Source organism: Saccoglossus kowalevskii, chromosome 4, assembly GCF_978046115.1.
Source record: "Saccoglossus kowalevskii chromosome 4, keSacKowa6.1, whole genome shotgun sequence".
NCBI classification, from domain to species: domain Eukaryota; kingdom Metazoa; phylum Hemichordata; class Enteropneusta; family Harrimaniidae; genus Saccoglossus; species Saccoglossus kowalevskii.
Window position 1 is genome coordinate 5,293,139 of NC_140644.1, and position 72,089 is coordinate 5,365,227.

A 72,089-nucleotide genomic window follows, 5' to 3' on the forward strand; every position below is an offset into this window, starting at 1 on the left:
TTCGTACAACGTGAATTGAAAAAATAAATTCCGTAATTCTGTAATCATATTCTAGACGTACAACGTAATCAATCAAATATTTTTTTCGTACACTGTAAAAATGTGTTACAGTAATTTTTCTCGGTACGTACAAGAATTTTCTAGGTTTTCTTTCTTAATCTTCCGTAAAATGTAAAATAACCTTTATTTTCTCTGTAAACTGTAAACATTCAATTTTCACTGTAAACAGTAAAAACGTCTTTTTTTCCTTGTAAATTGTAAAAAGCCCCTTTTATTTCCCGTAAAACTGTACCAGCTACCCCCTTACCACCCCTCTATTAAATTTGGCTTTCCACTATTCATCTTTGAGAAGTATACATGTTTCCTGGCCAGCAAACAAATGAACTTCACTAGCAACGATTCCTCTGGATCAGAAATAACCACACAAAAGAAAAGTCATGTTATCGAAACAACATAGCGGCACCTCGGTCATGCATAAATTAGCGCTTGTCGGTAAATTTGTCAATTTCATAGTGTACATTACATGTAACGATGCGGAGGCGTATGAGACGTGCGGCTCCAATTTAAAGGGCGGTGGTCTTCGCTCGTCCTGTTCGATACGTGACTCACAGCAATGCACACAACGCGTGTAAAATACATTGTTTGTTTTCATGAAATTCGAGCACGCGTTGCGCGACGACCACCATTTTTTAAACTGTTGTCACCCATGCAAGTATAAACCAAATATAATGCGACAATGACGTCATTGTAAATGTGCGTCCCTAACTCATAATTCTACATACTGCTTGAATGCCGGGGGGGGGGGGGGGCTACTTCCACATTAAGTGGGTAAGGGTGCTCACCTCTTGTAAACCATACTCACTTCTAAACCATTTCTGTTTCTATTTATATACCCACTTCTAAACACAATTGTTTTCAGCGAAAAAAAACAACACCCAGCTCACAACTTTTGCAACCAATGAACGCATCCGGGCGACACATTTTATTCAGACTTTTCCAGTATCTGGCTTTGAATATAAAGACCTGTGAGAAAGTAAATAAATGCTACACACTTCTAAACAAACAAAAAAACAACGTGAATGACACTCCAGTCGGGCGGCACATACCCGTATTGCACTTCTATGGAAGTAGCCCCACGGGCTTGAATGTAGTCACCCAACGCAGTTGTACGAAATAGTGACACTTTACTATGTATTTATTGTTCAATTTATTTGTTAAAAGTACAGTATGGACGAAAACATGAAATTGTTTTATTGTTTTTTTTTAAAAAGCCCTCATCATGAACTAAAAAATATTATTTTTCCAAAACTCAGTTATGTGTTAGTTCAACAAACACTGACATTTCTAATACGCACGTGAAATGATTGCTTTTGCACGTTCAATAACCATCACTGTGCATGAGATTTAGTGTTTTATCAATTTTCCATTGAACGAATACTGTTTGGCGGGCTGCAAAAGCTATTATTTTTGGTTTGCGAATTAACATAACACAAGTGTACTACCAACATAGAGTATAAAAACAACACTTTGAACAACTACATGTTCTCGTTCCCTTTACATCTTTTTTTAACTAATAAAATAGATGATTCAGAGACGACTTTGCACGTTTCGCATTTTTCTACGTTTCGTACACTATATATTTATACGCAGCAAAATGTGAAACGTGCCAGATATGCTAAATATGCATGCAAGTCTGTCAAAGCTGACGTCGGGAGTCAGCATTGACAAAAGTGTAAAATTAAAAAAAATATGGTTTCAAATGACTTGTGTTAATCATGTATGATCAACGTTCTGCTAAAGAGTAAAATGTTTCCCGCATTCGTATTTCTGAAAACTACATAAAAGGTAATAGACTTTCTGTTCACCGCGAGATCCCGCTTTATGCGTGAAATCGAAACCAATGTCATCGTAGCGCCGTACAATCTCCTTCCCAGAGGCCTTTGCGCTTTACGCAATGATAAGTAACGCGCATCGAACTGTGCGGAGTTCGAGCGTCGTAGTGACGTCAAGCCATTGCGTGGGATTCGACAAACACGGCACATTTGATGATGGTCAATTTTGGTGAAGTAAGGATATTTCAATGCCATATTCTCTTCTGAAAAATCGGCGTTTCCACATTGAGCTATAAAAAAGAAATTCAAGTTGAAAATCAAATCATTCGATTTTAGCTGGAGACGTTCGGTCCGTGCCTTTCACGGTACGATTACACGAGATTTCACAGTGAACGAGAAACCACCTATTATTCAAAAAATAGTTTTTCTAAGAAATGTCACGAACCGATAAATGGCATATTGCTATCATTCCATGTTATGTCGTGTCCGTTTTTTTCGTACTGCAGATTACATATATACTGTATATATACAGGCACAGACATACAACCCTGCGTAGTATGTAGGTCTACCATCATGAAATGTACCACAGCACTGTGCGAGTGCAAATAATAACGGATCAGACGGATATCTGCTTGTTATTCATGTTCGGAACTCAATTTGCCAGTTGACAGACAGACACCCTGCAAAAGTTTAGTGTGTAATTTAGGGCGTTGAGGTTACACGCTTGGAGTGACATCGGGCCGGATCGAAGTCAGTCTCCGGCCCCGAGGTTATATTGGGCCAGCTGGGGCTGAACGATTCGTTTCTTTCTTGTTTCTGTATGCTAATTCGTATTCTGTAAAGACAATATTTCATCCTCTTCGGTTTTCTATTTTTACCCTTTTCTCTAATTTATTTTAGTCTCAGATAACAGCAAACTGTCAACAAATCATTCCGTCAGCAATGTTGTGACGTCACTGCCTTGTCAAGTTCACGTTGACAGTGACAGTGACAGCGCCCTCGGCAATCTTCAGTAATTCAGTGTGAAACTCAAACTTAGCAACCAAAACTCTGATGTAGATTATTCATACTAAGATAGGTGGTCAGCGCACATTCAATTTGTACCAAAGTAAACAATGCATGTTTTACATGTACTGCATGCCGTGGGACTCGACGTGTCACGACGACCACTGTAATTTTTTAAAAATATTTTAATGTAGAAATATAGATTTATTAGTTCTATGCTGCGATTTACTGTGTTCTTTGTCAACATCGATTTTTTTAATATACTTGACACGTGAAGCAATTCCCCATCTCTCATTTTAACTTTACGTTTATGTTATATGACATGTTAATTTTGTGGGTGTCAAATATGACGTGGCTAAAATGTTTAAATTCCCATCCACCCACGCACCGGTGTGAAAACTCCGATCGGTTTATGGAGTTGGCGTAAATTCTAATAACGGATCCGTACTTGTCTTACGTTTGGAGCCAAGCCAGATCGAGGGTGCACCCCGTTGGCAGTTTTTGAGAAGGGAGATAATCGAACATCATAAGTTATTATTATTTACTACAATCCGAATGATGGAATGCATGGTATGTGGCGATAGGAACATAAGCTTCTGTCCAACGTAGTTAATTTAACAAAAAGGCAAGCTATAAAAAGTTCTTTCCGTCGCCGGTGTAGTAAAACGGGCCAGAATTCCCGCCGTTATGCGCACACATACCTAAACGTGTTTGTTACGCAAACGTTTTGGCTGACGCTTTTACAAGCTGGACATTCTTGGATGTCCTGTTTATTTTTTTAAACTCAATAGCCCCTTAAATAACGAGTACTTATTTACAAGAGCGATACAAACAAAACTACAAAGAGTTGTAACTACTATGAAATTAATTAACTGAAATACAATAATTATCAAAATATCTAAAACTGAGGTAAAATACAAAGGTACTTCTCAGAACTAGAATTGAATGAGAAAACAGAGAACTAACTCCTAATTCTCCATGCAATAGAATTACATAGATGTTCCATGTATTTTAGTTCAATCACAGTCCCTCTAGAGGGACTGTGGTTCAATGTAGCTATGTTGATGATGTAGTATTATGAATACTATGCGTTTGGTTGTTTGCTTTTAAGCGTGGTGATAAATGTTTAAGAACATGGCCAGATATTGGTGTGTACATTAAGGTAGCTGTTCGGTCGTCTTAGCCATTTTGAGTTTCCTAAACGAGCATCTCTTTTAACTCGACCCGTCCTGTTCTGTAGTACCTGTAGTAAATAAAGACAACCCGTACTAGTACCCGCACTATCTATTAAAGCGGCGGAGTCGTCACTTGCGCATGCGTCAGATGGCTATAGCGTGTCATTGTTCGCAAACAAGCGTCTACCCATGAGCCTTTGCGTTTTTAGCGTATGTTGTTATCGTCGCTTGGGAATCAATTCCCGCGCGTGCGCAGGTGAGGACCCTCCCGCTTCAAACTATTCCAATATTCAAAGTGAGGTATTATAAAACAATTGAAAATGATGAAGAGAGACTTTGAGCAAAAAACATCGAATTCTACTTAAATCAACAATTTACTTGCTATTTTCTTACAAATAAAATAAATGGGGAGGTGGTTCTATGATAGCAAACCATCTACGGCCACTTCTTGATATTTAAAATTTTCAACTTCCTTTTCCCGGAGGGTACATTTTTTTTAATGTGAAATATAATTATTAAGATTTTGAAATTGTATATTCCTACTACAAGAAATCAAGCATGTAACTATTTGTTGCATAACCCCATGGACGACAAAGGTCACAGACAAAATAACAGTTATGGTCGATATAGCGTCGCATAGTCGGCCAATTGGTGGAAGATCCCTTTACACAGTGTTCAGTCTAGTGTAATGGCAAATTCTATATAGCGGTGGCTCATTTCTTATGTTTGGTCGAATGGGCAACTAATTGATTTGATGTGAGATTTACTGTATTAGTGGCCTATTCACTGGGAATGACTCAATGACTCAACAAAAACAAATTTCAAGTTCAAAAAATATACACCGGTACTTCACGGCGTATTCTCGGCATCGACGTTCGAACTGTAAGTGAACCACTTTTGGGTGAATTGATTAGTAAGTGATTCATGGTGAGATTTGCAGCCTTTGGATCGTATTGGATTGAATGACCTTGAATTTTTCTTTAAATACAAGTTTAAAATAAAAAGAGATCGGCGCATCGTCGGCATCCGCGGTTCAAACGTTAATTGCGCTTTGAGATCCACATGTTGTTTGTCCGAATGAATGATTAAGTGATTCGCTGCATGATTTACAGTGTTCGGGTCCTACTTTACTTGAAGAAAATTGCATGATAACAACATTTCAAGTTTGAGATATAAACAATTTGGTAAGTGGGCGGCTTTAGGCCACATTGCAGTTCTTGTTTGGTCGAATGCGTGGTAACTAAATCAGTGATTCGTTGTACGATTTGAAGTGTCCATAATCTGATAACTTAGGCGAAATGACCATGGAAATATATTTAAAGTTTAAAATATGGCCATTTCGGTTCCGGCTTCGATTCCTCGAATTTGAAGTTAAATGCGCTCTGAGAAGCATACTCTTTGTTTGATCGAATGAACAATTATGATTTACAGAGTAAATGAAATTTACAGAGTTCGAAACGTACTTGAAAGAAGTTTACAAATTAGACAGTTCGGCTCAGCCTCGGCACCTGACGTTTCAGGTCTGAAGTACCTGCTTTGTAGTGGTCGTCGACCTTGCTTCAGGTGGTTTATAGTTAACAGAGCGAAGAGTTGCACCTGTTAGGACTGGCGTCCACACACCACCGAGTTTTGTCAATTAATATTACCATTTTTAGGCAACTGTAGCGTACTTTCGTTGACTCGGTCACACAATGTTACGTTAATATGTGTGAGCTGAGTATGTGTTGGTGGTAGGGGCAGGTGGTATACCCAGAATTGCCTCGTAGATTTTGGGCGACCGTATAAACGAGATTATGCCAACACAGTTATTATAAATTTACAAAACAATATTTTGATTTCAATATAATGAGAACGAATTCATGTAAGTGAACAAATATTTTATTTGTTCGATGATTTGTTGAAGTTGTACCCATTTGTCTGTTCCAGGCTCCCTGCATCGAAATGAATTCTTCCAAGACTTGAAGCTTTACTCGCTTCGCGCGTTTTACACGGGTATTTGCACCGTCCGTAGCAACAGATATTGCATTCGACGCGACGTTCGGCTTGTATTAAAAGTCGACCAGTATCGCTCGCGGTATTATATTTCGTTGAACTAGACGCCGCGCCGCATGGGCCTCTAGGGATTTCGAAAATATTACAGCCAGGCCATGCATAATTAAAAAAAAACACGCAGCATACTGAACTTACATTGTGGAAGATGCGATTTTTTTACTACCTCGTCGTTTTGGGGTTGACGACATTAGCATCGACGAGCGAGTCCCGAGCAGTGTCGACGGAGTTACGAAACTCACGGGAAGTACCCCTTGCAGATGACGATGGGGAACTTGAAGACGACTGTGTGTGCCGGAGTGTGTCACCTAAAGCCAATTTGAAAGCATACCGAGATGCCCTTAATTATCGCCAACTATACTGTTTAACTGGTTACCATTTACAGATATTGCCCGATGGCACAGTGAATGGAACGCGGAAAGACCACAATCTATACGGTAAGATACCACACTGAAAAAACTTACATTAATTTTTATTTTGTTATGCGCTCCGCGTGTTTGGTATTTCAGCTAAGTCAGAGATAGGTCATAACGGTCATCATTGCAATGTAACGTGACACCTCATCGCATATATGCAATCCAACACCCACAGCTTTCTGCATATGAATTGTCAAGTGGTTGTCTCATTCATTTAATATTACAGTGTGTTTTATTAAGTTTACGCGCATGTCAACCTTGCTTCGAACGCGAAAACAAGTGCATTTGTCTATCTTTTATAACGTTCTAAACCACGACTGTTGGAGCTTAGGGTCACCGCCCATCGAGCGGCCACCCAGCTGGGTACGTTTATTTTTACAAATGGTATGGGTACAACTTTCGGGAATTTTACCAATATCTGGCATGTTCTGTGAATCTATAACCTGTATTTGGGTCGAAGCTACTGGCAGTGTTGTGAGATTTTTTTTTGGTGACACACTGCGTCGGTGAACGAAGACTGGGTAATACTGTAGTCTATTTGCCGACAAAGGCAATCAGCTGGGCTTAATACCCTTCCACGGTGTGCAGCTATTGTACTAGCCATTGTGTTGCAAGCTACTGTAGTCCACCGAACTTTTGACAGGTGGCAAAAGGAAACTTTACACAGACTTATATTTATGTCAAATTGTCGAGCTGAAAAAAGAAAGATTTGGTCGGTAGTGTCTTAAGTTACTAATGATGGGGAAGGGCCTTTCAACGCGACAACTTAGGCAGAAAAGACGTCTGCTTCTCCAACTAGTTGAGACTTGTTCCCTTTCTGTGCGCATCTGGATTACGTTTTAGGAGAGGATTTGAAAATAAACTGGTGTACGAATGCACCAATACCACGCTCGTTCGCGTCTATGTTTTACCCCGTGTTTTACTTTATATACTAGACTATGTATGTCATTTTGTAAAATGAAACCACATTAAGACGCACATCCCAAGAAATTACACAACTACTTGGATCTATTCTAATGTAAAGATATTAACAACTGAGCTTTGCTTTTTCAAGATTGAAGTTGTACGCGTTTTAACATTTTCAGACAAATGAGTTATGAAAGCAAACATGTAAATCGAAATATAGCAGTTGCAACGCTTCATTTTGCATCAATGAAATAGCAAGATTTCGTAATGTAGCAGGCATTTTTTTCGTGATCGAAAATGCTCGTCTGGTCATTTTGGCGAAGAAATCATTTTTGGCCCTACGTCACTACACGTAAACGAAACTGTCCGTAAAACAAACGAACCTACTTTTATATATACGACCTTCACAGTATCACAGATGATGAGATTCCTGTAAATCAGTGAAAGGTACATAATGTGCTAACCTTCAATGTAACGGCTAACAAATATGGAGCGCTACAGGGGGCAAGAACTCAGAGTTATTTTTAAAATTGCGAAATGCTTTGTGATAGTACTTGTTTTTTTGTGATGAGCATCGAGGGAATTCTTTGCGGTTACTGGATAGACATATTGGCAGAAATGTTGATAGTGAAATATTAATTTATTGTATTATGGCATTTTTACACGTGTGTACAGCCCCGTCAATAGAAAAAACAACAGTATTCATTCAACAAAGATCATTGGGGCCTTCAGGCGTACGCGTTAAGTGAAGAGTAGCCACCACATTTTATGGTTACGCGCAAATTGGACGTGCGCTGACACTAACAATTTTAGTGGCAATTCATAAACAGGTTAAAATTAATAATCGTTTTAGGACACAGAGTGGAATTCGTAATTGGTAGATGTAGTCGCAAAAGCTTTTGAGTGGGTGATATCACGTGGTAATACTACCCTGGTACTATGGACGAGTAGAAATGACCCGCTTGTTACTTTGACTCGAATCATCGGACACGTAATTGCAATGTCACCGGTTGCCTCCTTCAATATATTGAGTTACACCACAAATATTATTGTTAGTTATTAATATGAACATTGTGAAATCGATAACCCATCCTCTAACCTTCGATTCCCATGCACATGAATCAGTCTGTGTATGTGTTCTGGCATATTGGAATGGACTCAACGGAACACTTCGTGGACTGAGATTTACCCCACGCTTGGACTGGCTGTCAGTGCTGGTAACACCAGTTTTTTAAATACAGCATCTGAAGCTGAAACTCACACTATTTTACATTTGATGAGTTAGGCAGACACCATATGCATGTGTCCAGATGTTCCCTGCGATGTGTTTACATACTACACCCACTTCATAAAACGTTACACACGTACAAACACGTTTTACGGCTTCATTGGTGTGGAATAGTCTCGTATTTCGCACTCTTGTATAATGTTTATGGTAGTGTAAACAAGGTGTTATCGGACACTGTCAGGAGGAATGCTTTCTCAATTGCAATGTAGCCACATGGTAAACGATATTATTCAATTACAATGTAAGCCTACTTGAATCGTCTATATTCCAAACTCCCCTTTACATCATCTATATTGACCCGCTACGCTCTCGTTGGTGATCTAAGACTATTTATTATGAATGTTTTCGATTTAAACATTTTTGTTTTTTTCGGACGAGGTCACAGTTTTCTGTACGTGGTGGACTGTGGCCCCGGACTAATTGGTAATCTCAAGCTGTAGTCGGTTGTTAAAACCAACTTTCCTGAATGTTTTCGATTTAAGCATTTTTGTTTTAAGACAATATCACAGTTCTCATACTGGGTGGACTGTGGTCCCGGACTAATTGGTGATTTCTGGCAGCTAATAAGATAAGTTCGCCATAATCGTCGCTATAACTGATATCACAATTATATAAACATGACGCGACCGTGACGTATGCAACGTGTGCGGCATGACGCCTGTGGCGCCTCAACGCTATGCAAATAACAATGTTTTCCGACCGCGGGGTATTTGACTACGAAAAACTTGACTGTAAATGCCATGTCATTCCCGTATGTAGCCTAGGTGTATTTGGCAGCGCCCACTGATATATTGACAGAAGAGCTTCACACCAATTACACAGCGCACATTGGGTCGAATAGCATACATATATTCTAGATGGGAAATTTTACAGTGCTAAACAAAACAAATGGCCGTCATCAACATCCTATATTCTGCCGTATCCCATGCGAAAACATCAATCCTCGGGGGCGGAGCTACGTCACAAGACGTTCCACGTTGCTACGACGCGCACCGCTGTACATGCATTTCTATGGGCTCTGTGCGCGCTGCTGTGGAACGACGGTCGAATCGGTGAAAGTTCGAGAAAACAACACAAACTCAACTTTGAAGTAATCCCGAACAACCAAATTTATATATGTTACACACGTAGGGCTAATCGTGTTACACTGTTCAGAAGAGTCTCAACAATCATCCCAAAGTACCGTTTTTTGCGAGTTTTTGGCCTTTGTTTTCACCGCCGCTGGTTACCAGGAGGTGAAAATGTTCTGATGTCCGCCCCCGAGGATAGGTGCATTTCTACTTTAAATCCACACGTGTCAAATTCTCTATAGAAATTATGTTGAAAGAAAAATCCATAAATATCCATTCTGAGATTGTTGTTCATTATCAGGACTTAGCCAGCGAGTTTTTTTCTTCATAGAGCTTTACGTGTTTTTAAAAGACATAAAACGACTCCAATATTCACACTAATGAGTGCTTCCTTGAATTCACAGTATTCATTTTTAAATGTTAAATGTTAAAACATTCGATAGAATGGGGATATATGTCTTGAGATGTGAGATGTATTCCTGTCTTTCGTCTAAGCACAGACCCTCAACACTGTGGAGGAACTGTGATCTAAGGTGAGACTCTTAGGAGCCATACTTGTATAATGACATGGCATATACTGTCAGTAACTCGAGACAATTGTCAATATTATGAATGTTAATCAGGCTTATTATGTAGTTGGATTGCATATAACTTGTGTCTCTGCCATCATTTATACAACACCCTGGTCTCCAAAACCCGTACATAATCCAAGCTTTCACACTCCTTTGGATTTGCTCTAAGGACCACTCGGCTAAAGGTTGTCTACTCAAGCTTGGAATAGGTTTTCAATTTTACGTTCTGTTGTCTGTAAATTCGCACCCAGTTTCGCGTACATGCTGGTGTAAAAGACAATACTTTTCTCACCCAGTAATTGTGTACAAGAGGAATCTTGAATTTATTTACATCGTAGGTTAGTTCCATGTGATACTTTATTAAGGTAGAAGTGTAGTATTTCATGGTCTTCTTTGTTTTGTTTTTTCAAAAATCGAAGCCGCCAAAAATTGTTTACCAAAAATAATATCCCACTACATTAACTAACGACTATTCATTGCAAGGGTTGTCCCTGCACGCATCTGACCATAGTAATTTGATGGTTAAAAAGTCTGACACATGTAAACAAGTAAAACTATAGAAATGTTTAATTATTGATATTTTGCTGAGCGATGTATTTCATCAATTAAATGACAAAGAACAAATAAAACTTATTTCCATGGAAACAATTACTTTGTGATTTTTTCATAACGTAACGTCCTGTTTTGACCTGAATTAACAAACAAAACAAATAATTCTCGTACCCGAAGTGTTTTCTTTGACTTTTCCAATAGCCATTCAGAAAATTGTTTTGTTAGCAGAGTTACAAATGCTCATTCAGTACTTGCATATGTCTAAGTCGAGTGCCCGGATGTTATCTCCACATTGACATGGCTGTACTCAATGTCATCCCCAGGTCAAATATCACGTGATGTGTTCATTGTATACTTTCTTTTATTGTCTTTTTTCTTTGGTTAAGTTCTGAGGAGTTGTTAGGCATAATAAGGCCTTAGTAAGAGATCATAATGACTGCTTATCCTTTGTGAAACGCATCATACAAGGTACGAATCTAGACTTCGCATTTGCTCCAATTAGCTTAGGAATCTAGTCACGCACGCAGTACGTATTTACTATAATTAGACATAGTCTTTACCTTGCCGTTTATTTCACGTTCTCTGCACGTAATAAGCTCGGTTATTAAGCATCCTTTTTTGGGGATGCCCGGTGGCCGAGGGGAAGACGTGTAGTGGCGTGAAGCTAGGCGATTAGGTGCCGTACGCGAGCGCCGGTTCGAGTCACGCACGCAGTACGTATTTACTATAATTAGACATAGTCTTTACCTTGCCGTTTATTCGGTGTTATTTGCTTACTTTACTTCCTATGTCGACAGCAACTATGAGTTTAGGAATTAGCATGTCGTACAAAGATTGAAGCATACAACAACTAAACACAACAATGACTACAATACACTATAATACAATACCAGCTGCTTTATAATTAATAAAACTTATTAAAATACCTTTTCTGTTTTGTTTTTTTCTAACCATTTCTTGTTCTTCGTTTTTATTTGATTTTATTATGTTTTCACTTTGTCTTCATTTGTATTTTTCGTCTTGCCATTCTATATGTATTTGAAACTTTATTGTATTTTAAAAATCCAGATCCTGAACAGGATATGATTTCAATAAAGGCATTACTTACTTACTTACTTACTTACATTTTTAAACTTTTCAAATCATTTCATACTTTCTAAATTCTTCGCCAAGTTCGATTGTGACTTGTCTCGTATTGATATTTGGGAGATTTCATTGTAATCGCAGTTTTAATATCACGACGCATCACGTTGTGTTGGATGTTATTTCGTGATGAATGAAAATTTATATCATGTTTATACTATCATCGGTCACACATTAAGATTTCATGCAAACACAGAAATAACTTTAAGCCTACTTGATATCCAACTTCATAAACTCCAAAGTATTTTACAAGATAGTCCAGGAGGTTTCCAGTTATTCACGAGTTTGTCAAACACCCCATTGTTATTAGCAATACAATGTCGTGTCGTTGCGGTATTGTGACTCATCCTTGGGCTCTGTGTATATACCACTGATGTCAGTACAATAAACAGGATTGGAAACTACGTACGCAGGGGGTAGAGAAATCGAGTGTAGTCTATACCTTGTTTTGGAACTTTTATTTTTAATGGAACATATTGTGTACTTTAAAGCAGGAGGGTCGTCACCTGCGCACGCGCGGGAATTGAGTCCTAGGCGACGATAACAACACACGCTAAAACCGCAAAGGATCATGCGTAGATGCTTGTTTGTAAACAATGACACGCTAATGGCCACCTGACGCATGCGTAGGTGACGACTCCCTCGCTTTAAAGTTGTATAAACTGGAAAGCAGTGACATAGTCGCATATCGGAGTATCGCTTTGGATCATTACATTTCTCAACATTTTAAAAATATAATTTATGTACAATAACAGATAAAAAAAAACATGTGCTTTGCAGACATAACCGTCATGCAATGCGCCTTCAAATATCGTGAAAACGAACACGATATTTCACACGCGTGGTATACGTCGCTGGCATGGGAGCTACGAACTCGACGCTGCGGCGAATGATATGTGGAGCTTTAATATACTATATATCTCTGCGTAACTGGGAAGTCTGAATTCATTTGTACAAGCCGTATGTGTGAAACATTGGACAATCGTTTCCGAAAATTAAACTAAAACCACGTGTCGGTGACATCCTAGCCTGAAAGCCGAACCATCTGTTAACTATTACCACGATACACATATCGCGATAGCTAATGCTATAATTGTAGGCTTCAAACCAGCCGGTGGCTGAACCAAGGAATAGTATTTCCAAACGACGAAATTTTTATGAGATGTTTACATTCAACGTTCGAAAACAACATTGATCAATCACCGCCCACTTTGAACTCATAACGTAAACTACACTAAGTATTCGAACAGTTTATGTCAGGCCCGTAGTTTTGGGGGGGGGGGGGTTCGGGGGGTTCGGTCGAACCCCCTAAATTTTGGAACTGAATAGATTTATGGTCGTAGAGTACAGTATTAATTAAAATAATTATCATCGTTTAAATCACTTGACTCGGTGAGGTAACTATCAAACTCAGCCGTAATTGAATAGTAATGAGCATTTTGGTGGCAACGAGCTTTGAATGTCAATCGTGAAGTATCAGTTCAACAGAAGCCAATACATGATTTTAAATGGGTAAGCTTATTCGATGGTGTAATGAAGATCGCGTTCAAGCAGCTGATGTTAAATATTAAAACAACATTGAAACAATAATGTAATGCTAGTCACTCTCTGAATGATGTGGTGGTCCTGAATAGGGCCGTTTGTCTTGTACTAGTGTTCGCTCAGTTAGTAAAGTGTGGGGATCGAACGGGATTGACACGATAACACGACACTGTACTTTCCCAGTTTGGTTCATTAGTTTTGTATTCTTCAAGTTAATGATGGCATATATACTGTTTTGTTCCAAGTGTATCAGCTAAATGTAGTCAACTTATTGTATTAGTATGTGTAGCTTGTGTTATTGAACAGATCATTAAAAAAAATGCCGAAGATTTATCATCACGAGTTGTATAGGTCGAAGAGCTTCTTGTAGCCAAAAATTCACCCCACAGTGTTGCTTCAGCACTGAAACTATGTGATGAATCATATTGTTCAAACATATTTTTTACACGTTTTTTTTGATATCTTGGAGGATTTACTATATTTTTAGTGGGTTCGTAAAAAGAAGATGTAGTCATTGAAGTCTATTGAGACCGGCGCTAAACTGCCACTATATGCATATTATTTTACCGCCCTCTAGAATCAGATTTACAGTGGACGAACAAAATTACATACTGTAAAAACCTTGGTGGTATGCCATTGGTTAGTGCATTTAATTTGTTTGATGCAATCATTGTGCCAGTTATTTGTTATGGTAACGATATGGGGGTACGAAAATTCGGAAATCGAGAGGGTACAGACAACATTTTGCAGATATCTGCTTAGCGTTAATAGTTGTACAAACAATGTAGCGATGTTAGACGAATGTGGAAGGCTGCCATTATGCTGTGGTTATTTCAAGCGTTGTATCTCTTATTGGTTAAAATTACTTGAAGTAAAAATAGCTGGAACCCCTAAACGTTCATGCTTAAACGATTAGACGAGACTGGCAGTTTTACTTGGGAAACCCACATAAAAATCTCCTGTTCAAATATGGTTTTGTCATTGTCTGGTTTGAAAAACAATTTGGAGATACTGAAAATGTCTTAGAGATAAAGAAAAAATGAAATGTTGTCAGCAAGAATGGCACGCCTCAACTTTACAATCATCCAGGCTGTGTACTTTCGGAAAAATCAAAGTAGTATTATAACCTGGGAGATTTATTGGCAAGCAATTATAGACTAAAAATATACTGACGAGTTTTCGCTGTTTTGGCCATAAACATAATGTTGAATTGGGCAGACACACAAAAAATACAGTTAGATCAATATTTTTTTAGTTTTTTCAGTTATGCGTTTGAATTTAGCATGGTAGAAAATAAAAATTCACTTTGTTTTTATATGTTCATTTTATAATGGTCTAAGGGCTGATCTTTTGTCAATAACCCTATGCAATTATGCAAATACTGACAGTCGGGATTACTTCGTCGCTACACAAACTGCCACACCATATATCAACTAGCTCTGTATCTTTTAAAAGTTTTCAAGCGACGAGATAAATATGAATCCAGCTTAACTTAGTACCATATGTTTACATGGATGTTGTATTGTTTTTAAAACCTGCTATGCACTTTTCTACCCATTATATTTTGTACGACGGACTGAGGCCCTGTACAGCAATGAAATTACATAATACAAAATTGACTATTACTAAAATGATTAATTGTAGACAGATTTCGACATGAAATCGTTTCACTTTTATGTGCGTTAACATCTGTGAAGTGCGTTAACATCTGTGAAGAGCGAAAAATCTCGTGACTATAGCATTCTACCTTAAAATGCTTAGACATTATTGCTAAGATACGTACAGTCTTGTCTTTTTTGTGTACAACATTTTGCCGTAGTGAATCTAGGATGTGGATGTTTTTGTCTGTGCGTGGAAGATGGCTCAGGACCCCTTCTCTAAAATGATAAAATAGTTCAAAGATGTTATGTGAAATAACTTACCAACGTAACACAAAGTAAACTAATTGAATTTAAAGCCGAGAATATAAAAACGTCTGTAACAGAGCTCAAAAACACTTTTTGCATATTATAAAATTTACACGTTTCACATCAAATATATTATTGTTGTTTTCGAACCCCCTATTCAAAAGTGCTGGCTACGGGCCTGTTATGTGTCCTGTATGCGAATATAGGAAATATCGCCTACTTTTTATTCAAGTAGTTTTTGAACTGGACGTTCATAATATCGAACGGCCAAAATCGATATTGACGACATTGTCAGCGTACGTGCATGTAAAATAAAAATCATTGTTATGCTCATATTACGAGATCTTATCAGTGAGAATCGGGATTCAAAATATGTAAAACCACGGTAATTGTTTCTGCGTTAAACACCGTGGCACACACCGGAAAGTTGTTCAATTGAACGAATTTCCCACTAAACCCATTCGGTTAAAATCAAATATAGGTATAGGCTACATTGTGTTTGTTTTCAATTTTCATGTTTCTTTATTCTTCCGTTTTTTTTTCCAACGGTAAATAAATACACAAAAATAGATGTAATTTTTTTTACATGGGAATATATTCATATACTCTAACGGTACTGAACGATTTCACTTTATTCCTAGCCTGCATCAGAACATGTCGTAGTAGGTCAAATATATATATTTTTTTTAAATTACTTGTTCCGGGCGGTAGTTGCCGTCGTTTTATGTTTCACTCCTGGTCTGACCGAGTTGATGACGCAATTGACGACGCAACAGATGACGCAAGTGATGACACACGTATAGTGCATTTTTGCCACAGAAACCATGTTCCATTGTTGGGACTACGTGACAGATCTGCGTGACCGTTTATCGCGTTTTAGCTATTGCTTCATTTGTGTTAACATTTTTTCCGCGACGCGCGATACGTCAAACCCGCAGTCGACACTGCGTCGAATTTACACAAGCATCATTGAATCACGCTTTTCGCTGGGACTGAGGTGTTTTTAATTACATTGATTATGAAACTTAGATTGTGTTTTCACGATTTGGCACAAAAAGTAGAATTAAACTGAACGTAGCGTTGGTTCCAAGTAGTAGTACTCTGTATAATTTAAAACAAAATCAAAAATGTTATCACGAGTTAATGTCAGTAGGGTACTGAAAACTAATAAAAATAGACGCCCGTAGAAATTTTAGAAAAAAAAGTGTCCGAAATGTCATGGAAAATGACAATTTATGATGAAATAATTCAAGAAAGAGTTATATATTAAAATTATAAACAATGTGCATTTTTCGACAAAAAATAATTTGATGCGATTCTTCTTAAAATGAACTGACTCAAAGTAAATCACTACTCACATTAAAAGTACATTGCTTTTTTTATTAACGCAATTTCCTTCTGCTACACCACTTCATAAACACAATTTACGTAACTGAAGTCCCAAAACCACGTGCGTATGACGTAACATCATATAACAAGACGTGGTCAAATGACGATTACAGTCACGTGGTATCGGATTGTTGAAATTTTACGGAGAAAATAACTATAGCTAAACATTTTGGAGTAATTCGACCCTCAAACACCATTTTTTTGAATCATTACCGAGGAGAAGTTCTTACAAGAACGATTTCCCAGATGGTTACGGAACATTAAGCTTTGGTGAGTCAGCGTGAGCTGCTGCGCCCTCTTAGACTGACAATGACGCAAATTGCAGCGGGAACGCAGCAATCCGCGCCAACTACTAATATGTTAGACCATGGAGGTAGCTTTTCTACCTCCATGGTTAGACTAACCAGCATTGTAACGAGTGCTATTTCCATCGTCCCGACTTTCATACCACATTTGAGACGAAAATATATACTGTCTGATGTAAGAGGTGCCAGAGTCGAGAATTTACCGGACAAAAGTAACTCAACAAAAGTTGCGTTCTTTTGTTAATATGTTCAAGTGACAGTGTACTCGATTTCGGGGCGCCGCCAGACACGGCTTAGAACCACCCATACCCATACAATTAAAGATGGTGAAGCTCTCACGTATTCTAATTTTATTCAATTGCAAATTATTATACATGGTTTACGCTTTAGCCTTCAAGTGTCAAGTTCACACAAATTTATTGTTGTATCCTCGTTATTCAAATTAAAGAATAACGCGTGAGAGCTATGTTTTAGGGGTAGTTCAATGTGAGTGTTTAATTCCCGTGCTTGTGCGGCATTCACCAACCTTGTTCTTATTTGTTTTAAATTTTTGTTTTGTTTTGTTTTGTTTTTTTTGTTTTTATTTTGTTTATACAACCATAAAAACAACTTCTGTAGTATGTTTTTCGTGTTGAATACAAATTATTATTATTATTATTATTATTATTATTATTATTATTATTATTATTATTATTATTATTATTATTATTATTATTATTATATATTGTTGTAAGTGCTTTTAGAATAGAAGCTTGCTACTAATTTTTGTAGTTGGTAAAAATCACTTGGCAATAGGCAATGTTTAAATTTGTATATAACATTTACTCACACCAGCACACAATCAAAGACATTGTTACGTTCACCAACACCCAAGAGCACCAGCACCCGATCCAAACACGTTGTTTAACTTTAATCAGAACTCAATCTCAATCAGCACTCATAGCTATTTATTGACACATGTATTGCGTCATGTGGTACCATGACAACAGTGGTCATGTCGCAACACGCCTAGCACCCTGAACTACCTGCCGATTTCAATATTTCCACTTCGTTCAACTATTGAAGCAACTCTTCACTTATATTGCGCGAACGATTCACAGTAAGCCATCGAAATCACCCCCGTTGACCTGCTAGTCATCTCTTTTGCTTATTAAAAGGTTAACACGTTTTTCTTGACACGTTTTTCATCGACACTCACACTACTAAAACATGTAATATTCACATAAATATATTTTGTCTGAATTAAACAAGTAGCAATGTGACATGACATGACGTAACAAGACGTAACATCGGTTACTAGAGGAAGTTCTAGTTCTTCTAGTAACCGTGACGTAACATAACATGACGGACGTCGGGTAAGCAAAAGTCAGCAAAATTTTGGCCACCAAATCAGATAAGGAATCTTTGCTGCAAACGACCCGGGTTAGCAAATGTTCTCTTGAAACAGAGTAAGGGTTGACTACTAGTATTTAAAATGGTGGCAGATTGTTTTTCACGTACACATTTTCCAGAATTGTTTACACCGTTTTTATTCAATACAGCGGTATATTCATTTCAATAACACGTTTTGAAGAACTTATTGACTTTCATTTTTAAATATTAAATAATGTCGACTCTTCTACCCACCCGTTTAGTTGGGTCATTATCCGTAAACTTGACCACCATTCTCGACAAGGGCATCTTGTCTGATTTGATGAGCAGACAGCTCGCCAAATTCTGCTCACCGTTTAGATACTCACTGATGTGATGCATTGGGACGTGGCGTGATATGATTTGATGTGACTTGGCGTAACTTGGCCTGGCATCTAATGTGATGTGATACGAACTAATGTGATGTAGCTTGGGTGGTGTGACGTGAAGTGATGTGACGGGATATGACGTGACGTCAGCTAATGCGATGTGATAGGAAATAATGTGATGTAGCTTGGGCGGTGTGACGTGACGTGAAGTGATGTGACGTGATATGACGTGGCGCGACGTGTCGTGAATATGCAACCGACTTATCAAGATTTTCTTTCAGTACATGACAACAATATATTTGAGAGGTTATTTTGAATAAGCCTCGTAATTACGTACAAAATGTGTAACCGATATTACTGATTTTTAAAAAGCTGGGCTTTCAGCAGCATTATTGTTTAGAGACCGATTGTTAGTTAGGGCACAGAGCTGGGGGCTTTGCTTACACTTCATAAACATTGTAAATGCCGATCATCAGCTTTCATTCAAATTCAAATACAGTATTTGACAGTGATTGGCTCAAGAGCTCAAACTTTGTGTTACGTCACAGGAGCTGCGACTGTCAACATATTAACAATGAGGCGTTTGTTGATTGGACAATGTTGAATTCATTAGAAATGATAATGATGTCACAGTTCCATTTTTAGATTGTTGATATTGAATTCTAACATTCATTTTGATTTATAATGAATGTATACTTCTAACATGTTTATAACATGTTTTATTTCAGCTATAATGTTAATAGAAACTATTAGAGTCGGCGTTATTACCATAAAAGGAGTGAAAACCAGTCTCTATCTAAGTATGAACAACAAGGGTAAACTCTATGGATCGGTGAGTTTGAATTATGTTTCTCCCACTTGAGGGCGGTTTTAATAATCTACAATTTTTCAATTTTTAGTCGTCTGTACAGTGGCGCTGTTCACTATTTCTACGCATTCGAATTTACGCGAGGTTCATCGCAACCCGTTTCCCGTAAATGATAAAATTTAAAAAGAAATAACGAAAACGACTGCATTCTATACTAGTGGTTAATAAAAGAACCTGAAACGCATACGAGTAATATTTTTTTTTCTATTTAGAGGGAATTGACAGAAGAGTCGTATTTCTACGAGCGGCTGATCGAAGATTGGTATCTAACTTATGCGTCACATAAACACCCGAACACACGCAGAGGAGAACGCAAGCGACAATGGTTTGTCGGCTTAACTGACAACGGATTGGCGAGAAAAGGGTCCCGTTCGAGATCAAGGCATGTCAATGCCCACTTCAGGACGAGACCAGTCGACCCAGTAAGAGTACCAAACATTTACGATTTTGCGATCTCCGAGCTGAAAAACCTGGAAAAGTATTCAAATACGAAGTGTAGAGAGACTTGAAAGTTTCAACAGTGGAGCTCCACAGGGAGCACGAATTTATAAACTATTCAAACACATTTCATGATCTACCCGATGTACACTGTTTGTTCCAATAAGTCGCGCCCGCTAGCGGCGATGACACATGTCATTAATAATGTTTCTGGCCAAGATGAATTCATTATTGTGTATTTCTTCACGGTGCTGTAATGGGTTTTCCCATTTATAAAAAACATGTTTTATAGTAAGGATAACGAATAAGATAAGGGACTGGATGAAAATTACGGATATAAACATTTTTTGTATCAAGAATAATGAGTAGGGTACTAGGGGGACTTAATAGAGAAAGCGAGAATAGGGGGTATGGTCGAATTTACTGCTACAAATATATTTTTATAGTAGTGATAAAGTCATATAAGGAGATGAATGGGCTGATACATACACATGTTATAGGAACACTATAGCGAGTGTGTTAGGGGGACTAGATCTACTGATTAATATATTTTTTATACTAGTAGTGATAACACGTAGCTTAGGGGGGCTGAGTAAATGTCCCAATGTACAATGTTCCTGGGTAACGAATTGGACATGGACATTGTTGCACGCTGATAGTTATTTCAAACAAATATAACGAGAAAACTTTAATTAAACCCTGTGTTTTAAACGAATATATACTCTGGAAGTGTAACTACGGGTTCTAATTAGCTGTATAATTCCTTTTCCTTATCAAATCACACCGACAACAAAATTACGCACACCTGGATGGTGGACATAATAGAAAATGCAAAATATTGCGATGGAATGCGAGTATTTTACGCCGTTTAGACGAGATTACAGACACCCGGAGCGCCACCATGCGTTTGTTGCGATAATGCATAATTTTTCGACTGTCACTATGGTACATGTTAATTTGTTAACTTAGACAGATATCATAAAACAACGCTGTATTTGTTTCTTCCGTCTCAGATTATATCTACCGATAGCTTGAAAGGGATCAAATACAATGTGATTTGCATAGATCATTTAATCAATTACAGTCTTAGCATATTTTAATTCTTATCAATTTATTCAAGGCTACTAATTAATCTTATATACTATCTTTGTTCCTAAGACGTCAAATTTATTTTTTTTGTCGCATTTGATGACTTTTTTACCGTCAAGACGGAACTAAATAGACATCTCACGTGCAGCTGATTATATAGTTTTGAAATATTGATAGAAATATTGTACGTTTCTGCTTTTTATAACATTTGAAAATAAAATAAAAATAAAGACCATAATTTGTTTCTAAGATAAACACACATAATTTTGTTGACTTATTTCATGCCCTTTACGTGATGTTGAGCTGTCGTCAAAACTGCGCATGTGCACTAGGAAGATGCAAATAACAACGAATGTTTACATATTGACAGCGAACAAATGTTAAAGATCTACTTGATGACCGTTTCATATTGACAGACACTCTAGTACATTGTTAAAATTATGTGTCGTCTATGGTCAAAGTTTTTGCGCAGATTTATCGTAAACTAAAATATTGCATTTGCAGTCACAATATTCATTCGAAGAAACGCGCTACTACAAATGTGCAATGCGTACACTAAAACAATTCCTGACATGCGTAATAAAAAATATCACTGTGTCATCGTACGAATAATTTCGCGTGCTCCAACACAACTTTTTTTTATTACATGATACATCGTACTCCAACCCGACCATCACCATACAGTATCTAACAACAATATTCAAAATGACATTCATAGTGCATCATTATGCTCTTACTATGAACGTTCGTTAATTACACATTTACGCTACTTGTTGGCACGTACATTCAATTCCAAATGTCATACCTCGTTGTATTTGAATAATAATACATAACTATATGATGAAAGGTGAAAGTTTTCAAAGAATAAACAACCACCAATTGTTATATAACAACTTTTAAAATGTATACAGAAGGCGTGATTTGTGACTTCCAGCCTGGATAATGTCAGTGATCGAACACCGAGTCCGATAATCGGACATTGAGAAAACGTAATTCGAATCTGATATACATGGGAATTGAATGTTATCACGCCCCTAAAATATCAGCTATTAAGTGATATTGTAAGAAATAACAGCCATATCTAATGACCCTGACTATACTACGTTCAAATAAAAAGGCTGTTTAGCTGGCTAAACAATATAAAGTTGACCATTGTTTACTGCCAGCTTAGACTAACAGTGAAAATAATTTGTTTTTTTGCGAAACTAATCAAAAAACTTTCCGTGATTAAAAAAAAAAAACTTGCTCGCTGCATGGTTTGTTTATTTCAGCATTGTGTTAAGTGACTGAAATCTCTGACATCCAAACTGATAGTGGGTATACGTGTAATAGGTCTTGGTGTATAACTACAATCAATCATTCAGTTAATTTGTAACACACACAGTCCATACATAAAATTTAAATATAACAATTACACAAATGTAAATTCATTATAGACGTATTCTGAAAATCATCAAAATGTTAAAGTTATTCGTGAAAAAGCTAAAACCTTGATCCAAATAAGTGCGCTTCTCTCCCCGTGATTCCCAAATATATTAACTAAGTATTCCAACAACTTAGTAAACTGCTAATGACACATTGCTCTTAAACTTTACAATCCGTACGAATGCTCCCATGGACACGATAATCTTGAACTGCTTCCTCCTCCTCTTCTTCTCTTGGACGTGGTCGGCGAATACATACTGCGACTGTTACAATTATTGAAATAATTGCACCAACAACACCAATGATGATATATGTTATTTGAACATTGCCTGTGAACAAATAACGAGTAGTGGGTTTCAGAATCCCGTGTTGTTTTTGAGCGAAATCTGAAAACAAATCTAGTCATTTGTATGTTTGCCCGGGCAGTTACAATATGAACATCAGACAAACCTACAAGTTAATGACGTTGTCTGACATGCACCACTCTACTCCATTACTGACCTGACATTATTTCCAGTGCAATTAAGTGACAGTTGAATATAAATAAACAAGGTTGTTATATGTATTGTTTTTTATTGTGCAGATATCACAGTGAATTTGTCCATCTCCAAAGCACAGACAACTGTCCTAGGAATTCATATATATTTGACAGGCTTTTTATATTTCCCTGTCAAATGCATTTATTGGTCCACTGAAAAATGTTCCCCGTAATTTAGACTCTTATTGATCAAGGCATTTTTAAAATCATGGGTGTTAACTCCCCTCAAGTTATGACCCGTTGTCCCCTATAAAATAATGGTCGCATCTAATATTAAAATAAAGATGGTGGAGTATAGTGTTGATTCATCTTGTTCTACTCTGGATTACTTGGAGCCAATAAAGATCCTAGAAAGTTAGTATTTCTATGCCTGTGTGTTTTTTTGTTTGTTCATGTTTGTTCTCTGTTCATGTGTATTTATATAAATAGATGCAGTTTCTTTGGCTTGAATAACATTCACTGGCTTCGTAGATACAGGTATACTGGTTCACCTGTTTCTAGTTGAAGTTTAGCTTATTACCCAAGACAGTTGGACATTCGTCACATGTAACAACGCTCATTTCTAAGTGCCATAGTTTGAAACAAATAGTCAAATCTGATATTGTCTGGAGCTTTTGTTTATATAGAAATGGGCATGGTGAATGGCAAACTAGATGGTCAGAAAGTAATAAAAATAATCACAGCCTTACTCCACCCACCCCACTATGAAGTAAAAGGCTGTTTATAGGGTCATTTATGATGGCATGTTTCTTATGAAAAACAATTTTAATTATAAACGTATATGCTCCTGTACCCAACCGTGGGGTTCCATCATACTAAACAACAGGTGTCATTGTTACTAAGAAAAATGTACCTTTTTTTATATTAAAATTACTTAATGTGTCAGATAGCCATAGCGTGTCATTTTTTTTTTACAAACAAGCGTCTATCCATGAGTCTTTGCAGGCGTTCTTATCGTCGCTTGGGACTCAATTCCCGCGCGTGCGCATTTTATTCTGGGTGAATACTATTTTTTGCCACGCGGGTGATGGGGTAGTGGTGGTGTTATCTACTGATACTAAAACCTACCTTGATTTTGACCAACTCTATTGCCACCTGCAGCAACAGTCGAGAGGATGCTCCCGCCTATTAACATAAGATCAATCAAATAATCAACCAATGAGTTAAAAACCAGCCAACATAAGAACAAACAAATAAGTAAATAAAAAAAAAGTAATTAATTAAAATATATATATTATTTACCAAGGAGATAATCATGAGGCAAGATTCCAGTAGCGATGGAAATAATGAATGGGTCAGCTGTGATTTCAAATAGCAGTAGACCATAGCTGCCATCCGATGCCACGGTGACGTCCATAACAGGCAATCCCCTCGTGTCTAACTGTATCAACTTCCATTCACCGTCACTGCCATACACTAACACATCGTAGTTGAAGTCTACAGCTAAAATGACATTCCCCCAGACCTCAACTTTCATTAGAGGGGTACTTTGAATGAACTCGTCTATCCATGGACCCACCAAATTGTCACGTGTCAGCAATTGATGATTCGTTCCAATGGCCGTGTATCCGCCATTTACTTGGCTTGCTATACTGATAACACAGCACGTATGTGGCAAGGGCTCCTGCCATCCTGCTATTCCGTTAGACGTTTTCCGATACAAATAATTATCTTCTCCAACCCCTAAAAGAGTTCCATCGTCCAACAGGAGTACATCCACGACGCAACAGGTACCTGCTACAGGACCCGTGAAATCATACAGACCACCCACTGGTTTGCCGACGTATAATGAATGGTCACTTCCCACGCCGATTACGTAATTGGCGTTGCGTTCTCCGGTCAGGAAACTGTCTAAAGACTCCACTTGTGTCGGGGCCGGCTCAGGAGGTGGTCGGCCACTCATCCCCGGAATGGCTACAGAGACAAATGGTACATGTCGTATATTTTGACATCTTACAATGCAAAATAGAAAAAAACTATTTGCTGCATTTATTAACGATAAATAAAACATTGGAACAAAAAGTGAAGCACGAAAGATTTCTATGAATACATGGAAGTTCGATAATTTTATTTAATACTCGTATAGTATTGAACAACAGTCTAGTGCTATGTATGTAATGTAATGTAATACTATGAGTGTAATGCAATGTCTGAATTTTGAAAAGATATAAATAAAGAGAGGTGAATTTCTATTGCATGTTTGGAAACGATAAAGCCATATTAACAATATTTGTTAGATTTAAACGCATTAACATATTTATAGACATGATTTGATTATACATATTCGATATTTACGGTCATTGCCACAGTTTTCTCCGGGGAGTCCAATATCGCATTTACCCCACTCAACGTACGGGTTCGTTGTGAAACAGAATGTCGTGGGCGCGCCTATCGGATTACGGCAGTAGTTATGATCCCCCATACCATAATCTGCATACACATCGGGCGGATAAGGAATGCGATGGGGCGAGGTTTCGGTCCATTTCTGACACTGGTCTCCATCGACTGTTACACCAACAGTGCCGCGATAGTCCATTCCTCTGATGTCATAGAAACACTCCCCTGTTTGACAAGAACACACGGAACCTTATTAAGATGGCAAAATCGACTTATCAATCCCGGCATACGGTACTTAGTGTGGATAATTTGTTACTACTTGGTTTGGGCCAAATTATACGGGTATGTAATAATTAACATTTTAAGTTGAAACAAAATATAGAGTAGTGGGTGATTGTTAGGGTTTGACATCGAGGTACTACAGTTTAACCAATAATTATAAATCCTACCCAAAGTTTCTTTTATATTTATAGGTTATTAAATAATGATTGCATATATATTATAAGGCCAAAAAACTAAATGTATCCAGTCGCCACTGCAAAGCGCCCTCTGTTGACAAATTGTTTGAACCTGCAATAATATGTGTGCTCTGTCAACCGCCTCACTTTTTTCACTTGTTCTGACAAAGAATGTGATGTTTTTTTTGCAAGCCCTGATGCGAAATCATATCAGTCCTACAGAAAGGATTCTAATTATTGATGACATAGTCAAACGTATACATACCATTTTTTGAAGGAAATAGAGGGAAATCATAAAAATGGAGACCGATCACTGAAGTAAACGTCACATTAAATACATCGTTGCCAGCTATCAATCCAGTTGATAAAAAGAACGGTTCATCGTCTTCTGTACGACACAGATCATTGTATTTAAATGATTCCTCATCCTGTGATCCTACCAGAACCCAAAATGTGCTGTCAGTAGGTTTGCCGCGTTGAACCAATTGATGATCGGTATTTATTGCACCAATCACCTTATTCTCAGCAAATACTTCCAATTTTAAAACGTTACCAGACCCAGGTAATGGCTCCTCCCACCATCCGCCATCAAAGTTGTGCTCAAGTTTGCTCTCCGTAACGCGATATTCTGTAGTTACACCGAACAGACGTCCGCTTGGCAGGGTGGTGATAGAAATGACACAACACGTGTCCGGAAACGGACCCAGCCACATTGAATCTTCACCATGAGACCCTTCAACGTATATGCTGTTGTCCAAACCTACAGCGAGTACCACGCCTTGAATATAGAGAGTAGCATCGATGACGCCATAACTACCTTCTATTGGACCAGCAAACTTAGTTTCCATATCGGTTAAATATATTTGATAGTCATCGCCAATCAGCATACCTTTGTATTCACCTAAGTCACGTATTTCTCTACCATGACGCCTTTTCTTGGAATCAACAAATCTTACATTGCTTGAGTGAAATTTATCTGAAATAAAAACAAAAAGGTTTGTGTATACAAATAATTATTGTTGCCTATGCATACATTCAGCGATTATTACCATCAGACCACTCATGTGACATAATAAATAAATAAATAAATAAATAAATAAATAAATGATTAAATAAATAATTAAATAAAAATTTAATAATAAATAAATGAATTAAATAAATAAATAAACAAACAAACAAACAAACAAACAAACAAACGAATAAATAAATAAATAAAGGTTTATTAAATAAATAAATAAATGAATTAAATAAATAAACAAACAAACAAACAAACAAACAAACAAACAAACGAATAAATAAATAAATAAATAAATAAATAAATAAATAAATAAATAAATAAATAAATAAATAAATAAATAAATATTTTTGCTTAACTTGCCTAACGATGAATTACCATTACATACTTAATTATAAAAGGATGAGCTAATCTATAAGGAATAGATTTATTTCCTGTTGTATATAGAATAGGTTGGGGACGAAAGTATATAGATTTGTATTGTTTGTATTACGATTATTTAATACCACAATTATATATGCAATGTTAAATGAGAAGGTTTAAAACTGTCGCGTGCATTGACGAGACGCAAAACCGATTGTTATGCCTTAATTACTAAATGCAGTTTCAGGCAACAATAATACAGAAATGTCTGATTTTTAAATGACTGAAATTCACATTGAAAAATAAAAACTTTAAAGATTAACTTGATGTGCGAATATGTTAACTGTAAACACTATATACAAAGTGTTTAAGGTCACATTCACATACATATACATTGCAGTACTCTGTGAAGATCTGAGGGCTTCCATAAGAATGACATGTCAACACAATGGAGTAGATGGAATACATTTCACGTTTTGTAATTTAGCGTAGCTATTTGTCAAACGTTTTAACAATTGAAGGAAAATATTACCTTTTGTCGGTTGTTCAAAAGTCCAAATTTGTAGTTTTTGGCGGAAATCATCTGTTGCCATGACATCAATAAATCTATTCTTTGATAATATTACTGTAAGGAAAATACAAATAAGCAATGCAGTTATTATTCTTTATTTTCGTTTTGTATTATGTACAATGTATTTGATTAATTAATTATTATAAAAAGTGTTGAATTATGTAAATATATAGACCTGGTATGGAAACCTTTCCCACACTATTATTGTACAAAATGCACATATTTAACGTTTGTACATTGTCACACGCAACGTAATATTACCATAATTGGTATAGTACAGGTGCGATGGTTCAAATACCAAAATGGCAACAGTAACAGAAAGACTTCACTGGCGGCGATGATAAAATACGAACACGGAACCAACAGATGAGGCTTCAACTGGTACTGGTATTATTATACTCTGCAAACATCAAGTACAATAACGCGGTAAAACTCCACTACTCCAATGACTAGATACTTAAACTCCAATACAATTCAACGAGATCTCCGATCTGATCTCAGTGCTGAACAACTCCCCTATATATACCCCACTGTCTATAAATAGACCATTACATCAGCATACATAATGAGTCTGGAACTTACTACAAATTTCTAGAATGTCCCATTACCTTCTATTGCCTCCTACAGTGTTCTATTACCTATTCAACCAGTTTCTAAACAAAATCTAGAATATTCCACCCAGACACAGTACGGTTCTAGAACATTCTCAGTGACACGGAAGTGGTAAATAAGTCGTATGCGACATGCCTCCCTTCTCAAGAATATTATAACATATAATATTACATGACTAGCAACGACGTCAATAATACGAATACGATAACAATTTCAAATAAAACAACAATACAATATATCAAACCAAACTGAATAAAGCTCTGAGTACATAAATTCGAAAATCACATACAGTAGAATATAATAAAATATGAAATATAGTCATAAACGAATAACATTCTACTATACTGTTCAAAAGTTCCTCAGTCCACCAATCTACTCAGGTAGTCCGCTACCACATTGTCCTGCCCAGGAATATCCTCAACACGATAAACATATCCTTGCAGAGTCATCGCCCATCTCATCACTCGGTCATTTGCAAACTTGGCTTTATCCAGGTAAGACAATGGTTTATGATCCGTCTGCAAAATGAACTCCACACCGGCTAAATATAGGCGAAATTTATTCACGCCCCATACAATGGCTAAACATTCTCTTCCTACAGTTGAATATTTCTTTTCTGCATCGGATAACTTCTTACTTGCATAAGCAACTGGATGAAGCTTCTCACCATGATTCTGCATAAGTACTGCTCCAATTCCTACCTGAGACGCGTCCGTCCACAACACAAATGGTTTCTGTGGGTATGGCAACTTCAAAATTGGTTTGCCCAATAAGTATTCCAGCAAAGTGTTATATGCTTTCTCCTGGGCCTCTCCCCATACAACTTTGTTAGGTTGTCCTTTCCTTAGTAGGTCACTCAAGGGTGCTGCAATAGTTGCGAATAAGGGGATGTTGTCTCTGTAGTACTTGACCAGCCCAAAGAATGATCGGACACCTTTCTTGGTCGCTGGTTTTTGCGCTTCTCGAATTTTCTCCATATTGTCGTGACTTGGACTCACCCAATTGTGTCCAATTTCATGACCCAGGAATTCTACTGATGTTGCACCCAGAACACACTTGGATGGTCTAGCTGTTATGTCCGCTGCCCTTAGTCTTCGTAACAACTCAAATAATACTTGAACATGCTCATCCCAGCAGCTTGAATAAACTATCAGGTTATCTATATAGCTTCCAACCCCCTCCATACCTGACAGTAATTTCCTGATTCCCCGCACCAGAGTAGCTCCCGAATTCTTCATTCCAATTGGCATCTTTAAAAATTCATAAGTTCCATCGGGAGTAACAAATGCTGTCTTTGGTATATCTTCTTCAGCTACTGGTATCTGCCAATAACCCTTACTTAAATCAATTTTTGACAGGAACTTACTATTATGTAGCCTCTGAAATATGTCCCCTGTTGTTACTATTGGCTCAGGGTCGGTTACAGTGACCATATTTAATTTCCTATAGTCTACACATCCTTCTTCTTTACAATCACCAATGGTGACGCATATGGTGATGTGGACTTCCTGATTACTCCCATTTTTAACATATCTTCAATATCTTGCCTAAGGTTCTCCCTTATTGCATATGGTAGTGAGTATGGCTTAGATCGTATTGGTGTATCATTTGTCAGGTCAATCTTATGACTGATTATCTTGGTCTTTCCTGGCAAGTCAGTAAACACCTTAACATAAGTATTGACTAAATCCACCAGTTCTTTTCTCTGGTGTTCTGTCAGGTCTGTACCAATTTGAACATCTTTACCTGACTCCTTGGGTTTACAAGTTCCTAACTCTAGAAGATATCATCTTCGTCTACAGCATTCTCTTCATCTGACTCGTTGCACCCTGCTGTAGCTGCGTGCACAGCATTCATCAGGTCTATGGCCGTATTTGGTGAGTAACTTGTCTCACTTCCATCTGGTTGAGGTGACGTCTCCCGCTCAACATACAACTTTAATATATTTACATATTTGCATCACCTATTACCTGCTCCACCACATAAGGACCCTTCCACTGCATTAACAGCTTGTTGTTGTCAGTTGGCAGCAAAATTAACACCTTATCTCCTTCCTTAAGCACTCGTTTCTTCGTTTTACGATCATAGTAACACTTGTATCGGTTCTGTGCCTTTTGTAATTCCTTTCAAGCAATCTCTAAAGTCTGTTTTAACCGATCTCTCAACTCAAACACATACTGGTAACTATTAACTATCTCAGGAGTATCGCTTTCTTTGGTCCATAACTCTTTAAGGATCTTCATTGGGCCTCTAACCGTTCGACCATATAACAGCTCCAATGGGGAAAAACCAGTTGACTCCTGTGGTACCTCTCTATATGCGAAGAGTAAAGCACTAATATACCGATGCCATTGCCTTGGTAGTTCATGGCACAACCGCTTTAACATCTTCTTCAAAGTACCATTAAACTTTTCCACCAGTCCATTACAAATGGGGTGATAGGGCGTAGACGTCAGTCTCTTAATGCTGAGCAATCTTGATACTTCTTGCATGCATTCTGACACAAACTGAGTCCCCATGTCACTTAGTACTTCTTGTGGAACCCCCAATTGGCTATAAAAGTCAATCAACGCCTCGGCTACAGTCTCTGTATCTATATTTTTAAGTGGAACCGTCTCTGGATACCGTGTAGCATAGTCCACCATAGTTAAGGTGTATCGATGACCCCCGTCACTGGCTGGCGTAATTGGTCCAACCAAATTTATAGCCACACGCTTGAATGGCATATCAATTAAAGGCATCTTACCTAATGGGGCCTTCACAACTGATCCCTTTGAAACAGTCTTCTGGCACACATCACACGACCTACAAAAACTGGTAACATCTTGATGTAGCCCAGGCCAATAAAAGCTAGTCACAATCCGATCTTCTGTCTTCTTTATCCCCATGTGTCCACCAAATATTGAATCATGGTCAATCTCCATAACACAAGTCCTCAACAGTTTCGGCACAACCACTTGACATACTGTCTTGCCTCCTGGAACTGAACGATCCCGATACACACAATATAGCAAGCCTCCATATACCTGGAACTCGGTTGTATGGTGCCCTCTCACTTCTGGTTCTCTCTTATTATAATACTTCTTCAACGATGTGTCTGCTTGCTGCATCTCGATTAATTTGTCTTTTGTTACATGTGCTCCAGTCTTTACATCACACACTTTGAGCGGCTTCACCTTACCAGATTTCTTCGCTTGCGCTCTGGTTGTTACTGCTCCACTCACATTCCACACTGGATCCGGGTCATCTGGTGGTCTTGCTTCGGGCACATTCCCAACAATTAACTCATAGATTGGGTCCTGCACACATAATGCTTCAACCGTGCCTCTCAAATATGGCGTATCAATTTCCACCATGGCGACTGGAACCCTTCTTACAGTACGATCAACCATCAATATATGACCCATCTTTTTTGTATACTAGTCATCTGGTACCAAACTCTTCTTGACTATAATGCCATTACACCCAGTGTCTCTCAACATGGTCACAGCTGTGTCACCAACCTTCCCTTGACCCACAGGCAAAGTCCTGTCCTCCACAACACCACTTCGATCCATACATGCACCATTCACAACCTTTAACTGCTCCCCCGATGCCAACAATAAATGGTCCTTCTCAATCATTTTAGGCACATCACTGTTAATTTGAACAGCACAGCTAGCACTGATATTAGACTCCTCTTTAACCACTGCAGCTGCACCAGTAGTAGTGCTGGGTTTGACACTCTTTCTTTCTTGACCCCTGTGTTGTCCACTACGGCAGAACTTAGCCACATGTCTTATGGCACCACACTGAAGGCACTGTTCACCTTTGTCATGGTTGACATCAGTAACGCGGGATGGACATTGTGCTGCTCGATGACCAACACCATAACATACATAACACCAGATACTACTATCCTGTCCCACATCAGTATTTCTAATGGCAGTCTTATTATTGTTACGCCTCACCTGGTCCTTTGTGGATAACTGTCGACCATGTGCCACTCGGTACTGCTTTGCTATTACTGCCAACTCATCTAAATATTTGGGTGCTCTTTCTTTAAGATAAACTGCAAGATCTCTTGTACAGGCACCAATAAACTGCTCCTTCACCATCAAGTCGGTAACACCATCATATGTTGCTGTAGTGCCTGACAACTCAACCCATTTAGCAAAATAATTCTTAAGCCGCACAATTAACTGGTCAGGACTCTCGGAACTTTCAGCTTTAATTTCACGGAATCACTTCCTGTACCCATCCTCTGTGAAATCGTATCTTGTCAACAGCGCCACCTTCACACGATCATAGTCAACTGCATCAGTGTCGGACATCCTGGTCATACTTCCAGTGCTCTACCAGTCAACAGCGCACTCAATTGTGTGGCCCATCCATCTCTATGCCAACTCGCATTTGTTGCAAACCTCTCAAACCACAATAAATAACTATCAAGTTCGTCCTTACCATCAACAAATGCAGGCAACTTTGGTGACTGTGCATCACTGACCACATTTCGTTGACCGCCAAAATCAACCTGTTGGAACTCCGGCATTGCTGCTTTCAGCTCTAATTTCCTCAACTCAAATTCTCTTTCCTTTTCCGCTGTTATGCTTCCGCTTCCAGCCGTAACTTTTCCTTTCTTTCTTCAATCTCCATTTTCCTTACCTCTGCTTCCCTTTCCTTTTCTCGCTGTTCTGCTTCCATTCGCAATTTCTCTCTTTCACCTGCTTCCGCTTCCAGCCGTAACTGTTCCTTTCTTTCCTCAATCTCCCTCTCCTTTTCTCGCTGTTCTGCTTCCACTTCCAGAGGTAACTTTTCCTTTCTTTACTCAATCTCCATTTTCCTCACCTCTACTTTTATTTCCATTTTTGCCTTTCTCTCTTCCCTCGCCGCTTGTCTGTCATCCCGCTGAGAACTCAATTGCTCCAAAATAAATTTCCTTTTGTCTTCTCCAGTCATTCCCAGTTCATCCGCCCATTCCATCAACTCTTGTTTCGACATATCTTTCATCTCGCTGGCCATGTCTTCTATATGTTCACTGTTCCCGGACGAGCCCCCAGATGTCACACGCAACGTAATATTACCGTAATTGGTATAGTACAGGTGTGATGGTTCAAATACCAAAATGGCAACAGTAACAGAAAGACTTCCCTGGCGGCGATGATAAAATACGAACACGGAGCCAACAGATGAGGTTTCAACTGGTACTGGTATTATTATACACTGCAAACATCAAGTACAATAGCGCGGTAAAACTCCACTACTCCAATGACTAGATACTTAAACTCCAATACAATTCAACGAGATCTCCGATCTGATCTCAGTGCTGAACAGCTCCCCTATATATACCCCCACTGTCTATAAATAGACTATTGCCTCCTACAGTGTTCTATTACCTATTCAACCAGTTTCTAAAAAAAAATCTAGAATATTCCACCCAGACACAGTACGGTTCTAGAACATTCTCAGTGACACGGAAGTGGTAAATAAGTCGTATGCGACAAACATAAATATTGAAAATTGTAATTTAATGTGGAAGAAATGTACACTGGTTTTTCAAATTAGTCAGAGAGGCACAACGTAATATATCTTCTTAGGGTTGGTTTGTTTTCACACCATTATTTTGATTATTATTTTTGATCATTGAAATTATTAGGTTTACAGAACTGAACCATGCTGATTATATTATTATCTTTCGCCGCCATTTTTGCGTTGCTGCAACTCAAAATGCAAATAATCTTTCTATTGATGGAAAGTTTGGATCTGCCTTAATTTTGAAATCCTTATATTCCCAGAACAGTGAGACATATGTGGCTGATATTAGATATACGTATACATAGCAGAAGTATTTTCATATTTGGCAATACCCCCCCCAGAATAATGCAAATTGTATTATTTGTATATAAGGAATGCCATGAATTCATACCGATTACTACTGACTTGTTATTGTTCACAGAGGAAAAGATATTTGGGAAAAAAAGCATCTAGCTAATAGCCCCATGTGTATATTTAGATATATTGCAAACATGCATTTAGTTTTACTTAATATATCACAGTAAATGAGGTCAAAGAAGCCATCCGCAAATTAAAGAATTACAAATCTCCGGGCGAAGATGGTGTATGTCCCGAGATGTTGAATACAGAGGAACAGGAGACGCCTCTTATTCTCCAACGCAGTACGGTGGCCAACAAGTGACAACGTATATATATATATAAATCATCGCCGCAAAATTCTATTATTTCCCGGCCAAAATTTATTATTTGACGACCAAACACTATTTCTTCACGGCAAAACTATAATATTTGACGGAAAAACACTATTAGCTCACGGCGAAACGCTCTAATTTGACGGCAAAACTTTAATTAGCTGCGGCAAAGTTCTGTTACTCCGCAACAAAACTCTATCACTTGTCGCGGCAAAACTCTTCGCATCACGGCAAAACAGTTAATAAACCGTGTCGACATTGACCAGTTATGCATTTGATTGATTGAAAAATGGCTTCAAGAAGTGAGAATTATGGGATATCATGGCAACTTCCGCCATGAGAGATTGAGGGTTTTACCGTGACGCGCCGCGACAAGTGATAGAGTTTTGTTGCGACGTAACAGAGCTTTGCCGCAACTAATTAAACTTTTGCTGTCAAATTGTTGAGTTTGCCTGGAAGTAATAGTGTTTTCCCATGAAATAATAGAGTTTTGCCGTGAAATAATAGAGTTTTGCCGTGAAATAACAGAGTTTTGCCGTGAAATAATAGAGTTTTGCCGTGAAATAATAGAGTTTTGCCGTGAAATAATAGAGTTTTGCCGTGAAATAATAGAGTTTTGCCGTGAAATAATAGAGTTTTGCCGTGAAATAATAGAGTTTTGCCGTGAAATAATAGAGTTTTGCCGTGAAATAATAGAGTTTTGCCTTGAAATAACTGAGTTTTGCCTTGAAATAATTGAGTTTTGCCTTCAAATTGTGGAGTTTTGCCATGAAGTAATATTGTTTTGCTGTCAAATAATAAAGTTTTGCCGTGAAATAATAGAGTTTTGCCGCGATGAGTTAAATATATGTTGTCACTTGTGGGCAACCGTACCCAACGTATCCTGCAGGATATATTGAACCAGGAGATAACCCAGCTGACTGGACAACTGGTTTTATCATCAAGTAGCCTAAGAAAAGGGACCTAGAAGAATGCAACCATTGGAGAGGCTTAATATGTCCTACTTCTAAAAGAACAGATAGGCTTTAGAGAAGGGAGATCATGCATTGATGACATTTTCATCTTTCGTCAGATACATGAATAGAACAACCCACCTAACGTGTTCTGCATTGACTTTGACCGAGCTCCCCTAGGGTAAACGAAAATCTCTGGGCCTTAAATTTTGAAAATTAATTTGAGGATATAATTCGAAAAATGTCATGCAAGTTGTATGGCAATTATATATAAAATATTTTTGTTTTCGATTTAAACCTAAGTATACAATGATATAAATGACATGTGTGACGTAGAATTCACTTGCACATTAGTTATGCATACTTTGGTGGTTATGTAACCATATGAATATGTATAAAACTGCATTTTGAGAGCGCACAAATAATTGCCACTATGCTAAATATAAACGATACTATTGTCACTATAATCGTGTGGTGATTATTATCACACCGCCAGACACTGATACATACTAACCTTGCGAGATAGCGTCATGTAAAGTTGGTGGCATTGGGTCGGAAACCACAATACGTATAGCGTACATTATTACACCCAACAATAACATGAACTTATCCATTGCTACGTTGGAGATGGAGATTAATATATTATATATATTATTAGAGTGAATCGTACTTGTCACACGTAATAGCCATCTGCTGTTCTGTTACAATCTATTTATCAATTGCAGCATTCAACTCTTTAGTCACGTGACAGACTAACAGATGGTTCGAAACCATAGATGTTGACCACACCCAACCCTTTAAGGTGGGAAATTCGTGGGCAAATATATATATATATATATATATATATATATATATATATATATATATATATATATTAAAAATAAACACTGACATACACATCATTTAATCTAAACTCAATAGTCATATAGAGATTTTAAAAAATGTACTACATAACTGCTACTGACGCAGGCCAGCTGTTGGCTTTTCTTTGCAGCGTCAAGCAACAACAAAAAACAAAACAAAAACGCGCTAACGTATACACATTAGTTGATTGAGTAGAGCTTTTGCTCGTGCAAACTTGTTCAGGTGTTTGTTTCAAGACGGTGTCTATGGTAAAGTTACGTTGAATTTAAATCGAAGTATGGATGCAAGCTATGATTTGATAGGTCGAAACAAGTGAAATAGGAAAGGCGCTGTTTGGTTTGAACAATTAATACCAACTAGTGATCAAACGTAAACCAGTCAGTTACACATACTATTTGAAAGTACACATACTCAAAATAACAAGGTCACGTGAACCAGGGTGAAACAAACACAAGGTGATACTCGGCCACTTATAGTGGGAAATATTATTTCACGGAGAAAGACGCCACAAGTCACGGGATGGACAGAATATACCTGACGTACGACGTGTACCTGAAATATCAACTGTGCCTAGAAAGCGAACACATTTTTTAAATTTTACAAAAAACAATTGCTACAGCTGGGACAATGGATTCACTCGACAGCCCACATACTTTTTCGTTCCCCGTTCAATTTTACCCATATTTAATATAACATTTGAAAAGTGATGTAAACTTTCTACTCCGTTCACGTGGCTAATGCATCCAGCAGCATCAATCTCAGAGAATTTACGGTAAAAACCTATTTTCAAGAACAAAGGCGCCGCTCATTCCGTGCGCCCCATTTATGAGTTGACGACAAGGGAAAGTTAACGACTGGCTAACTGCGCAGGTATTAGTGCCAACACCATTTCATACAATTACATGGTAGACACTGCCACACTCAGATCTAATCATTCACAGTGTCCATCTTATATATGGCATCCGAACCATTTTTTGCAGTAAACACGAGAAAAACATCCATTAAAATAGTAATTTTTTAATCATTTACCCTTGGTTTCTATGGTAACAATGTTCAATAATATCTAAGAAAACACTTTAACATGAATATTATTTAAAAAAATGGAGAAGAATAATACGAACTGGGTAAAAATAGGCCAATTGGCCTGTCGCTCAATGGTTTTTGCCCAAAAAACGAATGTCATGTAATTTTGGGGTACGGGAAATAAAGTGTTACTGCCATAGTTAAAAGGAATGTGTTTTTTGTGTGTTTTAGACAGTTTATAACTCTATTATAACATATTAGTAATATACACATTTATTTTAAATAAACCATTCTTAGGTATGTGCATTATTAAAAATCATCACTGAATTGCACATGTTCTTAGTTTGCATGTCTGTACATTTGTCAGTGTTTTTAATAACTTGTGAGGAAAAAAATATTTGGGGAAATTATGCTTAAAATTTATACTTCAGCATTAGAAAAAGTATTTCATTTTCCTGATTTTTATTACCACTCTGTTCACAATTTGTGTTAATGGTTGGTGTTTTAGGATGTGTGTATCTGCCTCTTTCAACATACAAATCATGGTTGCTGGTCTAAAGTTTTGCCACAGTAATTCAATGTTTAAAAATAGTAAAAAAAGTGATGGAAAGTCCAACAATATAACCCTAATTAAAAAAACTAACGCGTTGCTTGAAAACAGGAGAGGTAAAATGCTGATTTAGTTTAGGGCTCTGTGAGAAAGATACGAGTCCCCCCAAACGCCCTCTACAGTTTCATTTTATAACCCACAATCCTTTGCAAAATAAAATGTGGAGTTAACACATTTCTTCCATATAGTATAGTATTATTAGTAAGTATGCTTCATAGCAGTAATCTTTATTAAAATTGCAAAATGTGATAGAAATATCCTGCTCACCATTCGTACAAGAATATGCTTTTGTGAAACAGTCAGGCTCTAATGAATTATTAATTCGTACCTCAAATTTTGTTTTGCTTACTATACATAACACATAACCACGTCTCATCTCCCAGTACCATCGTAGGACTCACCTTGTCTGCAACCTGCCAAAATGGTACAGGCATTATTTCTAGGTACATTGACCAAGTCAGCCTGCTATAATGGTCTACACGTTATTTTAATTACCCATGACTTTAAATACGTGACAATTACGAGAGAAGAAATATTCGCAACTTTGTACTGGATAACAAGATTTGACGGTTCAGTCTCAATAGAGAGAATGTTTTGAAATCAGACATGCCTTTGCAATATACAATGTCTACCAGAAGTGATATAAAAGTCACGTGTTCATTATATTGGTTGTGATTGGCGTAGTTGATTCAATAATTACCGAGCATTTCACCGATCATTTATCTTTTGTTTGTTTTTACCCAACCAGCCGTTTATGCGGAATTATGACAGAAATCCGTTGGTTTTGGTGGATAGTTGCAGAAGTTGCACCTACTTTTATTTTATTTATCATGCGATTGAACTGGACAACAACAACAACAATAACAACAACAATACAATCGGGAATAACATCAGCAATAATGGACCTCGTTTGCGACTAACAACAAATTATTTTAAATTAGAATAATTCTTTAAATTGACTGAATTAAGCCACAAATTGTAGGAGATTGAATGCAAAATATACGTATAGTTGATTGTAATTATTATTACAGTTAATTGAGCACTCGCAGCATGAAAGTCTTTAATGAAATACCAAGACTAATTACATGACTATTTTATGAAGAAATACAAGCAGAAATATCCATAACAATTGTAATTTTTACAACCCATCATAGTTCACTAAGAAAAAAAACTATGCTTTGTGTGCATGCAACCACCACACGTTGACAGATGTGAATATAACTTCTACAATAGAACTAGCTACGTAAGTATACTCAACTACAGTTCCTGCTACTGTAGATACCATACGAATTACGGTCTCTCGCACTGAATCACGGAAAACTCATTAACATTCAACATGGTGTCCAAATAGTAAATACATGTATTAAACTCAGTTGATACACAACTATGCCCTATGTACTTTCTGTGATAACCATTATTGCATTCTATCGCGTTATTTACAGCTATATTACACACTTCTACAGAACAATACGAGTAGAAGCCGTTAAGGCAAATACAGCGAAATCGTACTGAAAATGCATTTATTTATTCATTTATACATCCATTAATCAATAGGTTTCCCAAGCTACACATATGTTCTATAAATAAGTTCAGATACACAGTTATAAGCAAAATAACATTAAAAGAAACTACACATTCACTCAACTACAAACTATAATAGCTTAGTCAATGTTTTTATAACCGAAAAATGTTTGTTTTCTATTACTATTCATATATCGACATTTTGTTTGACGACATTCACTGAACTAATAATATCTGGATACAAATAAAAAATGGCATTCAATTTAACCAGTTTTCAGTGTGGTAATAACTATGCATTATAATTAATTATAATTTCTAACCCATAATGCACCATACATGAGGAAATATGTGAATTCGGCGTTAACGTTGCAAGGGTATCTACTAAACTTTGTGTTCTTCCTTCACAGTGCCGGCAACATCAAATCTTGTACGTGTTATAAAAGCCGTCGAATCCTCGCTCCGCTTGATGTATCGTCTGACGAGTAAGCCAATTGCAGTCACTGTGAGGGCGCCAACGATAATTCCTACACTGACCCCTATTGCCATTTTAGATGAATCGTGCACTGAAAATATTACAAATTAATTGCATAAATTTATCTACATGGACAACATAAATAAATAATGATTCTGAAGAATAATCTTCCCACCATGTCATTTTATGTGTCAAATGTTGAGTTATGAGATGACATAGTGGACATGATTGTTCAATAAGATTATACCGAGCATTCGTAATATCTCCACAAACTCGCCCAAGAACGAAAACAAATATTTCATGATGAATTCAACAAGCTGAGTGTGGCTCTACAACAAAATATCAAGAAAAATCTTTCTAGCAATAAACAGTGACAACACATTTATCAACGACGGCCTGTATGTTCCAAAAAATGCAACAGCGTAATTGCAACTATATTTTATAATTTTTATTTATTGTTTAATATACCCTCACCAATAGTATCTATTCATATATTCATACGTACCGGGTTTATTAAATGAATCTGTGTGTGCGCCTCTGAACGACCAATGCCCTGTAGATGGTGCGGTTGGCAAATCACTGGGTACGGTGCTCGTCTTCACAGGTGTTTTTCGTGCTCCCTGAGATGGTGACACTGTATTTGGGTAAAAACAATCAAAGATGTTATCAATCCAAACACGGATATTGTGAATAAAACTGTGTTATGTGTATATAACGAAATATAGCAATTAAAATTGTATCTCCGAGTTATGTTTTGGAAGTCCATTTTTTTATATTCATCTACCATCCAAATGTTGTCTCTGTAGAGCAGTGGACCGGTCTAAAATATCGAAAGAAGAATTGTAGATTTGAAGACAACGAGAGACAGGCATGAGGACTCACCATTGTGATATTCATGTGGCAGGGTGCCCTTGGTGATCGATATCATAATGTGGCCGTTAGCGGACAACTGTAGAAGTAACAATGAGTAACTGCCATCATTTGTTACAGTAATATCCATGACAGGCATACCGTGTGTGTCGATTTCCACCAGGTTCCACGGACCACCACTCTTAGCATCGTGCGCAAGAAGATTATACTTGAAGTCTATGCCGAGAATTATATCTTCTCCAGGGATTTCCGCAACTTTAACCAGATTCTTAGCTTCTAACGCTGGTCCCAACCATGGTCCCTCGAGGCTACGACGTGTCCATAATTGATGATCTTTTCCAACTGCTATATAAGAACCATCGGCCAGTAAAGATATTGATATAACGCAGCAAGTATCCGATAGACGTTGATGCCAACCTGGTAGCCCATTAATAGTTTTTATGTACAGATAATTATCTTGTGCAACTCCTACAAGTGAACCATCCTCTAGTAACACAACGTCTACCACACAGCACGTGCCCGGTACTGGCCCATTATATTCATAAACACCATCGACCGCTTCACCGATATACAAGCTGAGGTCACTACCGACAGTTATCACATCGTGCACGTTTCTTTTCCCTGACAATATATCAGTGGCATGTTCCACTTCCTCGGCTGTTTCAATCGTTGGATGAGGTTCTTCTATAATTAACACACAAGGTAAACCAAGTTAGAATACCTCAAATTACGACGAACATATCCTTTGCAAATCAGTTGAGGAAGTTTTGGAGTAAATATTTTATTTTAGTAATCAAAACACTCATGGTAATTACGTCTGTTACACCAATGTAGCAGATAAATTGGCCATATTGGCATAGCAGCAACGTGTGATATATTATATTGGCAAATAAAATATACTATGCCCCAATTTGTTCATTGCGTTTCATCATTAGTGCAAATCACAAGACAACATTACCCTATAATATTCCATTATTACTGATCCTGTACAGTAAATATGCGTGACTGTAGACGTCAAAGGGCAGCGGCCGTCGCGCCAAGTTCTGTTCGATACAAAACGCGTGTAAAATATATTGTTTTACATGAATTTTGAACACGCGTTGCGCGACGACCACCGCCGTTTGAAGGAAGTGAAGCAAAACAATAATCTAAACAAACACATGAGAAATATAATAAAGTTTGACAACTGACTGACTGACTGTGCGTGCATGATATGAATGAGCAAACTCAGTTGCTGCAATTCACAAATACAACGCAACACATTACTATATATATTACGTAAAAACTACAAAGTATCATCAAAGTATTTGTGTTTGTCTGTTTGGTGATCGTTGGGAAGCTTCATTCGGTCTTCTCTGCTATATATGTCAGCTGGTTGTACCATTATTTGTACTGGTGCATCGTGAGGTAAATGAAAGTAGTCGTCATCAATAATTCGTAGTCTGTGTCACGCATCTGATATTATTTGTGTAGCTAGTGTAACATATCTAGCAAATTTGTTTTCAATTACCTTCACCACAGTTTTCTCCGGGGAGTCCAATGTTGCATCTACCCCATGATGCTTCAGGATTTGCTGTCATACAATACACCATAGGGCCTTCATCAGGATTTCGGCAGTAGTTGTGATCACCAATCCCACTGTGAGGGAAGTTATCTGGTGTATACAGTCCACCAGATTCCGTCCATTTGAGGCATGGATCGCCATTGACTGTTACAGCCTTGGTACCGCGGTAATCTCTACCTCGTGGGTCCCGGAAACACTCTCCTGCAAAAAAGTACGACTTCCAGTATCACTCATGTAAGTTATAACACGATATACATCATTTAGGAACATCGATAAAACCAACATACACTAAGACCACCCCGTTATATTGTATAGCCGAAACGAGGATTCTTTATAAAAAAATGTTCGCATGATTTTCAAATAAAATATAAACAGCGATTTTGAAATTATTGGATGCATTAAAAGACTTGCCTTCTTGAGGTGAAATATCTGCCAGGTCAAAGAAAACCAATCCACACACAGCTAAAATATAGTATGAACTATCAGACTCATGTGGTCTAGGTGCTAGTATTGGATCTCCATTGTCAATTCTCGCAATATCGATAAACTCGTAGTCTGCAAAGTCGTGGTCCATCGGAACCCAGAAGCTTCCTGCCTCCGGGCGTCCATTGCGGACGAGGTGAAATGTGTCATCAATTCCTAACAGTACTTGACCCTGTCCAAACACTTCTACTTTCAAGATATTTCCAGATCCTTCTATCGGCTTATGCCACCACCCACTTGACGTTTCGTGGTCAGGCGTTGCCATTGCCACTTTATTATCGGTAGTGATGCCAAGAAGTCGTCCGTCTGGCATAGTTGCCAGGGATATGATACAACATGACCCGGAGTAAGGTCCTAACCAAATTGATTTCATATCCACATGGGGGGTGAAATCAACATACACCATATTATCAGTTCCAACGCCTATAATTCTTGTATTCACATACACGGAGACGTCTATTATACCGTAGCTACCGTTGATAGGCCCATAAAGCATATGAGCTTCTTCTAATTTAGACAAGTACAGTTGGTAGTCCGACATAACAACTAAAATGTCGAATTGGTCTAACGCATCTCTCCGCTGTCGGCCCATTGATGGCTCAGCGTTATCAGGAATATCAATCAACGACTTCGCTGTCATTTCTACTGTAAACAAATAAACTGCAGATTATTGCAGGTGTGGTAATTATTTTGATTTAGGTAATTCGATTGAATACTAACACCTGTGATTATAGAACATAACGATTATGATCATGAAAAAATAGCATTACCGCCACGCCCTGGAAATTCTCTTTTCTCCAAACTCTTGATGAATTCTTCATTAGATACCAAATCAGCCAGCTTATCACCTATGGGTGCTGGCAAATAGAAACTCATATGTGTCAATGTTATAAAATCACATTGAGTTATTGTAATCATTCCACTATATAAGTTGTACTTTACTCATTCTTTTAGGAGTCTCATATATTCTAATGACCACCCAAAAATATGTCTTACCATCAATTAGTATATCTCGTATTGTTTCGGTGTTTATACGTCGTGTAGTGCAACCTATTATCAAAAGCACTACCCACCAGAGGTCACACATCGTGGGCAAAATCAGTATCAGATCGAAATATCTATAAACAAGATTAAGTGTCTCAATAAATATTTCTTGTGGCGTCATACGTGAATTATATATTTATATATTATACATAGAATCAAAAATAAAATGATATACTTTACACGTCTTAGAATGGTTCGCTCCCAGATTGTGGTGTTTCCGATTTCCGATTCTCTGTATGTAACTATTATCGTACTTACCGTCGAAATAGAACAGGTATAATAGACAATCTCAAAAGTGTAAAATAAAAATTAAAACGATTTTGAGGCTATGGAGTAAATATTGTAACAGGTGGCGACTTTTAATGGGCGTTGTCTCCTTTTCTCAACATATAAATGTACGTATATATAATTTTTACTGCCGGGGGCGTCTTAGTATTATACATCTGGTCAATTTATTATGCAAATTGAAAATATATTAAGGCACCGCACCAGAATGTTTAGATTAAACACAGGAAGCGGGAAAGAGGGACCAGTATTATATTCCCTATGTTGATGCAAAGCAAATTCACGAGGATATTTACTATTGTAAAAGTAAATGTGAGATCCAAGAACTAAGATTGCAACATTCAATAACTGTTTTCTGATACTCCTCATTCCCTTGCCATACCATAATAGTATCTATTCCCCGTATAAACATTTCCACGAATGCAGTGTTAAAATCTTACAATAAAAAGGCTTATATCGTCAAGTCATTTGTGGCATCACTACTGTCTATTCGAACTTATGTAATATTGCCATAGAATTATGGCCATTGTAAAACATATTTCGGAATTTAACAAGACTTTGAACAAATTCAGCCTTCGTGTGTGAATTCTCGAGTCTGTTTAAAATCCTTATATAGAGTTTGAAATATTTTTTACGGTCTAGCGGGGGCCTATAATAGGACGATCCAGAAAAAAAATTCAATAGGAGTAATCCGTGTATGTAAGGCAGGGCCATCTTTGTAACCAGTCGACAAGAAAACGACAGGCACACATTAACTGTGATAGTATGCCCAGCCATGGGGATAATTGTCTCAGTAAAGCATCGCTTTATTTATGTAATAGTTAGCGAAACAGTGATTTAACATTTAATACATTTACTGTCAGACACACTAATGCAATAATCCCAGGATCGAATGTATTTGAACTATGGATTATACATTATTATAGCGTTATTAGGTAACCTCTAGAACTTGTTATTGTCGAAATTTGGTCCGATTGCCCTGTTCACCCGAGAAGCTTTTAAATAGTGGCTTATTCAAGTCTGAGAAGTTTGAGCCCTCACTCAAACAGCAGATGAGCTACTCCACAATTACTCTGGTTGCAATTTTAAAAACTATTAGAGATTGATTTACTTCTAATTTATTCCAAATTTGCCGTGCGTTTAATAAATAGCTAAACTAACATTGGAATTAATGTTTAGAAGTGATACGTTCATCTATACTTTAATAGAGGGCATGAAGATTTCAGACTCCAGCTATTTTAAATAAATAAACAGTGATATCTTGACCAAACGTCGCGGGATATCACGTGGAAAACTACAATTTATATAATTTTTTTTATATTTTTTATTGATTTTAGTATAAAGCAACGCCACAGATTTCAGAATTTCCTGGTTTGTTCAATTGGAGAATACACTTCTTAAAACTTTCAGCAATGTTGGTAATACTGTCAAATCATGTAAAATGTCTAAATCGCAATTATGAGTCTCCATCTTGTGCTAGTAAATTTTCACATTTCGTGATTGATAAATGTAATTATTTTTCAATAATGCACATGGTTTCAGTGTCCCTTCTAAAATTCATTGACAAGGGAGCAACATTTGTTCCAAATAAAATGTTTACTAGTTGTACACAGTTGCATGTTTTTAAATAGTATTTCATTGTATTTCAACTGTGATTGTCACATACCATTATTAGGTTAATCAACGCGGAAGGACAGTTGTGAGCAAATAAATTGTATTATGAATAAAGATGTATTGAACATCTTTGAAAAACAAATGTGACGGGTTATATTTGTCATTCTGAGCGATCACATTGTCATTTTTGTGCCTATTCTACATCAAGAATATATAATATTTAAAGCCTAAACATCCTAACACATAGTAATCCTAACAAGTCGATGTGTTGATTGGCGACCCGCTTGAGAGCGCCTATAATCGTTAAGTTAGACGTTGCCATGGTCTAACTAGAGTGTTAATACATACAAACACGTGTTGAGGGCGCTGCCATGAACAGATAAGTGCAATGCACTTGGCTCCGTGGAAAGTTGAGTAAAATTTGCTATATTGGTTGTACAACCCGTCTTAGAATAGCTGATGGCATGTCAGGAAGGTGGAATTGATATTTATTACAAAGATGCCAAATGGTCGAACGAGAGCAGAAAGGAAAAAACTGGTAGAAAACCAAGCTGTATCTTCGAAGGCGACGCCATTGGAAACTCGAGGTAAAATTACACACTTCATGAATAAAGACAATACAGTAATGGCAGGTGACGGCAGCGAAGCTGACTTCAAGGAGTTTATGATAAATACAATAACACGCATTGATCAAAATATGGAGAAGTTAGTATCAGAAAATATAACTATTAACAGTAGAGTGGATGCAGTTGAGAGTGATTTAACGAAGAACAAGGAGAATTTTGAGGAGCATCAACAAGAATTTGCGTTGTCGTTTGAGAATGTGAATAAGAGGGTCAATGAATTTATGACACGTGTTACTGAACTGGAGAATGAAAATCAAGTTTTGAAAAAACAGCTACGTGAATCAAGTGAAAAACAAAAGAATCAAGAAAGGTATTCACGTGAATATAACTTGCGGTCCCACGGTATACAGACAACGAGAAGTGTGTTGAAGTTATTGAGAAAATACTAGTGGATAAATTTGGTATGCAAGCAGGTTTAGTGGAAAATGCCCACCGGGTAAATATTGGTGAAGCAGCCAAAACAGGGAACCGGCCCTACCCAACAAGACAAGTATTGGTGAAGTTTTTCAGTCGTCTAAAGAAAGAAGAAATCGTACGAAAACAACGAATTGCGTTAAAGGATACAGGAATATATGTAAAACGGGATATGATTATTGAAGACTTTCAATTGAAGAAAACATTGAATGCTGTTATTAAACGTGCTTACGATGAGGGGAAACGACCTATTTTTCGAAGAGGTGTGTTGTACATTGATGGAAAGCAGTATTCGCCTAATAAAAGATGATGTGGTGTAAAGTTATAAATCTGACACTGGGTAAGAAAAAAAAAAGAAAAAAAAAGCTGTTGAATTTTATTGAGGTATGTCTTTATATATGATTTATTTATCAATTATGGCTAAATAAGTGGTAATTACTATAGAGTTTCTTTCCCAGGTTGGATGTATTAATAAGTGTAAGTGACTCCAGACAAACTAGTTATAGCTATATATCCGACATGAGGTAAGGGAAAAAAAAACACTGTTGAGTTTTATTTAATTATGTATTTATATGGTTTATTTAGCAAACTGTTTATGGTCATTTGTTAGGGTTGTGCCAGACTGGCAACATAACATTTTGCTTAATGACTAAGTCAGTGGTAATTAATTTACAGTTTCTTTCTCATGTTGAATGTATCATCTGATTAAGTGTACAATTTTTAAACTGGTATCATACTTGTAGTTGGGGTTGTTGATACAATAATATGGGACTGAGTGTGTTATTGGGATGTGAATTATGATTCACGGAGCTGCAGCATTATTGCATTATTACGTATTTTGTCAGTAATATTTAAGTGCCAATAATATTTTTTTTTCCTTTTTCTATTTTTTTTGGGTATAATTTATTATGACTTCATTTAAAATTTTAAGTTTGAATGTTAGGGGGATGAGACATTCGTATAGTAAACGAAAAGCTGTTTTTAGATTTTTTAGACAGCAAAGGGGAGACATTATTTTCGTTCAAAAAACTCATAGTTGTTCTAATTCGGAGAGTGTGTGGAAGAGGGAGTGGGTGACAGTGTCATTTATTCGCATGGCACACAAAATAGTTGTGGGGTAGCAATATTTTTTAATAAGAAATTAAATGTTACTATTAGAAACAAGCTGGTGGATAATGATGGGAGGTATATTTTTGTTGAAGTGGAAATTAATGATCTGGTTTTAGTCATAGCAAATCTATATGTACCCAATAAGGAAAATGAACAAATTGAATTCTTAGCCACTGTAAAAAGTTTAATTGATTATAACTTTCCAACTGTAATTTATTAATTGGAGGTGATCTAAACATCCCTCTTGATCCAGTAATGGATAAAAGAGGTGATAGGCCAGAGCTGAGGAATACTTTCAGACGTGACATGTATACATTTATTAACTCCTTATCACTTATTGATGTTTACCGTAAACTAAACTCAGCACAGTATAGGTTTACTTGGCGAAGAGCTAATGCTGCGTCTCGTCTAGATTATTTTTTGACATCGCCATCTGTATTTAGAAATATTAGGAAGTTTGACATCATGCCTTGTACTAAATCAGACCATGATGCAATTTTAATAACTTATGAAATTGGTAAAAGGCAGGTTAGGGGACCAGGTTTTTGGAAATTTAATTGTGATTTATTAAAAGATGATTCATATTCTAAAATGATTAAAATACAGATCTCTAGTGTCGTGGGTGAAAACAAACATATGGATGATCAAGCCTTGTTTGAGTTTTTAAAATATAAAATTCGAGAGGCGACAGGTGAACTTTCAAAAAAGAAAGCACAAGAGAGACGAAATAAGGAACAGGAACTAATGCTTGAACTACAGAATTTGGAAGAACAAATAGATGAAAATTTAGATGAGATGGTATTAGCCCAATACGAAATTAAAAAACAAGAATTAGATGCTATTATTGATAATAATATTAGAGGTTCAATTGTAAGGTCAAGGGTTTGAAAATGGTGAGAAAAGTACAAAATTCTTTTTGAATTTAGAGAAACGTAATTATTCAAAAAAGACCATTGTTGAATTGAAAAAAGGGAATGAATATTTGACGAATGAAAAGGACATTTTAAAGGAAATTAATAGGTATTATAAGGAGCTCTATACATCAGAAAAAAACAATTTAGAATTTAGTGAGAATGATAATTTATTTTTCGTAAAAGAAAATATTCCTATTTTATCAAATGAGATTGCACTACAGTGTGAGGAAGTTTTTGCTGTGCTTAAAAAAGCCCCTCAGAATAAGACTCCAGGTAGCGATGGTCTACCCCCTGAGTTTTATATATTTTTTTGGGAATATATTGGAGATGCACTAGTTGTTTCACTCAATCATGGTTATAGGAAAGGCATGATGTCAAACACACAAAAACAGGCAGTCATTACCTTATTACCAAAGCCAGATAAAGACCAACTTCATCTAGGAAATTGGAGACCAGTTTCTTTATTAAATAGTGATTATAAGCTAGCAAGTAGGTATATTGTAAAACGTCTTGAGAATATTTTGCCTAAGATTATCAACGAAGATCAATCAGCTTTTATTTCGGGGAGGAAAATTATGGATAATATAAAGCTTATCTCTGATGTTATCGATTATTGTGAGGAGTAAAAGCACCCAGGGGCAGTCATGTTTGTGGACTTCCCTAAAGCTTACGATACTTTGGAATGGAACTTTATAAATAAGGCATTGAAATTGTTTAATTTTGGTGATTCATTTATACGTTGGGTAAATGCATTTTATAATAATTTTAAGAGTTGTGTTGTAAACAATGGGTTTTTCACAGGTTTGTTTGGACTATCACGGGGTACACGACAGGGCTGTCCTTTATCGACTGCACTGTTTGTAATTGCTATCGAACTCCTTGCCATTTCTATACGTGCCAGTAAAGAAATTGAAGGAGTACATTTGCCTTATGACAATGAAATTCGAATTTTAGGGTATACAGATGATACCACGCTCCTTTTGGGGGATCAGGTGTCAGTTAAGCACATTCTTATTTTGTTAAAGTACTTTCATAAGTGTTCCGGACTTAGAATTAACTTGCAAAAAACACAGCTTTTATTAGTAGGTACTATGAAAAGGCAATGGCGGGAAATAGATGAGATTTCTCACACTGATGAGCCAATTAGATATTTAGGCATTTATCTGGGCCACAATAAAAGGTGTAATAAGAAATAACATTTTGATGATAAGATAACTAAAATTTCAAATATTCTGTCAGTCTGGAAATCACGTGATTTAACTCTCAAAGGAAAGGTTATTTTAGTTAAGGTATTTGGTGCATCAAATCTGGTGTATTCTATGACTGCGATTTCAACCCCGAATAATGTTATTAATGAGGCTAGGTCCTTGCTATTCAATTTCTTGTGGAGGGGTAAAAAACATCATATAAAGCGTAATACCCTAATTGGTAACTATGATCAATACTCAGACATCCCACTGTCATTCAGTCTGTACATTGCTCAGACATCCCACCATCAGTATGGTGGATATTGAAATTTTGAACAAAGCAATAAAACTTTCCTGGGCTGTTACAATTATAGATACAGAATCAACTATAGCTGTATTCAGTCATTATTGTTTTAGAAATTATGGGGGTTTGCGATTTTTACTCCAGTGCAATTATGATTGGGGCCAAATAAATGGTAGAATACCTCCCTTTTACATGGATATTATAAGATATTGGAGTGAGATAAATAAACAGAAGGAACCAAGTTGTGTACAGGAAATTATAACGCAAACAATTTGGAATAATAAATATATTTTGATAAATGGGAGCTCTGTATATTACAGTAAATGGCACATCAGTGGGGTAAGATACATCTGTAATTTGGTAGATAATAACGGTAAATTTCTAAAGTGCCATCAGTTTACTGAAAAATATAATATTGCTGTGAATTTTATAACATATACAGGTATTATTTCGGCAATTCCATCAAAATGGAAAAATCTTTTGAAATCTAATGACCATGTGCATGTAACTGGACAAAATGTTCAAAATACAATTGATTATGGAAAGGTTGAAACAAAAGATTTCTATAAAATACTGATAAAAAGTAAATTTGAACCCCCAAGCTCAGAAACTAAATATGGGTCAATGATTTATGGGCAGGACACAGCAGGAAAATGGAAGGCAATTTGGGAGTTACCTTATAAGGTAACAGGTGAAGAAAAATGAGAATTTTTCAGTTCAAAATTTTGCACAGAATTGTAACAACAAATTTATTCTTATACAAAAATAAATTAAGAACAGATAGTTTGTGTAAATATTGTCAAAATGAGGAAAATTTAGAACATTTGTTCTGGTATTGTTCAACTGCACAAAGCTTTTGGAATTCGTTTGACGAGTTCTGGAAAAAGATCTCGGATGATAACACAAATTTAATCACATGTTCAAGTCGTGAACAGGCTGAAAATGTGATGTCGGAGCAATGAAGAGACTGACTGGCAGTGGGTCGTCAAAGCAATGGACAGACAAACTGACGATAGGATGTCTGAGCAATGAACACACTGACAATGGGATGTCAGAGCAATGAACAGGCTGACAATGGGATGTCTGAGCAATGAACAGGCTGACAATGGGATGTCAGAGCAATGAACAGGCTGACAATGGGATGTCAGAGCAATGAACAGGCTGACAATGGGATGTCTGAGCAATGAACAGGCTGACAATGGGATGTCAGAGCAATGAACAGGCTGATAATGGGATGTCAGAGCAATGAACAGTCTGACAATGGGACGTCAGAGCAATGAACAGGCTGACAATGGGATGTCAGAGCAATGAACTGACTGACAGTAGGATGTTAGAACAATGAACTGACTGACAATGGGATGTCAGAACAATGGACACACTGACAATGGGATGTCAGAGCAATGAACAGGCTGACAATGGGATGTCTGAGCAATGAACAGGCTGACAATGGGATGTCAGAGCAATGAACAGGCTGACAATGGGATGTCTGAGCAATGAACAGGCTGACAATGGGATGTCAGAGCAATGAACAGGCTGATAATGGGATGTCAGAGCAATGAACAATCTGACAATGGGACGTCAGAGCAACGAACAGGCTGACAATGGGATGTCAGAGCAATGAACTGACTGACAGTGGGATGTTAGAACAATGAACTGACTGACAATGGGATGTCAGAGCAATGGACACACTGACAATGGGATGTCAGAGCAATGAACAGGCTGACAATGGGATGTCTGAGCAATGAACAGGCTGACAATGGGATGTCAGAGCAATGAACAGGCTGATAATGGGATGTCAGAGCAATGAACAGTCTGACAATGGGACGTCAGAGCAATGAACAGGCTGACAATGGGATGTCAGAGCAATGAACTGACTGACAGTGGGATGTTAGAACAATGAACTGACTGACAATGGGATGTCAGAGCAATGGACACACTGACAATGGGATGTCAGAGCAATGAACAGGCTGACAATGGGGTGTCAGAGCAATGAACAGGCTGACAATGGGATGTCAGAGCAATGAACAGGCTGACAATTGGATGTCAGAGCAATGAACAGGCTGACAATGGGATGTCAGAGCAATGAACAGGCTGACAATGGGATGTCAGAGCAATGAAGAGACTGACAGTGGAATGTCTGGGCAATGAACAGGCTGACAGTTCGATGTCAGAGCAATGAACAGGCTGACAGTTCGATGTCAGAGCAATGAAGAGACTGACAATGGGATGTCTGAGCAATGAAGAGACTGACAGTGGAATGTCTGGGCAATGAACAGGCTGACAGTTCGATGTCAGAGCAATGAACAGGCTGACAGTTCGATGTCAGAGCAATGAAGAGACTGACAATGGGATGTCTGAGCAATGGACAGTGGGATGTCTGAGCAATGGACAGACTGACTGACTGAGATGTCTGAGCAAAGGACAGACTGTATGACAGTGGGGTGTCTGAGCATTGGACAGACATAATGACAGTGGGATGTCTGAGCATTGGACAGACAGAATGACAGTGGGTCGTCAGAGCAATGAACAGACTAACTGAGAGTGGGATGTCAGAGCAATGGACAGACAGAATGACAGTGGGATGTCTGAGCAATGGACAGACTGACTGACGGTGGGACGTCAGGGCAATGGACAGACTAATTGACAGTGGGATGTCAGAGCAATGAACTGACTGACAGTGGGATGACTGAGCAGTGGACAGACTGACTGATGGTGGGATGTCTGAGCAATGGACAGACTGAATGACAGTGGGATGTCTGAGCATCGGAAAGACAGAATGACAGTGGGATGTCTGAGCAATGGACAGACTGAACAGAATGACAGTGGGATGTCTGAGCAATGGACAGACTGACTGACGGTGGGGTGTCTGAGCATTGAACAGACAGAATGACAGTGCGATGTCTGAGCAATCGCCAGACAGAATGACAGTGGGATGTCTGAGCAATGGACAGACAGAATGACAGTGGAATGTCTGTGCAATGGACAGACTGACTGACAGTGAGACGTTAGGGCAATGGACAGACTAATTGACAGTGGGATGTCTGAGCAATGGGCAGACTGACTGACGGTGGGATGTTGGAGCAATGCACGGAATGACAGTGGGATGTCTGAGCATCGGACAGACAGAATGACAGTGAGATGTCTGAGCAATGGACAGACTGACTGACAGTGGGATATCTGAGCATTGAACAGACAGAATGACAGTGGGATGTCTGAGCATTGGACAGACAGAATGACAGAGGGATATCTGAGCAATGGACAGACTGAATGACTCGGATGTCTGAGCATTGGGCAGACAGAATGACAGTGGGATGTCTGAGCAATGTACAGACTGACTAACAGTGAGATGTCTGAGCAATGGACAGACTGAATGATGGTGGGATGTCTGAGCAATGGACAGACTGAATGACAGTGGGATGTCTGAGCATCGGACAGTCAGAATGACAGTGGGATGTCTGAGCAATGGACAGACTGACTGACAGTGAGATATCTGAGCAATGGACAGACTGAATGACAGTGGGGTGTCTGAGCAATGTACATACTCAATGACAGTGGGATGTCAGAGCATTGAACTAACACAATGACAGTGGGATGTCTGAGCATTGGACAAACAGAATGACAGAGGGATGTCTGAGCAATGGACAGACTGAATGACTGGGATGTCTGAGAAATGGACAGACTGAATGACTGGGATGTCTGAGCATTGGGCAGACAGAATGTCAGTGGAATGTCTGAGCAATTGACAGATTGAATGACAGTGGGATGTTAGAGCAATGAACTGAATGACAGTGGGATTACTGAGCAATGGATAGACTGAATGATGGTGGGATGTCTGAGCAATGGACAGATTGAATGACCGTGGGATGTTAGAGCAATGAACTGACTGACAGTGGGATGTCTGAGCAATGGACAGACTGAATGACAGTGGGATGTCTGAGCATCGGACAGACAGAATGACAGTGGGATGTCTGAGCAATGGACAGAATGACAGACAGTGAGATGTCTGAGCAATGGACAGACTGAATGACAGTCTGATGTCTGAGCATTGAACAAACAGAGTGGCAGTGGGATATCTGAGCATTGGGCAGACATAATGACAGTGGGATGTCTGAGCAATGGACTGACTAACTGACAGTGAGACATCTGAGCATTGGACAGACAGAATGACAGTGGAATGTCTGAGCAATGGACAGACTGACTGACGGTGGGGTGTCTGAGCACATTGGAAAGACAGAATGACAGTAGGATGTCTGAGCGATGGACAGACTGACTGACAGTAGGACGTCAGGGCAATGGACAGTCTGAATAACAGTGCGATGTCTGAGCATCGGAGAGACAGAATGACAGTGGGATGTCTGAGCATTAGACAGACTGAATGACAGTGGGATGTTAGAGCAATGGACAGACTGAATCACAGTGGGATGTCTGAGCATCGGAGAGACAGAATGACAGTGGGATGTCTGAGCAATGGACAAACTGACTGACGGTGGGATGTTAGAGCAATGGACAGACTGAATGACAGAGGGATGTCTGAGCAATGGACAGACTGAATGACTCGGATGTCTGAGCAATGGACCGAATGAATGACTGGGATGTCTGAGCATTGGGCAGACAGAATGACAGTGGGATGTCTGAGCAATGTACAGACTGACTGACAGTGAGATGTCTGAGCAATGGACAGACTGAATGATGGTGGGATGTCTGAGCAATGGACAGACTGAATGACTGGGATGTCTGAGCATCGGACAGTCAGAATGACAGTGGGATGTCTGAGCAATGGACAGACTGACTGACAGTGAGATATCTGAGCAATGGTCAGACTGAATGACAGTGGGGTGTCTGAGCAATGTACATACTCAATGACAGTGGGATGTCAGAGCAATGAACAGGCTGACAATGGGATGTCAGAGCAATGAACAGGCTGACAATGGGATGTCAGAGCAAAGAACAGGCTGACAGTTCGATGTCAGAGCAATGAAGAGACTGACAATGGGATGTCTGAGCAATGGACAGTGGGATGTCTGAGCAATGGACAGACTGACTGACTGAGATGTCTGAGCGAAGGACAGACTGTATGACAGTGGGGTGTCTGAGCATTGGACAGACATAATGACAGTGGGATGTCTGAGCATTGGACAGACAGAATGACAGTGGGTCGTCAGAGCAATGAACAGACTAACTGACAGTGGGATGTCAGAGCAATGGACAGACAGAATGACAGTGGGATGTCTGAGCAATGGACAGACAGAATGACAGTGGGATGTCTGATCAATGGACAGACTGACTGACGGTGGGACGTCAGGGCAATGGACAGACTAATTGACAGTGGGATGCCAGAGCAATGAACTGACTGACAGTGGGATGACTGAGCAGTGGACAGACTGATGGTGGGATGTCTGAGCAATAGACAGACTGAATGACAGTGGGATGTCTGAGCATCGGACAGACAGAATGACAGTGGGATGTCTGAGCAATGGACAGACTGACTGACGGTGGGGTGTCTGAGCATTGAACAGACAGAATGACAGTGGGATGTCTGAGCAATCGCCAGACAGAATGACAGTGGGATGTCTGAGCAATGGACATACTGACTGACAGTGAGACGTTAGGGCAATGGACAGACTAATTGACAGTGGAATGTCAGAGCAATGAACTGACTGCCAGTGGGATGTCTGAGCAATGGACAGACTGACTGACGGTGGGATGTTACAGGAATGAACTGACTGACAGTGGGATGTCAGAGCAATGAACAGGCTGACAGTGGGATGTCAGAGCAATGAACTGACTGACAGTGGGATGTCTGAGCGATGGACATACTGAGTGACGGTGGGGTGTCTGAGCATTGGACAGACAGAATGACAGTGGGAAGTCTGAGCAATGGACATACTGAGTGACGGTGGGGTGTCTGAGCAATGGACAGACAGAATGACAGTGGGATGTCTGAGCAATGGACAGACTGAATGATTCGGATGTCTGAGCAATGGACAGACTGACAGTGGGATGTCAGAGCAATGAACTGACTGACAATGGGATGTCAGAGCAATGAACAGGCTGAAAATGCAATGTCAGAGCAATGAAGAAAATGACAATGGGATGTCTGAGCAATGGACACACTGGCTGGCAGTGAGTCGTCAAAGCAATGGACAGACTAACTTACGGTAGGATGTCAGAGCAATGAACAGGCTGACAATGGGATGTCAGAGCAATGAACAGGCTGACAATGGGATGTCAGAGCAATGAAGAGACTGACAATGGGATGTCAGAGCAATGGACACACTGACAATGGGATGTCAGAGCAATGAACAGGCTGACAATGGGATGTCAGAGCAATGAACAGGCTGACAATGGGATGTCAGAGCAAAGAACAGGCTGACAGTTCGTTGTCAAAGCAATGAGGAGACTGACAATGGGATGTCTGAGCAATGGACTGTGGGATGTCTGAGCAATGGACAGACTGACTGACTGAGATGTCTGAGCAAAGGACAGACTGTATGACACTTCCAGTGGGATGTCTGAACAATGGACAGACTGACTGATGGTGGGATGTTAGAGCATTGGACAGACATAATGACAGTGGGATGTCTGAGCATTGGACAGACAGAATGACAGTGGGTCGTCAGAGCAATGGACAGACTAATTGACAGTGGGTTTTCAGAGCAATGAACTGACTTCCAGTGGGATGTCTGAACAATGGACAGACTGGCTGATGGTGGGATGTTAGAGCAATGGACAGACTGAATGACAGTGGGATGTCTGAGCATCGGACAGACAGAATGACAGTGAGATGTCTGAGCAATGGACAGACTGACTGACTGGGATATCTGAGCATTGAACTGACAGAATGACAGTGGGATGTCTGAGCATTGGACAGACGGAATGACAGAGGGATGTCTGAGCAATGGACAGACAGAATGACAGTGGGATGTCTGAGCAATGGACAGACTGACTGACGGTGGGACGTCAGGGCAATGGACAGACTAATAAACAGTGGGATGTCTGAGCATCGGACAGACAGAATGACAGTGGGATGTCTGAGCAATGGACAGACTGACTGACGGTGGGGTGTCTGAGCATTGAACAGACAGAATGACAGTGGGATGTCTGAGCAATCGCCAGACAGAATGACAGTGGGATGTCTGAGCAATGGACAGACAGAATGACAGTGGAATGTCTGAGCAATGGACAGACTGACTGACAGTGAGACGTTAGAGCAATGGACAGACTAATTGACAGTGGAATGTCAGAGCAATGAACTGACTGACAATGGGATGTCAGAACAATGAACTGACAGACAGTGGGATGTTAGAGCAATGAACTGACGGACAGTGGGATGTTAGAGCAATGAACTGACTGACAGTGGGATGTTAGAGCAATGAACTGACTGCCAGTGGGATGTTAGAGCAATGAACTGACTGACAGTGGGATGTCTGAGCAATGAACTGACTGACAGTGGGATGTCTGAGCAATGGACAGGCTGACTGACTGACAATGGGATGTCAGAACAATGAACTGACTGACAGTGGGATGTCAGAACAATGAACAGACTGACAGTGGGATGTCAAAGCAATGAACTGACTGACAGTGGGATGTCTGAGCAATGGACAGATTGAATGACAGTTGGATGTTAGAGCAATGAACTGACTGACAGTGGGATTGCTGAGCAATGGATAGACTGAATGATGGTGGGATGTCTGAGCAATGGACAGATTGAATGACAGTGGGATGTTAGAGCAATGAACTGACTGACAGTGGGATGTCTGAGCAATGGATAGACTGAATGATGGTGGGATGTCTGAGCAATGGACAGACTGACTGACTGTGAGACGTTAGGGTAATGGACAGACTAATTGACAGTGGAATGTCAGAGCAATGAACTGACTGCCAGTGGGATGTCTGAGCAATGGGCAGACTGACGGTGGGATGTTACAGGAATGAACTGACTGACAGTGGGATGTCAGAGCAATGAACAGGCTGACAGTGGGATGTCAGAGCAATGAACTGACTGACAGTGGGATGTCTGAGCGATGGACATACTGAGTGACGGTGGGGTGTCTGAGCATTGGACAGACAGAATGACAGTGGGATGTCTGAGCAATGGACAGACTGAATGACAGATGTCAGAGCATTGGGTAGACAGAATGGCAGTATGATGTCTGAGCAATGGACAGACTGAGTGACAGTGAGATGTCTGACCATTGGACAGACAGAATGACATTGTGATGTCTGAGCATTAGACAGACAGAATGACCGTGGGATGTCTGAGCAATGGACAGACTAATTGACAGTGGGTTTTCAGAGCAATGAACTGACTTCCAGTGGGATGTCTGAACAATGGACAGACTGACTGATGGTGGGATGTTAGAGCAATGGACAGACTGAATGACAGTGGGATGTCTGAGCATCGGACAGACAGAATGACAGTGAGATGTCTGAGCAATGGACAGACTGACTGACTGGGATATCTGAGCATTGAACTGACAAAATGACAGTGGGATGTCTGAGCATTGGACAGACGGAATGACAGAGGGATGTCTGAGCAATGGACAGACTGAATGACTGGGATGTCTGAGAAATGGACAGACTGAATGACAGTGGGATGTCTGAGCATCGGACAGACAGAATGACAGTGGGATGTCTGAGCAATGGACAGATTGAATGACAGTGGGATGTTAGAGCAATGAACTGACTGACAGTGGGATGTCTGAGCAATGGATAGACTGAATGATGGTGGGATGTCTTAGCAATGGACAGACTGAATGACAGTGGGATGTCTGAGCATCGGACAGACAGAATGACAGTGGGATGTCTGAGCAATGGACAGAATGACAGACAGTGAGATGTCTGAGCAATGGACAGACTGAATGACAGTGGGGTGTCTGAGCAATGAACAGACTGAATGACAGTCTGATGTCTGAGCATTGAACAAACAGAGTGGCAGTGGGATATCTGAGCATTGGACAAACAGAATGACAGAGGGATGTCTGAGCAATGAACAGACTGAATAACTGAGATGTCTGAGTATTGGGCAGACAGAATGACAGTGGGATGTCTGAGCAATGGACAGACTAACTGACAGTGAGACATCTGAGCATTGGACAGACAGAATGACAGTGGGATGTCTGAGCAATGGACAGACTGACTGACGATGGGGTGTCTGAGCACATTGGAAAGACAGAATGACAGTAGGATGTCTGACTGATGGACAGACTGACTGACAGTAGGACGTCAGGGCAATGGACAGTCTGAATAACAGTGCGATGTCTGAGCATCGGAGAGACAGAATGACAGTGGGATGTCTGAGCAATAGACAGACTGAATGACAGTGGGATGTTAGAGCAATGGACAGACTGAATGACAGTGGGATGTCTGAGCAATGGACAGATTGAATGACAGTGGGATGTTAGAGCAATGAACTGACTGACAGTGGGATTGCTGAGCAATGGATAGAGTGAATGATGGTGGGATGTCTGAGCAATGGACAGATTGAATGACAGTGGGATGTTAGAGCAATGAACTGACTGACAGTGGGATGTCTGAGCAATGGATAGACTGAATGATGATGGGATGTCTGAGCAATGGACAGACTGAATGACAGTGGGATATCTGAGCATCGGACAGACAGAATGACAGTGGGATGTCTGAGCAATGGACAGAATGACAGACAGTGAGATGTCTGAGCAATGGACAGACTGAATGACAGTGGTGTGTCTGAGCAATGAACAGACTGAATGACAGTCTGATGTCTGAGCATTGAACAAACAGAGTGGCAGTGGGATATCTGAGCATTGGACAAACAGAATGACAGAGGGATGTCTGAGCAATGAACAGACTGAATAATTGAGATGTCTGAGTATTGGGCAGACAGAATGACAGTGGGATGTCTGAGCAATGGACAGACTAACTGACAGTGAGACATCTGAGCATTGGACAGACAGAATGACAGTGGGATGTCAGGGCAATGGACAGACTAATTGATAGTGGGTTGTCAGAGCAATGAACTGACTGCCAGTGGGATGTCTGAGCAATGGGCAGACTGACTGACGGTGGGATGTTAGAGCAATGAACTGATTGACAGTGGGATGTCAGAGCAATGAACTGACTGACAGTGGGGTGTCTGAGCAATGGACAGACTGACTGACTGACAATGGGATGTCAGAACAATGAACTGACTGACAGTGGGATGTCAGAACAATGAACAGACTGACAGTGGGATGTCTGAGCAATGGACAGACTGAATGACAGTGGGGTGTCTGAGCAATGTAAAGACTGAATGACAGTGAGACATCTGAGCATTGGACAGACAGAATGACAGTGGGATGTCAGGGCAATGGACAGACTAATTGACAGTGGGATGTCAGAGCAATGAACTGACTGCCAGTGGGATGTCTGAGCAATGGGCAGACTGACTGACGGTGGGATGTTAGAGCAATGAACTGATTGACAGTGGGATGTCAGAGCAATGAACTGACTGACAGTGGGGTGTCTGAGCAATGGACAGACTGACTGTCTGACAATGGGATGTCAGAACAATGAACTGACTGACAGTGGGATGTCAGAACAATGAACAGACTGACAGTGGGATGTCTGAGCAATGGACAGACTGAATGACAGTGGGGTGTCTGAGCAATGTAAAGACTGAATGACAGTGGGATGTCTGAGTATTGAACAAACAGAATGACAGTGGGATGTCTGAGCGTTGGACAAACATAATGACAGAGGGATGTCTGAACAATGGACAGACTGAGTGACAGTGAGATGTCTGACCATTGGACAGACAGAATGACAGTGGGATGTCTGAGCAATGGACAGACTAATTGACAGTGGGTTTTCAGAGCAATGAACTGACTTCCAGTGGGATGTCTGAACAATGGACAGACTGACTGATGGTGGGATGTTAGAGCAATGGACAGACTGAATGACAGTGGGATGTCTGAGCATCGGACAGACAGAATGACAGTGAGATGTCTGAGCAATGGACAGACTGACTGACTGGGATATCTGAGCATTGAACTGACAGAATGACAGTGGGATGTCTGAGCATTGGACAGACAGAATGACAGAGGGATGTCTGAGCAATGGACAGACTGAATGACTGGGATGTCTGAGAAATGGACAGACTGAATGACTGGGATGTCTGAGCATTGGGCAGACAGAATGACAGTGGGATGTCTGAGCAATGGACAGATTGAATGACAGTGGGATGTTAGAGCAATGAACTGACTGACAGTGGGATGTCAGAGCAATGAACTGACTGACAGTGGGATGTCTGAGCAATGGATAGACTGAATGATGGTGGGATGTCTGAGCAATGGACAGACTGAATGACAGTGGGGTGTCTGAGCAATGAACAGACTGAATGACAGTCTTATGTCTGAGCATTGAACAAACAGAATGGCAGTGGGATATCTGAGCATTGGACAAACAGAATGACAGAGGGATGTCTGAGCAATGAACAGACTGAATAACTGAGATGTCTGAGTATTGGGCAGACAGAATGACAGTGGGATGTCTGAGCAATGGACAGACTAACTGACAGTGAGACATCTGAGCATTGGACAAACAGAATGACAGTGGGATGTCTGAGCAATGGACAGACTGACTGACGGTGGGGTGTCTGAGCACATTGGAAAGACAGAATGACAGTAGGATGTCTGACTGATGGACAGACTGACTGACAGTAGGACGTCAGGGGAATGGACAGTCTGAATAACAGTGCGATGTCTGAGCATCGGAGAGACAGAATGACAGTGGGATGTCTGAGCAATAGACAGACTGAATGACAGTGGGATGTTAGAGCAATGGACAGACTGAATGACAGTGGGATGTCTGAGCAATGGACAGATTGAATGACAGTGGGATGTTAGAGCAATGAACTGACTGACAGTGGGATTGCTGAGCAATGGATAAAGTGAATGATGGTGGGATGTCTGAGCAATGGACAGATTGAATGACAGTGGGATGTTAGAGCAATGAACTGACTGACAGTGGGATGTCTGAGCAATGGATAGACTGAATGATGATGGGATGTCTGAGCAATGGACAGACTGAATGACAGTGGGATGTCTGAGCATCGGACAGACAGAATGACAGTGGGATGTCTGAGCAATGGACAGAATGACAGACAGTGAGATGTCTGAGCAATGGACAGACTGAATGACAGTGGTGTGTCTGAGCAATGAACAGACTGAATGACAGTCTGATGTCTGAGCATTGAACAAACAGTGGCAGTGGGATATCTGAGCATTGGACAAACAGAATGACAGAGGGATGTCTGAGCAATGAACAGACTAACTGACAGTGAGACATCTGAGCATTGGACAGACAGAATGACAGTGGGATGTCAGGGCAATGGACAGACTAATTGACAGTGGGATGTCAGAGCAATGAACTGACTGCCAGTGGGATGTCTGAGCAATGGGCAGACTGACTGACGGTGGGATGTTAGAGCAATGAACTGATTGACAGTGGGATGTCAGAGCAATGAACTGACTGACAGTGGGGTGTCTGAGCAATGGACAGACTGACTGACTGACAATGGGATGTCAGAACAATGAACTGACTGACAGTGGGATGTCAGAACAATGAACAGACTGACAGTGGGATGTCTGAGCAATGGACAGACTGAATGACAGTGGGGTGTCTGAGCAATGTAAAGACTGAATGACAGTGGGATGTCTGAGTATTGAACAAACAGAATGACAGTGGAATGTCTGAGCAATGGACAGACTAACTGACAGTGAGACATCTGAGCATTGGACAGACAGAATGACAGTGGGATGTCAGGGCAATGGACAGACTAATTGACAGTGGGATGTCAGAGCAATGAACTGACTGCCAGTGGGATGTCTGAGCAATGGGCAGACTGACTGACGGTGGGATGTTAGAGCAATGAACTGATTGACAGTGGGATGTCAGAACAATGAACTGACTGACAGTGGGGTGTCTGAGCAATGGACAGACTGACTGTCTGACAATGGGATGTCAGAACAATGAACTGACTGACAGTGGGATGTCAGAACAATGAACAGACTGACAGTGGGATGTCTGAGCAATGGACAGACTGGATGACAGTGGGGTGTCTGAGCAATGTAAAGACTGAATGACAGTGGGATGTCTGAGTATTGAACAAACAGAATGACAGTGGGATGTCTGAGCGTTGGACAAACATAATGACAGAGGGATGTCTGAGCAATGGACAGACTGAGTGACAGTGAGATGTCTGACCATTGGACAGACAGACAGAATGACAGTGGGATGTCTGAGCAATGGACAGACTAATTGACAGTGGGTTTTCAGAGCAATGAACTGACTTCCAGTGGGATGTCTGAACAATGGACAGACTGACTGATGGTGGGATGTTAGAGCAATGGACAGACTGAATGACAGTGGGATGTCTGAGCGTTGGACAAACATAATGACAGAGGGATGTCTGAGCAATGGACAGACTGAGTGACAGTGAGATGTCTGACCATTGGACAGACAGAATGACAGTGGGATGTCTGAGCAATGGACAGACTAATTGGCAGTGGGTTTTCAGAGCAATGAACTGACTTCCAGTGGGATGTCTGAACAATGGACAGACTGACTGATGGTGGGATGTTAGAGCAATGGACAGACTGAATGACAGTGGGATGTCTGAGCATCGGACAGACAGAATGACAGTGAGATGTCTGAGCAATGGACGGACTGACTGACTGGGATATCTGAGAAATGGACAGACTGAATGACTGGGATGTCTGAGCATTGGGCAGACAGAATGACAGTGGGATGTCTGAGCAATGGACAGATTGAATGACAGTGGGATGTTAGAGCAATGAACTGACTGACAGTGGGATTGCTGAGCAATGGATAGACTGAATGATGGCGGGATGTCTGAGCAATGGACAGATTGAATGACAGTGGGATGTTAGAGCAATGAACTGACTGACAGTGGGATGTCTGAGCAATGGATAGACTGAATGATGGTGGGATGTCTGAGCAATGGACAGACTGAATGACAGTGGGATGTCTGAGCATCGGACAGACAGAATGACAGTATGATGTCTGAGCAATGGACAGAATGACAGACAGTGAGATGTCTGAGCAATGGACAGACTGAATGACAGTAGGGTGTCTGAGCAATGAACAGACTGAATGACAGTGTGATGTCTGAGCATTGAACAAACAGAGTGGCAGTGGGATATCTGAGCATTGGACAAACAGAATGACAGAGGGATGTCTGAGCAATGAACAGACTGAATAACTGAGATGTCTGAGTATTGGGCAGACAAAATGACAGTGGGATGTCTGAGCAATGGACAGACTAACTGACAGTGAGACATCTGAGCATTGGACAGACCGAATGACAGTGGGATGTCTGAGCAATGGACAGACTGACTGACAGTAGGACGTCAGGGCAATGGACAGTCTGAATAACAGTGCAATGTCTGAGCATCGGAGAGACAGAATGACAGTGGGATGTCTGAGCATTGGACAGGCTGACAATGGGATGTCAGAGGAAAGAACAGGCTGACAGTTCGATGTCAGAGCAATGAAGAGACTGACAATGGGATGTCTGAGCAATGGACAGTGGGATGTCTGAGCAATGGACAGACTGACTGACTGAGATGTCTGAGCAAAGGACAGACTGTATGACAGTGGGGTGTCTGAGCTTTGGACAAACATAATGACAGTGGGATGTCTGAGTATTGGACAGACAGAATGACAGTGGGTCGTCAGAGCAATGAACAGACTAACTGACAGTGGGATGTCAGAGCAATGGACAGACAGAATGACAGTGGGATGTCTGAGCAATGGACAGACTGAATGACAGTGGGGTGTCTGAGCATTGGACAGACAGAATGACAGTGGGATGTCTGAGCAATGAACAGACTGACTGGCGGTGGGGTGTCTGAGCATTGGACAGACAGAATGACAGTGGGGTGTCTGAGCAATCGCCAGACAGAATGACAGTGGGATGTCTGAGCAATGGACAGAGAGAATGACAGTGGAATGTATGAGCAATGAACAGACTGACTGACAGTGAGACGTCAGGGCAATGGACAGACTAATTGACAGTGGGATGTTAGAGCAATGAACTGACTGCCAGTGGGATGTCTGATCAATGGGCAGACTGACTGACGGTGGGATGTCGGAGCAATGAACTGACTGACTGTAGGATGTCTGAGCACTGGACAGACTAACTGGCCTACAATGGGATATCAGAGTAATGAACAGGCTGACAGTGGGATGTCAGAGCAATGAACAGGCTGACACTGGGATGTCAGAGCAATGAAGAAAATGACAATGGGATGTCAGAGCAATGGACACACTGACAATGGGATGTCAGAGCAATGAACAGGCTGACAATGGGATGTCAGAGCAATGAACAGGCTGACAATGGGATGTCAGAGGAAAGAACAGGCTGACAGTTCGATGTCAGAGCAATGAAGAGACTGACAATGGGATGTCTGAGCAATGGACAGTGGGATGTCTGAGCAATGGACAGACTGACTGACTGAGATGTCTGAGCAAAGGACAGACTGTATGACAGTGGGGTGTCTGAGCTTTGGACAAACATAATGACAGTGGGATGTCTGAGCATTGGACAGACAGAATGACAGTGGGTCGTCAGAGCAATGAACAGACTAACTGACAGTGGGATGTCAGAGCAATGGACAGACAGAATGACAGTGGGATGTCTGAGCAATGGACAGACGGAATGACAGTGGGATGTCTGAGCAATGGACAGACTGACTGACGGTGGGACGTCAGGGCAATGGACAGACTAATTGACAATGGGATGTCAGAGCAATGAACTGACTGACAGTGGGATGACTGAGCAATGGACAGACTGACTGATGGTGGGATGTCTGAGCAATGGACAGACTGAATGACAGTGGGATGTCTGAGCATCGGACAGACAGAATGACAGTGGGATGTCTGAGCAATGGACAGACTGAGTGACGTGGGGTGTCTGAGCATTGAACAGACAGAATGGCAGTGGGGTGTCTGAGCAATCGCCAGACAGAATGACAGTGGGATGTCTGAGCAATGGACAGACAGAATGACAGTGGAATGTCTGAGAAATGGACAGACTGACTGACAGTGAGACGTTAGGGCAATGGACAGACTAATTGACAGTGGAATGTCAGAGCAATGACTGACTGCCAGTGGGATGTCTGAGCAATGGGCAGACTGACTGACGGTGGGATGTTAGAGCAATGAACTGACTGACAGTGGGATGTCAGAGCAATGAACAGGCTGACAGTGGGATGTCAGAGCAATGAACTGACTGACAGTGGGATGTCTGAGCGATGGACAGGCTGACTGACTGACAATGGGATGTCAGAACAATGAACTGACAGACAGTGGGATGTTAGAGCAATGAACTGACTGACAGTGGGATGTTAGAGCAATGGACTGACTGACAGTGGGATGTTAGAGCAATGAACTGACTGCCAGTGGGATGTTAGAGCAATGAACTGACTGACAGTGGGATGTCTGAGCAATGAACTGACTGACAGTGGGATGTCTGAGCAATGGACAGGCTGACTGACTGACAATGGGATGTCAGAACAATGAACTGACTGACAGTGGGATGTCAGAACAATGAACTGACTGACAGTGGGGTGTCTGAGCAATGGACAGATTGAATGACAGTGGGATGTTAGAGCAATGAACTGACTGACAGTGGGATGTCTGAGCAATGGATAGACTGAATGATGGTGGGATGTCTGAGCAATGGACAGACTGAATGACAGTGGGATGTCTGAGCTTCGGACAGACAGAATGACGGAGGGATGTCTGAGCAATGAACAGACTGAATGACTGAGATGTCTGAGTATTGGGCAGACAGAATGACAGTGGGATGTCTGAGCGATGGACAGACTGACTGACAGTGAGACATCTGAGCATTGGACAGACAGAATGACGGTGGGATGTCTGAGCAATGGACAGACTGACTGACGGTGGGATGTCTGAGCGCATTGGAAAGACAGAATGACAGTAGGATGTCTGAGCGATGGACAGACAGAATGACAGTGGGATGTCTGAGCAATGGACAGACTAATTGACAGTGGGTTTTCAGAGCAATGAACTGACTTCCAGTGGGATGTCTGAACAATGGACAGACTGACTGATGGTGGGATGTTAGAGCAATGGACAGACTGAATGACAGTGGGATGTCTGAGCATCGGACAGACAGAATGACAGTGAGATGTCTGAGCAATGGACAAACTGACTGACTGGGATATCTGAACATTGAACTGACAGAATGACAGTGGGATGTCTGAGCATTGGACAGACAGAATGACAGAGGGATGTCTGAGCAATGGACAGACTGAATGACTGGGATGTCTGAGAAATGGACAGACTGAATGACTGGGATGTCTGAGCATTGGGCAGACAGAATGACAGTGGGATGTCTGAGCAATGGACAGATTGAATGACAGTGGGATGTTAGAGCAATGAACTGACTGACAGTGGGATGTCAGAGCAATGAACTGACTGACAGTGGGATGTCTGAGCAATGGATAGACTGAATGATGGTGGGATGTCTGAGCAATGGACAGACTGAATGACAGTGGGATGTCTGAGCATCGGACAGACAGAATGACAGTGGGATGTCTGAGCAATGGACAGAATGACAGACAGTGAGATGTCTGAGCAATGGACAGACTGAATGACAGTGGGGTGTCTGAGCAATGAACAGACTGAATGACAGTCTGATGTCTGAGCATTGAACAAACAGAGTGGCAGTGGGATATCTGTGCATTGGACAAACAGAATGACAGAGGGATGTCTGAGCAATGAACAGACTGAATAACTGAGATGTCTGAGTATTGGGCAGACAGAATGACAGTGGGATGTCTGAGCAATGGACAGACTAACTGACAGTGAGACATCTGAGCATTGGACAGACAGAATGACAGTGGGATGTCTGAGCAATGGACAGACTGACTGACGGTGGGGTGTCTGAGCACATTGGAAAGACAGAATGACAGTAGGATGTCTGACTGATGGACAGACTGACTGACAGTAGGACGTCAGGGGAATGGACAGTCTGAATAACAGTGCGATGTCTGAGCATCGGAGAGACAGAATGACAGTGGGATGTCTGAGCAATAGACAGACTGAATGACAGTGGGATGTTAGAGCAATGGACAGACTGAATGACAGTGGGATGTCTGAGCAATGGACAGATTGAATGACAGTGGGATGTTAGAGCAATGAACTGACTGACAGTGGGATTGCTGAGCAATGGATAGAGTGAATGATGGTGGGATGTCTGAGCAATGGACAGATTGAATGACAGTGGGATGTTAGAGCAATGAACTGACTGACAGTGGGATGTCTGAGCAATGGATAGACTGAATGATGATGGGATGTCTGAGCAATGGACAGACTGAATGACAGTGGGATGTCTGAGCATCGGACAGACAGAATGACAGTGGGATGTCTGAGCAATGGACAGAATGACAGACAGTGAGATGTCTGAGCAATGGACAGACTGAATGACAGTGGTGTGTCTGAGCAATGAACAGACTGAATGACAGTCTGATGTCTGAGCATTGAACAAACAGTGGCAGTGGGATATCTGAGCATTGGACAAACAGAATGACAGAGGGATGTCTGAGCAATGAACAGACTGAATAACTGAGATGTCTGAGTATTGGGCAGACAGAATGACAGTGGGATGTCTGAGCAATGGACAGACTAACTGACAGTGAGACATCTGAGCATTGGACAGACAGAATGACAGTGGGATGTCAGGGCAATGGACAGACTAATTGACAGTGGGATGTCAGAGCAATGAACTGACTGCCAGTGGGATGTCTGAGCAATGGGCAGACTGACTGACGGTGGGATGTTAGAGCAATGAACTGATTGACAGTGGGATGTCAGAGCAATGAACTGACTGACAGTGGAGTGTCTGAGCAATGGACAGACTGACTGACTGACAATGGGATGTCAGAACAATGAACTGACTGACAGTGGGATGTCAGAACAATGAACAGACTGACAGTGGGATGTCTGAGCAATGGACAGACTGAATGACAGTGGGGTGTCTGAGCAATGTAAAGACTGAATGACAGTGGGATGTCTGAGTATTGAACAAACAGAATGACAGTGGAATGTCTGAGCAATGGACAGACTAACTGACAGTGAGACATCTGAGCATTGGACAGACAGAATGACAGTGGGATGTCAGGGCAATGGACAGACTAATTGACAGTGGGATGTCAGAGCAATGAACTGACTGCCAGTGGGATGTCTGAGCAATGGGCAGACTGACTGACGGTGGGATGTTAGAGCAATGAACTGATTGACAGTGGGATGTCAGAACAATGAACTGACTGACAGTGGGGTGTCTGAGCAATGGACAGACTGACTGTCTGACAATGGGATGTCAGAACAATGAACTGACTGACAGTGGGATGTCAGAACAATGAACAGACTGACAGTGGGATGTCTGAGCAAAGGACAGACTGAATGACAGTGGGGTGTCTGAGCAATGTAAAGACTGAATGACAGTGGGATGTCTGAGTATTGAACAAACAGAATGACAGTGGGATGTCTGAGCGTTGGACAAACATAATGACAGAGGGATGTCTGAGCAATGGACAGACTGAGTGACAGTGAGATGTCTGACCATTGGACAGACAGAATGACAGTGGGATGTCTGAGCAATGGACAGACTAATTGACAGTGGGTTTTCAGAGCAATGAACTGACTTCCAGTGGGATGTCTGAACAATGGACAGACTGACTGATGGTGGGATGTTAGAGCAATGGACAGACTGAATGACAGTGGGATGTCTGAGCGTTGGACAAACATAATGACAGAGGGATGTCTGAGCAATGGACAGACTGAGTGACAGTGAGATGTCTGACCATTGGACAGACAGAATGACAGTGGTATATCTGAGCAATGGACAGACTAATTGACAGTGGGTTTTCAGAGCAATGAACTGACTTCCAGTGGGATGTCTGAACAATGGACAGACTGACTGATGGTGGGATGTTAGAGCAATGGACAGACAGAATGACAGTGGGATGTCTGAGCATCGGACAGACAGAATGACAGTGAGATGTCTGAGCAATGGACAGACTGACTGACTGGGATATCTGAGAAATGGACAGACTGAATGACTGGGATGTCTGAGCATTGGGCAGACAGAATGACAGTGGGATGTCTGAGCAATGGACAGATTGAATGACAGTGGGATGTTAGAGCAATGAACTGACTGACAGTGGGATTGCTGAGCAATGGATAGACTGAATGATGGCGGGATGTCTGAGCAATGGACAGATTGAATGACAGTGGGATGTTAGAGCAATGAACTGACTGACAGTGGGATGTCTGAGCAATGGATAGACTGAATGATGGTGGGATGTCTGAGCAATGGACAGACTGAATGACAGTGGGATGTCTGAGCATCGGACAGACAGAATGACAGTAGGATGTCTGAGCAATGGACAGAATGACAGACAGTGAGATGTCTGAGCAATGGACAGACTGAATGACAGTAGGGTGTCTGAGCAATGAACAGACTGAATGACAGTGTGATGTCTGAGCATTGAACAAACAGAGTGGCAGTGGGATATCTGAGCATTGGACAAACAGAATGACAGAGGGATGTCTGAGCAATGAACAGACTGAATAACTGAGATGTCTGAGTATTGGGCAGACAAAATGACAGTGGGATGTCTGAGCAATGGACAGACTAACTGACAGTGAGACATCTGAGCATTGGACAGACCGAATGACAGTGGGATGTCTGAGCAATGGACAGACTGACTGACGGTGGGGTGTCTGAGCACATTGGAAAGACAGAATGACAGTAGGATGTCTGAGCGATGGACAGACTGACTGACAGTAGGACGTCAGGGCAATGGACAGTCTGAATAACAGTGCAATGTCTGAGCATCGGAGAGACAGAATGACAGTGGGATGTCTGAGCAATAGACAGACTGAATTACAGTGGGATGTTAGAGCAATGGACAGACTGAATGACAGTGGGATGTCTGAGCAATGGACAGATTGAATGACAGTGGGATGTTAGAGCAATGAACTGACTGACAGTGGGATGTCTGAGCAATGGACAGACTGAATGACAGTGGGATGTCTGAGCATCGGAGAGACAGAATGACAGTAGGATGTCTGAGCAATGGACAGACTGACTGACGATGGGATGTTAGAGCAATGGACAGACTGAATGACTGGGATGTCTGAGCATCGTACAGACAGAATGACAGTGGGATGTCTGAGCAATGGACAGACTGACTGACAGTGGGATATCTGAGCATTGAACAGACAGAATGACAGTGCGATGTCTGAGCATTGGACAGACAGAATGACAGAGGGATGTCTGAGCAATGGACAGACTGAATGACTGGGATGTCTGAGCAATGGACAGACAGAATGACAGTGGGATGTCTGAGCAATGTACAGACTGATT

General features: G+C 40.1%; 1 protein-coding gene and 2 long non-coding RNA genes across 3 annotated transcripts; 1 reads left to right on the top strand and 2 right to left on the bottom strand.

The window, feature by feature from the left end:
* Positions 1-6,055: 6,055 nt before the first annotated feature.
* Positions 6,056-21,540, top strand: LOC100329082 (fibroblast growth factor 20-like protein). Its single transcript, NM_001171225.1, is given in 3 exon segments — positions 6,056-6,498; positions 19,619-19,722; positions 19,971-21,540. Coding segments are annotated over 3 exon segments (690 nt in total). The 5' UTR covers positions 6,056-6,209; the 3' UTR covers positions 20,268-21,540.
* A 1,169-nt stretch (positions 21,541-22,709) lies between these two features.
* Positions 22,710-24,567, bottom strand: LOC146746212 (uncharacterized). The gene is made up of 3 exons (XR_014929139.1): positions 24,491-24,567; positions 24,317-24,373; positions 22,710-23,039 (listed from the first exon to the last, which is right to left on the bottom strand). It is a non-coding gene; the product is annotated as an uncharacterized LOC146746212 (long non-coding RNA).
* An 8,671-nt stretch (positions 24,568-33,238) lies between these two features.
* LOC144357990 (uncharacterized) lies at positions 33,239-33,354 on the bottom strand. Its single transcript, XR_014929140.1, has 2 exons — positions 33,308-33,354; positions 33,239-33,277 (listed from the first exon to the last, which is right to left on the bottom strand). It is a non-coding gene; the product is annotated as an uncharacterized LOC144357990 (long non-coding RNA).
* Positions 33,355-72,089: the final 38,735 nt, after the last annotated feature.